The sequence below is a fragment of the Lepidochelys olivacea genome, assembly GCF_965140295.1.
Source record: "Lepidochelys olivacea isolate rLepOli2 genome assembly, chromosome: 2".
NCBI lineage: Eukaryota > Metazoa > Chordata > Testudines > Cheloniidae > Lepidochelys > Lepidochelys olivacea.
Genome location: NC_140412.1, coordinates 243,951,880 through 244,023,968, shown reverse-complemented (window position 1 = coordinate 244,023,968; position 72,089 = coordinate 243,951,880). Strand labels below are relative to the sequence as shown.

Here is a 72,089-nt window from a genome sequence, read left to right as displayed (position 1 = left end):
AGATGCCCCTTCCCTCCTGTGGCTTTCCCCAGAATCTGGGACTTTAAAGCTTGAACTTTTTGTCTCTTCCACATGTGCATGCACACACAGCATACCAACAGAATTCCAAGAAAACGCCGCTGATTTAAAATTCCATTTCCCTACCCAAGAATAACCTCTATAGTCAAAGAATGGCAAGCCATATTATTTTCTCATTTTCCTCTCTTCTGCAGGTTACAAGGCCACTGTGCAACGTGTAGCCGTGTTGCATACCGAACAGAATACAACTAAAAACCACCTCAAAAAGCTATTTGTCTCTACATAATGTTGCTAGAAATCAGAGTTATTTAGAACTGGTCTGCCTAAGCATCGAACATGCTGAATGCCACACCTAAATTTATTTAATATTTAATTTGCTCGGATTAGCAAAGGGGGGGCCGTCTCCTCTGGCCTGTCACTGAAGCTACGCCTGCTTTTTAGTTAGTTAGTTAGTTAACCTCCTACAGTCTTTACAAAATGTAATATAGACAGGGCAGTTATCGTCCAAGGGGAGAATGTTATCTCAGTAAAGTCTGAGGCTGTTATTCTGGAGTCTCCTTCTGACTTTAGGATTTCAGATTAGTCTCAGACAAGTCTATTCTCCTATTGATTCTGTGCACAGCACCCAAGAGTTACACATGCATGCTGAGGCTGAGACCAGAACAGCGTCTGACCAGTACATTGCCATTGCAACAGCAGAGAGTGTAACAAAGGCTAGACAGGTAGGGTTACCACCTGGCCAGTATTTGACCCACCTGGAAAAAATTTTTGTGCATTTGCCAGTTGCCAGAAAATAATCTGCCAAGATTTTTTTTACTTGGGTCTAGAGATTTGCATTATTATCACAATACACTGGGACATCTAATGTTGAAAGTTTCTGTGTCCAGCTAAAGATTCTGCAGCGTTCCCACTTCCACAGTTTAAAAAAGTGTTGAAAATACAGCAGCTGTCTGCCCACCAACACGCAAGCACACCACATGTGTGCGTGAAAGGGGGTTTGAGTCACACAAGGGCAAGGAGCCGTGCAATGTTATCAGTCTTATCTATATGTGTTATCTCTCTAGATACTACAAATGGCTGTTGAAGGGGGGCGCTGCAGAGTTACCTTCTGGTTGGGGTTGCAGTGGGCTTGCCTTGTGCGGGGGAGGGTTGCCGATTTTTTTGCATTTCAAAGGTGGTAACCCTATATACAGGTTAAGTATATACTGCCAAGTACTGCCAAGAATGACCTTGAGCGGATCACTGCGGACTACGTGGCTCTGGGAAGAAGGATAAAGGAGTTTGAGGCGCAAGTGGTGTTCTCGTCCATCCTCCCCGTGGAAGGAAAAGGCCTGAGTAGGGACTGTCGAATCGTGGAAGTCAACGAATGGCTACGCAGGTGGTGTCGGAGAAAAGGCTTTGGATTCTTTGACCATGGGATGGTGTTCCATGAAGGAGGAGTGCTGGGCAGAGACGGGCTCCACCTTACGAAGAGAGGGAAGAGCATCTTCACAAGCAGGCTGGCTAACCTAGTGAGGAGGGCTTTAAACTAGGTTCACCGGGGGAAGGAGACCAAAGCCCTGAGGTAAGTGGGAAAGCGGGATACCGGGAGGAAGCACAGGCAGGAATGTCTGTGAGGGGAGGGCTCCTGCCTCATACTGAGAATGAGGGGCAATCAGCAGGTTATCTCAAGTGCTTATATACAAATGCACAAAGCCTTGGAAACAAGCAGGGAGAACTGGAGGTCCTGGTGATGTCAAGGAATTATGATGTGATTGGAATAACAGAGACTTGGTGGGATAACTCACATGACTGGAGTACTGTCATGGATGGTTATAAACTGTTCAGGAAGGACAGGCAGGGCAGAAAAGGTCGGGGAGTAGCACTGTATGTAAGGGAGCAGTATGACTGCTCAGAGCTCCGGTACGAAACTGCAGAAAAACCTGAGTGTCTCTGGATTAAGTTTAGAAGTGTGAGCAACAAGAGTGATGTAGTGGTGGGAGTCTGCTATAGACCACCGGACCAGGGGGATGAGGTGGATGAGGCTTTCTTCCGGCAGCTCACAGAAGCTACTAGATCGCACGCCCTGGTTCTCATGGGGACTTTAATTTTCCTGATATCTGCTGGGAGAGCAATACAGCGGTGCATAGACAATCCAGGAAGTTTTTGGAAAGCGTAGGGGACAATTTCCTGGTGTAAGTGCTAGAGGAGCCAATTAGGGGGGGAACTTTTCTTGACCTGCTGCTCATAAACCAGGAAGAATTAGTAGGGGAAGCAAAAGTGGATGGGAATCTGGGAGGCAGTGACCATGAGTTGGTTGAGTTCAGGATCCTGACACAGGGAAGAAAGGTAAGCAGCAGGATACAGACCCTGGACTTCAGGAAAGCAGACTTCGACTCCCTCAGGAAACTGATGGGTAGGATCCCCTGGGGGACTAACATGAAGGGGAAAGGAGTCCAGGAGAGCTGGCTGTATTTCAAGGAATCCCTGTTGAGGTTACAGGGACAAACCATCCCGATGTGTCGAAAGAATAGTAAATATGGCAGGCGACCAGCTTGGCTTAACGGTGAAATCCTAGCGGATCTTAAACATAAAAAAGAAGCTTACAAGAAGTGGAAGTTTGGACATATGACCAGGGAAGAGTATAAAAATATTGCTCGGGCATGTAGGAATGAAATCAGGAGGGCCAAATCGCACCTGGAGCTGCAGCTAGCAAGAGATGTTAAGAGTAACAAGAAGGGTTTCTTCAGGTATGTTGGCAACAAGAAGAAAGCCAAGGAAAGTGTGGGCCCCTTAATGAATGAGGGAGGCAACCTAGTGACAGAGGATGTGGAAAAAGCTAATGTACTCAATGCTTTCTTTGCCTCTGTCTTCACTAACAAGGTCAGCTCCCAGACTGCTGCGCTGGGCATCACAACATGGGGAATAGATGGCCAGCCCTCTGTGGAGAAAGAGGTGGTTAGGGACTATTTAGAAAAGCTGTACGTGCACAAGTCCATGGGGCCGGACGAGTTGCATCCGAGAGTGCTAAAGGAATTGGCGGCTGTGATTGCAGAGCCATTGGCCATTATCTTTGAAAACTCGTGGCGAACCGGGGAAGTCCCGGATGACTGGAAAAAGGCTAATGTAGTGCCAATCTTTAAAAAAGGGAAGAAGGAGGATCCTGGGAACTACAGGCCAATCAGCCTCACCTCAGTCCCCGGAAAAATCATGGAGCAGGTCCTCAAAGAATCAATCCTGAAGCACTTACATGAGAGGAAAGTGATCAGGAACAGTCAGCATGGATTCACCAAGGGAAGGTCATGCTTGACTAATCTAATCGCCTTCTATGATGAGATTACTGGTTCTGTGGATGAAGGGAAAGCAGTGGATGTATTGTTTCTTGAATTTAGCAAAGCTTTTGACACGGTCTCCCACAGTATTCTTGTCAGCAAGTTAAAGAAGTATGGGCTGGATGAACGCACTATAAGGTGGGTAGAAAGTTGGCTAGATTGTCAGGCTCAACAGGTAGTGATCAATGGCTCCATGTCTAGTTGGCAGCCGGTGTCAAGTGGAGTGCCCCAGGGGTCGATCCTGGGGCCGGTTTTATTCAATATCTTCATAAATGATCTGGAGGATGGTGTGGATTGCACTCTCAGCAAATTTGCGGATGATACTAAACTGGGAGGAGTGGTAGATATGCTGGAGGGTAGGGATAGGATACAGAGGGACCTAGACAAATTGGAGGATTGGGCCAAAAGAAATCTGATGAGGTTCAAGAAGGATAAGTGCAGGGTCCTGCACTCAGGACGGAAGAACCCAATGCACAGCTACAGACTAGGGACCAAATGGCTAGGCAGCAGTTCTGTGGAAAAGGACCTAGGGGTGACAGTGGACGAGAAGCTGGATATGAGTCAGCAGTGTGCCCTTGTTGCCAAGAAGGCCAATGGCATTTTGGGATGTATAAGTAGGGGCATAGCGAGCAGATCGAGGGACGTGATCGTCCCCCTCTATTCGACATTGGTGAGGCCTCATCTGGAGTACTGTGTCCAGTTTTGGGCCCCACACTACAAGAAGGATGTGGATAAATTGGAAAGAGTCCAGCGAAGGGCAACAAAAATGATTAGGGGTCTGGAACACATGACTTATGAGGAGAGGCTGAGGGAACTGGGATTGTTTAGTCTGCAGAAGAGAAGAATGAGGGGGGATTTGATAGCTGCTTTCAACTACCTGAGAGGTGGTTCCAGAGAGGATGGTTCTAGACTATTCTCAGTGGTGGAAGAGGACAGAACAAGGAGTAATGGTCTCAAGTTGCAGTGGGGGAGGTTTAGGTTGGATATTAGGAAAAACTTTTTCACTAGGAGGGTGGTGAAACACTGGAATGCGTTACCTAGGGAGGTGGTAGAATCTCCTTCCTTAGAAGTTTTTAAGGTCAGGCTTGACAAAGCCCTGGCTGGGATGATTTAATTGGGGATTGGTCCTGCTTTGAGCAGGGGGTTGGACTAGATGACCTCCTGAGGTCCCTTCCAACCCTGATATTCTATGATTCTATGATAACTACAAAGCAAAGGGCAAAAATCAATTTCATCCACTAATATTAGCTGAGTGCTGCTATTGAGGACCTGGTTCTGCTACCCTAACATAAACCATTTGCCAATGGACCATTTGTGTTAAATAATGCTATTCACTCTGAGTAAAGGTGGCTGGATCAGGCCTATAATAAGCATTTAAATTTAGGTTCTAAGCCTGCAACTTCTTAATGAGGGCAGAGTGCTGTACTGAAGTCAATGGGACCACAGGGGTGCAACAGTCAGTTCACATGCAAGAAGTTGCAGGACTGGGGAGGTCAGACTCTTTTGAGAGGACCCTGTGTCTCCGTGGATCCACCCAGACTCTACTGCTTTTAGGGACGAAGCCAAACGCTACTTCTGCCTGGGGCAAACCATGCTCCTTTCCACACACCCCAGTAGAATAATTTATAGCAAATACCTGTCACCGTTGTAAGAGTAGCCCATGTGGAAGATAAAAGAGTCCAGAGCCTAACATAAATAACATCCTCTTATGCCTGTAAAATAAAGTATGTCCCATAATGTGCCTCCAATATATATTGCAAATGGATTGTGTGCTATTTGACGTTCTTCTGATATTAGGAATGCGATATTTGATTTATTTGTTGTTTAAAAAAATTAATCGATATAAGTTCTAAAGGAAAACCAAAGAGAAGAAAGAAACAAATCAATCAATGAGAAGGCAGGAAGGAAGGAACCATGGTACAAAGGACACTTCTTCCACCAACACTGGAAATAAAGGGCTAATAGTCAACGGTAAACTACTCATTTGAACTAGATATTTCAGGAGAGTTGTCAGTTTAGCCCTGAAATTAAACAGCACTGATAAGGTGACTTTCAATTTTAGCACATGCACAGGCTTGACCTTTCCTGTTCTTTACCTTTGAAGTATATTAACGTTTATCATAAAATGAATGCTTGCATCACTGACGAGAAATAAAAAATCTGATTCCTGCTAGTCAATTTCAAACTATGGATAACCTGGCTTACTAATGGAAGCCTGCCTTTTAGCCATCCACCAATTAAAATAAATTTTGTCTTCTTAGGTTAGGCCAAACATTAAAAGGTTGGGTTTTGTTTTGTTTTGTTTTGTTTTTGCAGGGGTTAGGCGTTTTACGAAACTCAACAGGACAAAAGCTTTTGTGAATTATTTTCCAAAGGAAAGGGTTTTGGGGTTTTTGTGTTATTTTGATGGCAAGGAGCAGGAATTTGAAATCTCCTCCACTCTTGGAACCGAAACACAACTGCACAGTGCATGAGTACAGGCAATCGAAATGGATTGTTGCCACAAGGTTAGTCAAATGTCAAAAAGAACACAAAAAATAAACCTGAGCAGCTCTAACAAAAAATTTGGAGAACAGGTGAATGGAAAAAAGCATGTGGAAGTTATGGTAAGAAGTGATACAGGGTGAGTGAATCAGAGAGAGAAGATTAATACAGTATACCTGGTTATAGAACTGCCAAATAGCTCTGCATTGGATACACCATAGCAGATGGTAGAAAGCCACGATAGACAATGCAGATTACATTTTTGGGGGGAAATTGCCACAGCATTCCCAGTTACAAAGCTCCTAACATTTGACCATAGCAGTGCTGTAAAGGAAGTTCTATCCCCATTGCTACCACATCCTGGGAAGGAGCGTTCCACTAAAATTATTATCATAGTAGAGCTGGGAGACTTTTTTGGATGAACAGTTTATTCGCTGAAAACTACCATTTCAGTCAACCCAAAACGATTCATGAATTTGACACGTAGTTTCAGTCATCCATGGAGGTTGCAGTAGTGCTGCCTTCCCCTAACTCCAGTGGTTAGTAAACTCATCTGGGATGTGAAAGATCCAAGTTCATATCCCCTTTCTGAAACAGACTTTCAGTTGACTGAAAATTCAAAAGAAAAAAAGATTTTTGTTCAACCCAACACAAATTTTCTTGAATTTTTCAGAACTGCCACCAGACCAAAAACTCAATTATTTGCCCAGCTCTAACCCAAAACTCAGTAGTGGTTTTGGAACTGAATTTCAGAGCTTCAGTAACCTCAAGGAGCATAAGAATGGTAGCAGACTGAAGCCAAGTTAGCTTGTTTAGGTGCAAATTGGCACTTCTCGTCAAAGATATTGGTCATACACTGCATTTTTAAAAGTCTAGCTCAATAGAGTCAGTGTTGATGAAGTGAAAATGAAAAATGAGCTTCCTTTCCATGCACCCAGCCCTCTCATAATTCATGGCCAAGACTATATTGAGACCTTTAGAACTGCCATTGAGAAATCTTATGATGGAGCTGACGATACAGAAGAGGATGGGTCTGCCTGGTCACTTTGGTCAACCAACTGAATTGTGACTCAGCCACAGCGGATGTCTGAGTTAAAGGAAGTGAAAAACAACCCAAACAAAAAGAGAGAGAAGAAAAAGAGAGAAGGAAAAAAAGACCAGTCTATAGTCACAGAGAAGAGAGACAAGATTAGTATAAAGCTAAAGGGCTAGTCTGGAAACGAAGGGAAGACAAAGGAAAAGCCTAAAGTCAAAGGAAAGGAAACTGCACAATAGAAAGCCAGTAGACTGTGAAACAGAATAATCTTTTCATCTTGTAGTAGCGTTCAGGTGGTCTGCCCCTGTTCTAAGGCCTCGATGAAGTTCTCAGTATTAATAAATGTTTCTGAAGCTAAAAGGGGATATGCACCGGCCAGCAATTTACAGGTTAGTTCGGTAGGTCAAACTGCACTCAGAAGACTGTTGCCTCTGTCATTGCTGCGTTATCTGCTAATAAAACACTTCTGTAAGCAAAGTTGCTCCTCTGTGCTCCTTCCTCTTGCCTACACTAAGTGAGCCCTTTGCAAACTCACTCCCCACCTCCAAGAACCAGGAGACTGACACTTCTCAGGGCACCCAGGGCTGTGAGTCCTCTTGTTATCACCTACCTCCAGTGTCAGGGAGTCTTGCTTGTACTAAGTCCCTAACATAACCAGCCTGTCAGCCACTCCAATGCTCTCCTCTGGGCTATACCAGTCCTGCCTTTGCCCTGCAGGCTGACAACTGATGCACCCCAGCCGAGTCATTCCAAAGCATCCCCCTGCGGTATCCACTCCCTGATGACTGGATACCCACAAAAATCCCAGATCTGTTCCCAAAGGAACTGTGTACCTCAGTTTAACCATAGACCCCTCCACTCCTGTACTATGCACAGTGCTTGAGTTCAGTGATAGAACAAAAGGAAATGTATTTAAGAAAGATTCAAATGAAAGAAACAGTGTGAGACATGGGAACAAATGGTTACATATAAAACAAAAACATAACATGCTTTTTAAAGCCTAAATTTAACAAGTTACCTTCCTGGCCAAAGAAGCTTGTCTCACCCAAAGTTCTCTCCAGCTTTTTCAGCCAAGCCTGCTTGTGAGCCTTTTTTCCATGAAGCAAACTTGCTGTTTACTTCTTAGGTGAAGGATGCCAGGGTGTTTCTTTGCACCCCTAAATATATGAGAACAGACCTTTGATGTGCACCTCAAGACAGAGTCCCTCACCCCATCCCAGCTGCTTACCTCTTCTTGTTAGTTTCCTTCTCAAGTCTCCACCAGCTCTTCGTTAGCGTTTGGCTTAAAATGCTAATAGTGTGGGCAGTTTGACAATACAATACACAATCTCTCATCCCCTACCTGGAGGAGTTTGTCTCAGGACATGTTACCTTTGAGTGACCTGCTTTTTAACAGACCATAATTTTTAGGATGTATATACACACATAACTCATCATGTATTCTCATCACCATGGTTATGAAGATCAGTGTGATAGGCCTTCATTAGCGACCTCACATAACATTCTTTTGGTGAACCCAGGGGATCTCTGTACTTTCTATATCCCAGGGCTCTCTATCAGTTGGCATCCAGAGGTTTTTGAGTCACAGAGACAAAGCTCCCCTACCACCCTCCATGGATGGAACTCTTCTAAGCTTTGTGTATGGTCTTCCCTCAGCTTCGGTTTCCTATTGCTTGCTTCAGAGCTGGCACAGTGAGTATTGGGGTTCAGAGAGAAATCGCTGTGGAAGGAAATACTGGTTCTTCACAAGGTTACTCAAAACTCACTACAGGCAGGAGTCCCTAGCTAGCCCTGAATCCCGGTGCCCAGGAACTTTCCTTCACCTGAGCATAACCCCCTCTGGCTCTCCAGAAATCTATGTCTGATAGGAAACCAGGTGGGATAAGCTGGGTTTTTGTTTTGGGAGGTTTCATTTTTTTCTCTATGAAGGACCGAACCCAGAATAAAAAATGTATCTGGACAGAAGCGCTGACTTTCTGATTTCTCAGAGGGGGCTCTGCCCCAGGTCCCACCCCCACTCTACCCAAAGCCCCACCCCCACCCTGCCTCTTCCTGTCCCCTCCCTCCACCTCTTCCTGCCCCAGCTCCTCCCCCTCACCTCCAGCGCCTCCTACACGCCGCTGAACAGCTGATCGCGGCAGGCAGGAGGCGCTGGGAGGGAGGGAAAGGAGCTGATCAGTGGGGCTGCCAGTGGGTTCTGAGCACCCACGGAGTCAGCACCTATGCATCCAGATTCCCGAGCACTGAAAATTATGTAAGCTGATTTTTTTTTTAATGGCTTCCACTGCCTTCCAATGGCACAAAACCCAGGAGGAAATTCTCTCCACCTGTGTGGTTAGAGTAAATGCACTACAGAGTTAATTCTTATTTTTTATTAACAAATACTCTTACATTCATTCTCATGTAAAAATTCTTTCCAGGTTCTAAGAGAAGAAGAGACATACATTATCTGTAGCAGCAGTTTTTATCCTAACTTCACTGAGATAACAAGAAAGCAACACACACTGAAGTGTAAGGACTTACTTGGAGATGGGTTCTGAAAGAAATTTGTTCACATTTTCAAGTGGATTTATCTAGCAGTGAAAAGCAGTTTCATTTTGAACTTCAAAAGATAAGAGGTATGTCTACTGATTCAAGTAGAAGACACTCAACTTGAGAGATGTTATAATTGGAGTTGAATTCAATTTAGTACTAAAGATTTTTTTCCCCAAATACTTTCTACTACACCATTATATTAGATTTATTTATTTTTGGTTGCTGTCTAGTAGAGGCCCATTCCTGAAAACGCTTACTCTGAAGTACCTGGCATGGGCCACTGTCAGAAGACAGGATACTGGGCTAGATGGACCTTTGGTCTGACCCAGTATGACCATTCTTATGTTACCTTTACTTGCCTGAGTAGTCAGTTTCTTCACAAAGGAAGGTCAATCTCATTATCTCCATTTTACAGATGGAGAAACTGAGGCACAGCACGGTGAAATGACTTTCCTGAGATCATCCAGCAGATCAATGACACAGGCAGGAATGGATCCCACTTCCTCTCACTCCCAAGTCCAGTGTTCTAGCCCTCCAACCACATGGCTTCCCATGTAGTCTATCATCTCTGCATATGCTAAATGGTCTGCGTAACCAGAGCTAGGCCTAGGCATGTGGCTGCACAGGATCCCATGATTTCAGATGCTAGCACTCACCCTACCCCTCTCCAGTGAGCTGCATCTGCCAGATTTTCTGGCCTTTCATGACAGTCATAACTCACCATCTGTGATGCAGCACAGGACTATCTGGTCCAAAACAGGGCTGTCTGAAGAAGTGATAGCTTACTGCCGTGTCATAGCTCAAAGTGAAAGATATTTACATCTGCAGTGCTAATCCCAGCAAAAATATCAGATTTACAGTTAATTACAGGATTTGGTGTTTGACTGGTGGTTTTGTTTTTTCCACAGCCTCTACCAGTGTAGGTGAAAATACAGCAAATGAAGTGGAAGCAAGGTTTAATTCAATGCATTAATTTTGGGGCCCAATTCTCATCTACACTGAGACCTATCCTGGCAGTGTAAAAAGGCCATAAAGGGGTTTAGTATATATGTAATAGTAGGGGTAATAGTATATATGCCAATTGTGGGGGATTTCTGCACCACTGCATGCATGCAGAATTCATGTCCTCTGAATATTTCTTCACTTCCCCACAGAAAATCACAGGGAAGCTGCAAGAGAGATCACATGCCCCTCCCCAGCACTATGGGCGCACGGTTTCTGGCACCTGGAGCAGCTGGTGGAGAACTAAATCATCAGGCAGGGGATGTCCATGGGTGTTGTTTGGTGGAGCAGAAGGGGCATTGTCCCCCCCAAACAGAGATAAGGCATGTGGGTGCATGCAGAGTCATATGCCACTGGCCCCCTACCTCCATTTCTGCAAGCGCAGAGCTGTCCAGGAGAGGGAGGGTGCTGCTCTGGCTAGCTGACTCTGCAGCTGGATGCTGCCTCCTCGGTCCTAGTGCTGCCTGTGCTCCCATTCTGTGTGTGCTGAGAGCCAACCTGTTTTCTGTCCGGGGTAGGGTAGGGCAAGGAGGGTGGGAGCATTAGGGGAAGAAGCAGTGGAGAAGGAAGGGGGATGAGATAAGGCAAGGAGAATGGAATGTAGGAGTAAGAGGAAGGGGGCTGGGCAGGGGACAGTGGTTAGAGGAAGGGGGTGGAGCAGGATGGCAGTGGGGAAGGGATGGGGAACAGAAGGGGATAGGAGAATGGGGGGAGCAGGAGCCCAGCATGTGGTTTTCCCTCAGCAGCAGCTGGAGCTCACCCGTTAAGTAGGTCCATTGAACCCCCACCCCAATGAGCCCCCCCCACGTGGACCACCCTGATGAGCCTCCCTCCCCCCCAACCCAGAACTCCACCCTACTGAGCCCCAACCAGCTGCACCCAGATCCTAACCCCACTCCACCAAGCCCACTCCCTCCCAGCCAGACCATCATGCCAAGCCTATCCCCACACAGCCAAATTCCTGCCCCCTGCCGAGCCCCAACCACCTTCAACTGGACCCCCTGCAGAGTCCCATTGCCCTTGGGCCTGGAACCCCTCAATGAGCCCTTGTGCATTCAGATCCCCCGCTGAGCCACCTGCAGCCAGATTGCCCCACCCAGAAACCTCTCACCCCACACCAAGCCCCTCCACACTTGCTCCTGCTAGGCTGAGCCTGCCTGCCCGCACCTGGCACAGAGGCGCAGGGCCCCGGGATGTTTCTGTGGCAGGCCCATCCCTTGTGCTGTGTCAGAGTTGGGTGCAGCTTCACCACCGAGTCCCTGCCCGGGGAGGGGGATCTGCAGGGTGAGCTCCCACCTATGCAGCCAGTGGCCTGTGAAGCCCAGTGCCATGCTAGAGTCATTTATTTATTGACAAATAAAATGTGCAGAATTTTACAATATTGTGCACAGAATTTTTTTTTCTTTTTTGGGCACAGAATTCCCGCAGGAGTAATATGAATACCCGGCCATTTATGTCAGTTTCACAGAAACTGTCTGTAAGGGTGTGAACTCACCCCTGAGGGCCTCCTGCTGGCTGTCCAAGAATTAGCTCTTTTTACCAGCTCCAGAGCGCCCTCTGCCAGTGTCCCTCCCGGACCCCGGTGCCCCTTTATCTGGGGGTTCTGCCCAGCACTATCCGCCCACTCTCAGGGTCTCCCCTCCCCGGGAAATCCCCAACCCCCTAATCCCACCTTGCCTCAGCGGCTACTGCCAGTCATCATCTAGCTCCCGCTCCCTGGGGCCAACTGCAGTGTAAGAGCCAGTCATCACAGGCAAGGGGGGTAGGATCTACTGCCTCTACCTAGCACTGGGCTGCCCCAGAACCTGTTTTGGCTGCGCACAAGGCCCTGCAGCCTGGGGGGTTTACAGGCGGGAGCTCCCCAGCTCCTTTTGCCTTCCCCCTCACACTGCTCTACTCAGGTAGCTTGCTCAGTCCTCAGGCAGCCAGGTCCTTCCCTCTCTACAGTCAGAGAGAGACTACCTGAACTCCAGGCTCACAGCCTTTTATAGGGTCCGGCAGCAGCCATCTCACAGACCTAGCCCTCTCCCAGGGATGGTTTCAAGCCCTTTCAGCCCCGGAGCGGGTCACCACACCGCTACACAGTCTTATCAGACTTTTGGCAGAATATCTACTTTTCTCCCATTGTCAACACAAGTACTCCACTGCTGAAGGTGCACCTCAGGCAAATATCATTTAGAGTGAACATCCTATACAGGAACTAAAATTAACAGAACATATCATATATCTTCATTAGAAAACCACAGATTCTATTAAATGCAGAGATCACCAAAACCAGAACCTTTTCTCTGAATCCTCTTTCTTCCTGAACTTCACTAGCTGAAATAAAACAGAATCCAAGACCCAAATCTCACCAGGTTTTGGTTTAGGTTTTGCAAAACCCAAACCTGACTGGCAAGGTTTTTCAAAACCAAAACTCATCCTCCTCAGCCCATTTCTAATTAAATGTAATTACATCCCCTGCAGCTTGAAATAAAGGGTTGCTCAAAATGAAAGCAGCTTCTGTTAAATGGAATTACTTTCCCCTCCAGCTTGTATGATAAAAGTGCAGGGAATCAAGGGAAGCTTCTAAACAAACACAAAGGTAGTTTGTTTTATACTTTGCACTTCTATAGTGTTTTTCATCCAACATTCCTAAAGAGCAGTACAAATATCAATTAATCAAGGCTGTTGACACACCCATGATGGAGGTATTACTGTTAATTAATATTATTATTAAGCTACAGCTGAAGAACCTGAAGCATAGGGAAGTTAAGGCCAACACTTTCAAAAATGGCCATTGATTTTAGCTGCCTGTGTTTATGGTTGCCCATCTTGTTCCTGATTTTCAGAAGTGCTGAACACCCTGAAATTCCAGGTAAGTTAGTGGGAGCTTCAGGTATTCAGCGTGTCTAAAAACTAGGAACAATATATTACAGCTGAGCACCCAGACCCAAATTTAGAAGCTACATATGAAAGCGTTGTGTGACCTTGACCACATTGCTTGGGCAAACAATTTTGTGATAGAGTCAGGAAAAAGCCTGCAGACCTCTGGACTCCATCCTATGCTTTAACCATGTGACTAGGACATGTTTTCTCTCTTGTAGGTTTCTGGTTTAATCTACCGTACCTTCAGCGTGCAGGGCATTCTTCATGCCAAAAAGGCCAAATCTCAGTCCCAAAGCTCGGTCCCACTGAAGTAAATGGGAGTTTTGACTACAATGAGGTCAAGACTTAGGCCTCAATGAAGAAAACAAGCTGGCTTTTTTTACTGTTCTTCAGGTACTGTAATAGTATTTGTCAGATTTCCCTGCAAGGCGTCACTTGTACATATGAGTCATTTTATAATGAATGCTGCATTGTTGTTGAGCTGGATGGGGATGGTGATTAGTGGTTTTGTAAGTGTTTTGTTTAAGATTTGTGTCACACACACTCAGCTTCTTTTAGGTGTGAGGGACCGTTCTGGAGATCCCTTAATTGTATCTGGAAAAGTAGGAAATATATTAAACCGCAAAACCTTTTATAACCTAACACACAGGTTCTGACTTCAGCCCACAAGAACTTGGAAATGGATTTAGCTATGGAAAAATATTCTGGATTGACAAAACACTATGTTCTGAAACTTATAGATCACTGGCAGCTCTTTAAAAATAATACCCAGACAGTGAGTGCAGCATGAGATCCAGCTGAGAATTTTAGCCTCGACTCTAAATTCCTGACTTTTGTGAGATGACATGAAAATCTTGTTTCTTACTTTAAACTATTTCATAGTTTAAATCTTCCTTTTGGTACGGTTTAAGCAGAGGTCTTCGGGAGGTACGTCAGCTCATCTAGATATTTGCTTAGTTTTACAACAGACTACATAAAAAGCACTAACGAAGTCAGTACAAACTAAAATTTCATACAGACAATGACTTGTTTATACTGCTCTATATACTATATTATATGGTAACATAACGTGTGTGTATACACACAGTATTAGACATGCTGTTTATGTCATTTATGGATACATGCAAGCATGTTAATGAGATTGAAGTTGTTGTGGTATGTATGCGGTTGCGATTAAAAATGGATGGGTTTTTAAAACGAGGAGCTGGAAGCAGCAATAATTTTGACAGTGAAAATTGTAAGAAATTCAGAATGACTAGCAAAAAAGCTGTCGTCGGTTCTGTGAGGAATATATTGCTTTTGGATTCACATCTATAAATAGCGATCCACCCCAAGCTTTGTGTTTCCTGTGTGGAGAAACTGTTGAATAACAGTGTGAAGCCAGAGCATTTGCAATGACATTTGAAGACAAAACAACGTGTGCATGCTTTGCATTCCAGACTTGCTAGCTTAAAATGAAAAAAAGCTTTTGTAAACACCATACCATCTGCAAGTCGTTTTTAAGTGAAGTGAACCTTGGGGTACACAAGACAAATCAGACTCCTGAAAGGGATACAGTAGTCTGGACAAGTTGAGAACCACTGGTTTAAGCCATCAGAACCTGTGCTATATAACCAGAGTTGTGAGGCAGCCCTGGATAATGTGGAAGACTAATGCGGGTTGATCACTCCTTTCCCACTGGCTGCGACCCTCTCTTGTTTCCCAGTTACTGATATTGACCTGGCACCCTCTTGCCCAGTGTGAATTGCTACCACACTTGCCACAAAAATCACGTCTTTCAGTTGATTCTTCTCATTGGCAGTTTTGGCAGAATTTCTGCAGCATTTGTCCTTTCTGGACTGTATAATTTGGGGAACTACTACAGGTCTTCCCTGAACTCATGGTTTTTGTGAAAGCCGCCATTTCAATTGCTAGTTACCAGATTGCTTCATTTTTCTGTTCCACCTGAATAACTAACAGTTTATGGCTGACAGTGATGAGATCTTTCATTTCTCCTTTCAAAATAGATTGCATAGCATTTATTTGTAATGGTCTTGGATGCCCTGAGGCTCTTAATTTTTGCTTGTGCTCCATTTCAATGCTACAGGCAGTATTCAATTTTTCCCAATACAATTTCATCAGCTACATTTAAATCCTCTAAGTACAGGTTTTAGGTCAGTTTTAATATTCTCATTGTGCAACCCAGTCCAGATAGACTATAGAAATTGACTTGGACCAATTCAGGCTGATGTTTTAATGTAGACTGTCTTCTCTGCCACAAAGATAATTTTTTGATGGCGATCTACTGCACACACAAGGAAATCTGCCTTAGTTAATTTTTGATAGCAATCAATGGCATTTGCTTCAAAATAATGTGTTTGTGGGATCTGCGTTAGTTTGGGCAATGTGAGATCACTCTTGCCCTCCAGGTAACTTCAGAGTTTTAATCCTGGGCTGCCTGCACCAATCACACGGTCTATAACGTCTTTGTCCGACTAACCCTTCTTTAACCCATTTTCAGTTTTGTGTTCCAGACTACTACATTTACTTGTTCTTTTGTGTGACATCATCAATCTGCTCTCTAATTGTGACATCTTTCCTAACTACTGATAGCAGGTGTGGATGGAGCTGAAGCAGTGTTCCATTATTACTTTCAGTCATTGCTCTGATTCCATTTTCAGCAGCTTAGCTCTAAATTGCCCTCTTTTTTGTTGCTGCAGCACTATCTGTTCCATGTTCTTACAAAGTATCAAAGCTTGTCTCCACCCCGGAGTGAGGTTTTCCTGTTTAACCTTTTCTGACTCTGGTTTGACCTTCCTTTTCTGAATCAGATCCTAGATCATTTGATCATTCAGATGGAGTAACAGGCACATGCCCTCATCCTCCATTGAACAGATACACGCTCTAAATGTGGCAGAATATACTTGATCAACCCTCTGCTGCTTGTGTGCCTTACATTTGCTTGATTGTGCTCTGCAATTTGCATCTGTTCTGTCCCGCTCAGGAGATCCTGCTCTGCTAGGAGAGACAGACAGCTTTCAGTCCCACACAGCAAATTTTCACTCTCTACTATTTTGTAGACTGCTCAACTGCACTCCTGCAAAAGGGCCCTGAACAAACAGATCCAGTGAACCTCCTAATCTGTTCCACCCTTCATCATGAGCCTCAGCTTTTCAAAGAGACCATTGGTTATACTGGGATTCAAAGCTCTGGCTTTAGGAGCTTCTTGCGGACAGAGACCTCCTTGGTGCACAGCTACAGGCCAACCTCTTCCTGCAGCAGCAGCCGCCCCACTTTAAACACCTCTGGCCCCTGCAACGGCTCACTCAGTGGGCCCCCCGACCCTATTCTTAAAGGGGCAGCTCCCATTTTTTATTATCGCATTTTTTCTGGGAAAGTCCCCTTCTTCATCTCTGTCACAGCGTTTTTGGCAAAACTGGGCATTTGTCCCATTTGCTCTAGCCCTCGAGGGGCACAGAGGAATGTTCAGGCAAGAGCAAATGGGACAAATGCCCAGTTTTGCCAAAAAAGTTGTGACATCCAGGACGTCAGCTCGGACAAGCAGCAACGCCAGGCGGCTCTGACTGTCAGCCCCTCGCGGAAGGGCTAGGGCAAGCAGTGATGCCTGAACCACCTGAGATTGCCGCTTAACCAGTGTCCGGTTTTCAATTTAGAGAAATATGGTTACCCTATTTATATCTTTAACAAAAACAGATACAATCCTGAATATTCAAAATTCCTAATAAATATAAACAATATGAATCTATTTCTAAAATGCCTATTTCAGCAACCTCCCTTTACACAGCTCTTCTGTTGACTGCTTCATGGTGCTATGACACACATGTCCCTTTGTAAAGCTGGCCCGGTCTTATAAAAATTAACATAGTTAACTACTAGTGCTCTTTCAGAGCCAGCATGCCTAGCCGTGTAAATCTAGTCACCCATCACATCCTTTGTATGTACTTTTATTTAAGCTGTTTTTAAATATGCACTGTGTACTCCACAGATTATAAGTGTGGTTTGAAACTAATGGACCCTGGCTACCAATTATTCGGAGTGAATTTCATTGTAAGTGTTATGAGGGTGAAAGAGCTGTTATGGCTCAGGAAGCAGGTGTGCACTTAAGACAAACAATCCTGAGTTACAAAATCTGGATGTAGATTTCTCCAGGGATAGTGCTGGATCTGGGAGAGGTTGGCTCAGGCCGGGTGCTAATATAGGCACATAAAAATCATTAGGCAACATCTACCTTTGTAGAAACCAGTGTTTATATTTCATTATTGATGATATTTATTAATTATTCAGCAAATCCACCAATTAAACAATATTATGGATTTATTTTCTCTGGGAATGTAGTAGCACTTATGAAAGATACTGGACTGATGGCCCTAGAGAATGAAGTCCTCTGTGATAGATATGGCATGAGTAGCAGGGTTGCTTCTCCAGTCCCACCAACACAAGTCAGCCCTTCTTATCAGAGCCCAAGGGATGGTTTAGGATTATGATTATTCAATACTTGGTCTCTCTGATGAGACTGCTAACACAGGTGTCACTTGAAGTCAAGTGTGATAGTAGTTTTGTGGAGTGGGTACCTGTCCAATAGAAGAGGAATGACATGACAAACTCATTCCACTGCATAGCTGTGAGTTAATAATGATGTTCACAGTGACCGGTGACTTGAACCTCATTGGAACCAGTGACATAGAGCTCCATATTCCAGTAGTTTATCTATCCATTACCTCTATCTGTTATTCCATCCTTGACTTGAACTCAGCATTTTTATTTCACATATATCAGTAAACAGACGGTTAGATGGTACTTTCTATGGATATGTGCGAGATTTGAACTGGTAACTTGATTAAGTTCCTGGAAAGAGTAAATGGCAGGACACTTACCTCCAGAAGGCGAAAACATGACCATGAAGCGAGCACTAGACAGAAGCCAACTTCCCCAGCAACTGCAATGGAATATACAGACAAGCAGCCATAGGTCCGGTCTCCCAAAACTCTCCTTCTTGCAGGATGAATATTGTGGAAACTCCACCTGGACTCAAGTGCACTTTATCCCCAACAGGAGATCATGTAGTCTCAATTTATGGATCAGATAAATATGATTTAGATGAATATCATTTGTAAGGCAGGAAAGGATTGTACCAAATTGTTACCCAGCTGATAAGCATTTACTGTTGTGATGCTCTCCCTCCCGCCCTTCGATAGATGATCAAACGTCTTTTTTCAGAGTAACAGCCGTGTTAGTCTGTATTCGCAAAAAGAAAAGGAGTACTTGTGGCACCTTAGAGACTAATAAATTGGTTAGTCTCTAAGGTGCCACAAGTACTCCTTTTCTTTTTATTATATACACAGAGACCATGAAACAATACCTCCTCCCACCCCACTCTCCTGCTGGTAATAGCTTATCTAAAGTGATCACTCTCCTTACAATGTGTATGATAATCAAGGTGGGCCATTTCCAGCATAAATCCAAGTTTAACCAGAACATCTGGGGGAGGGGTAGGAAAAAACAAGGGGAAATAGGCTACCTTGCATAATGACTTAGCCACTCCCAGTCTCTATTTAAGCCTAAATTAATAGTATCCAATTTGCAAATGAATTCCAATTCAGCAGTTTCTCGCTGGAGTCTGGATTTGAAGTTTTTTTGTTGTAAGATAGCGACCTTCATGTCTGTAATTGCGTGACCAGAGAGATTGAAGTGTTCTCCGACTGGTTTATGAATGTTATAATTCTTGACATCTGATTTGTGTCCATTTATTTTTTTGCGTAGAGACTGTCCAATTTGACCAATGTACAAGGCAGAGGGGCATTGCTGGCACATGATGGCATATATCACATTGGTGGATGTGCAGGTGAACGAGCCTCTGATAGTGTGGCTGACGTTATTAGGCCCTGTGATGGTGTCCCCTGAATAGATATGTTGGCAACGGGCTTTGTTGCAAGAATAGGTTCCTGGGTTAGTGGTTCTGTTGTGTGGTATGTGGTTGTTGGTGAGTATTTGCTTCAGGTTGGGGGGCTGTCTGTAGGCAAGGACTGGCCTGTCTCCCAAGATTTGTGAGAATGTTGGGTCATCCTTCAGGATAGGTTAAGAGCCCAATTAAAAGTCTATTGAAAGGAATGAAAAGAATCCCATTGGACTTCAGTGGGCTTCGGATTGGGCCTTTAGTGTCAGAGGGATTGCATGCCAAATGCCAGCCTCAAGCGCTTTGTTCAAGTTGAGTCATTATAATCATGTCACCAATAATAACAGGTTTCTAGAGCTGCGAGAAAAATGGGGCCCAGTCAGCAACACCACAAGGACTTTTATTTTGAATGGCTTCAAAAACAGCAAAGTGTTTTACAGCTTCTGTTCAAGGATTCAACCCTGCAGCCCTTATGCTTAGCAGTGCTTACCCCCAGGAGTCAATGGAGCCAATCACATAACTGAGACTGAGCAGGAAGGAGGACCCTCATGCAGAGTCCAAAATGGTTTGCTTCTTTTCCACACCCAAAAAAAAAAATTCATAGACAAAAAACAAACAAATGCTGATTCACAGCAAAAATGGTGATGTTTCTCAGCAAAAAAGTCTATTTTAACAAGGGGCAAATATATGAAAAATATGCACTCTGATTGAAATTCACTATGAAAACACTACTCATTTGAAGCGATGGAGGAACTCTGCTCTTACCAAATTCTTGTGCAGGGATCGGAAGGAATCCATTAAAGCTTCTATTTTTGCAAGTAAAATGAAAATGACAACTTTGTACCACTGTAGACCTTGACACACTTCTCCCTGAGGGCCTGATCTAAAGGCCATTGATTCTGTCCATTCAATTCAGTGGACTTTAGATCAGGCTCTTAGACCAACTTTATGTGGTATCATGTATAAGTTTCAAGGACACTTCTGATTGGCACAAGGGTAGTAAGTAGAGTCAGTGCCTACCTGCTTTCGAGCATAAATGCTGTCACACCTTTAAGGAGCTGATCCCATATAATATGGTAAGTTATGTTTTAAATATGATCATAGTTTAGCAAATTCCTACTGCTTGCACATTTCCTTTCCTGTTACTGCCACTTGTCCAAAATATGTACTTAATAAGGTTTTGATCATATATTTGTAATGTTTGCCTGAGTATTGTAGGCCAGGAGCTCTTATGTTGTAGTCATTCACATTGCAGGGTTTAACTATAGCAGTTAGATCTCTACTGTAAGAGACCAAAATACAGAGTAAGGAGTCTGAATACTCAAAAGTGACCAGAAAATTTATGAGTTCAAGAAGAGATACTGGATCAAGATGCAATTGTATTTAGCAAGGATTAACTAATAGGTCATCCACATTTTATTATATTATCTAAAATGTATTTAATGAAAAAAAAACAGATTCCAAATGACTAACATGCAATAACTGTTTTATTGAAACCAACATAATGGCATATTTGAGAACTTGTTTGAAGTGCTCACTCTGGAACAAGATCATCTCTGAAGACATCAGAGATGCGCTGCATCCAAGAGTGCTAAAGGAGTTGGCGGATGTGATTGCAGAGCCATTGGCCATTATCTTTGAAAACTCACGGTGATCTGGGGAAGCCCTGGATGACTGGAATAAGGCTAATGTAGTGCCCATCTTTAAAAAAGGGAAGGAGGATGATCCTGGGAACTACAGGCCAGTCAGCCTCACCTCAGTCCCTGGAAAAATCATGGAGCAGGTCCTCAAGGAATCAATTCTGAAGCACTTAGAGGAGAGGAAAGTGATCAGGAAGAGTCAGCATGGATTCACCAAGGGCAAGTGATGCCTGAATAATCCAATTGCCTTCTATGATGAGATAACTGGCTCTGTGGATGAGGGGAAAGCGGTGGATGTGTTGTTCCTTGACTTTAGCAAAGCTTTTGACACGGTCTCCCACAGTATTCTTGCCAGCAAGTTAAAGTAGTATGGGCTGGATGAATAGACTATAAGGTGGATAGAAAGCTGGCTAGATTGTCGGGCTCAACAGGTAGTGATCAATGGCTCCATGTCTAGTTGGCAGCCAGTATCAAATGGAGTGCCCCAAGGGTTGGTCCTCGGGCCAGTTTTGTTCAATTTCTTCATAAATGATCTGGAGGATGGCGTGGACTGCACCCTCAGCAAGTTTGCAGATGACACTAAACTGGGAGGAGAGGTAGATACGCTGGAGGGGAGGGATAGGATACAGAGGGACCTAGACATATTGGAGGATTGGGCCAAAAGAAATCTGATGAGGTTCAACAAGGATAAGTGCAGAGTCCTGCACTTAGGACAGAAGAATTCCATGCACGGCTACAGACTAGGGACCAAATGGCTAGGCAGCAGTTCTGCGGAAAAGGACCTACGGGTTACAGTGGACGAGAAGCTGGATATGAGTCATCAGTATGCCCTTGTTGCCAAGAAGGCCAATGGCATTTTGGGATGTATAAGTAGGGGCATAGCGAGCAGATCGAGGGACGTGATCGTCCCCCTCTATTTGACATTGGTGAGGCCTCATCTGGAGTACTGTGTCTAGTTTTGGACCCCACACTACAAGAAGGATGTGGATAAATTGGAAAGAGTCCAGCGAAGGGCAACAAAAATGATTAGGAGTCTGGAACACATGACTTATGAGGAGAGGCTGAGGGAACTGGGATTGTTTAGTCTGCAGAAGAGAAGAATGAGGGGGGATTTGGTAGCTGCTTTCAACTACCTGAGGTGGTTCCAGAGAGGATGGTTCTAGACTATTCTCAGTGGTAGCTGATGACAGAACAAGGAGTAATGGTCTCAAGTTGCAGTGCGGGAGGTTTAGGTTGGATATTAGGAAAAACTTTTTCACAAGGAGGGTGGTGAAACACTGGAATGCGTTCCCTGGGAGGTGGTGGAATCTCCTTCCTTAGATATTTTTAAGGTCAAGCTTGACAAAGCCCTGGCTGGGATGATTTAGTTGGGGATTGGTCCTGCTTTGAGCAGGGGGTTGGACTAGATGACCTCCTGAGGTCCATTCCAACCCTGATATTCTATGACCTGGTTTCAAACCTCTTCCTACTGGTTTAGCCTGCTGTGGCTGGCATTTTTGGACCAATTTAGTAGTGCATTGGGTTCTTCCGTCCTAAGTGCAGGACCCTGCACTTATCCTTATTGAACCTCATCAGATTTCTTTTGGCCCAATCCTCCAATTTGTCTAGGTCCCTCTGTATCCTATCCCTGCCCTACAGTGTATCTACCACTCCTCCCAGTTTAGTATCAGCTGCAAATTTGCTGAGAGTGCAATCCACACCATCCTCCAGATCATTTATGAAGATATTGAACAAAACCGGCTCCAGGACCGATCCCTGGGGCACTCCACTTGACACCGGCTGCCAACTAGACATGGAGCCATTGATCACTACCCGTTGAGCCCGACAATCTAGCCAACTTTCTACCCACCTTATAGTGCATTCATCCAGCCCGTACTTCTTTAACTTGCTGACAAGAATACTGTGGGAGACCGTGTCAAAAGCTTTGCTAAAGTCAAGATACAATACATCCACTGCTTTCCCTTCATCCACAGGGAAAGCAGTCAGGTCAGAGTGGACCTACACGCCCACGCAAATCACATTGAAATCAACCGAGCTCAGCAGGGATGCAAATGATGTGTTTATAAGACTGGGATCTAAATCAAAGAGAAAAAGTTTGCAGGCTCAGGCCTTGGTTTACAGGTAGGGCAGTTAACAGATTTGGGGGCAGCTTCAAAATTACTATAGATTATTTTCTTCTTTAAATTAAATGGGAATTCCAGTAGAGATGTTAAGGACATTAACATTAGGGCCTAATCTAAAGGAATTACAAACCAGTCAGTTGAACTTCAGCACCCAGAAAGATAATGGAGCAAATAGTCAGGCAATCATTTTGCAAACACCTAGAAGATAAGGTGATAAGCAACAGTCAACATGGATTTGTCAAGAACAAATCATGTCAAACCAACCTAATAGCTTTCTTTGACAGGATAACAAGCCTGGTGGATAGGGAGGAAGCCACAGATGTGGTTTGTTTTGACTTTAGTGAGGCTTTCGATACGGTCTCACATGACCTTCTCATAAACTAACTAGGATGAAGCTACTATAAGGTGGATGCATGACTGGTTGGAAAACCATTCCCAGAGAAAAAGAAAAGGAGGACTTGTGGCACCTTAGAGACTAACAAATTTATTTGAGCATAAGCTTTCATGAGCTACATCTCACTTCATCAGATGCTTATGCTCAAATAAATTTGTTAGTCTCTAAGGTGCCACAAGTCCTCCTTTCTTTTTGCGGATACAGACTAACACGGCTGTTACTCTGAAACCTGTCATTCCCAGAGAATAATTATCAGTGATTCACAGTCAAGCTGGAAGGGCATACTGAGTGGGGTCCCACAGGGATTGGTCCTGGGTCCGGTTCTGTTAAATATCTTTAGAAGTGATTTAGATACTGGCATAGAGAGTACACTAACAGAGTTTGTGGATGATACCAAGCTGGGAGAGGTTGCAAGTGCTTTGGAGGATAGAATTAAAATTCAAAATGATCTGGACAAGGTGGAGAAATGGTCTGAAATAAATAAGATGAAATTCAATAAAGACTAATGCAAAGTACTATATTTAGGAAGGAACAGTCAGTTGCACATATACAAAATGGGAAATGATTGCCTAGGAAGGAGTACTGCGAAAAGGGATCTGGGGTTTACAGTGGATCACAAGCTAAATATGAATCAGTGTGACACTGTTGCAAAAAAAGCAAACAATTCTGGGATGTATCAGCAGGAGTGTTGTAAACAGGACACAACAAGTAATTCTTCCACTCTATTCTGATAAGGCCTCAACTGGAATATTGTGTCCAGTTCTGGATGCCATATTTCAGGAAGGATGTGGACAAACTGGAGCAAGTCCAGAGGAGAGCAACAAAAATGATTAAAGGTCTAGAAAACAAGGCCTATGAGGGAAGATTGAAAAAATTGGGCTTGTTTAGTCTGCAGAAGGAAAGACTGAGTGGGGACATAATTTTCAAGCACATAAAAGGTTTTTACAAGGAGGAGGGGGAAATTGTTCTCTTTAACCTCCAAGGATAGCACAAGAAGCAATGGGCTTAAACTGCAGCAAGGGAAGTTTAGACTGGACATTAGGAAAAAATTTCCTAACTATCAGGGTGGTTAAGGACTAGAATAATTACCTTGGGAGGTTGTGGAATCACCATCATTCTCTAACCTGCTCTTAAAAATCACCAAACACCTGTCAGGGATGGTCTAGATAATACTTACTCCTGCCTTGAGTGTGAGGGACTGGACTAGATAACCTATTGAGATCCCTTCCAGTCCTATAATCTATGAATATTTCAAACACACTTACCATAAATTGCTTGTACCGGAAATGTATTCCTTTTACTGTTTTTCTGATGATTTTTTTCCCATGAAAAGTTCTAACATGATACTGCCAAATTATGCATTCATTCCAAACCTGTTTTATCTCTGGATTATATGATCCATTTTAAATCATGGAGTTGGACAAACTCGAAGTTAATTAACTGATTTGTAAAACTGACCTGGACAAGGAACCAAATTTGATCCTTGAGAAGAAAGCGCCTTTTGTGCATATGGAAGGAAAATACCATCATTAATTAGAGCTTCATTCAAGGTCAATTGCATGTACCTGTTTACAGATGACCTGCACAAATCTTTGAAAACCCATTCCAGACTTTTAAAGCTCTTGTGAATACATGATAGGCATCTAGTCTACCTGAAGTAAAAGTGGCCCCAAAAAGTCTCAAGCTTTTCAGAGACTTTAACAAGCTGCTTGTACTTTTTACTGACTTACTGAAGGAAACAGAATGTAGAGGAAAATTCCAGTGAAACTGTATGCAAGCCAAAGGTTTGTTTTTGTTTGTGTGGATTAGCATTCACACATTTCCTGATACTAGACTTCCTATTAGTGATGTCTAACTTTAACCACAGATCCAGAGTTGAGGAATAACTCCCAAAGCCAATTTCCTGATTAAGCTGGGAAAGATCAAAGGTTAATTTCACAGCCTTATGGATAGACTGCCAACAGCTACCACATAGCCATGTTTTAACTGTAACATATAAATTTATTACAAATATTAATTAAGGGAGGTAGTGTGATCTAGCAATTACACCAAAATGGTGGAAAACAAGGTTTGTGGGGTTCAAATGTGGGTTTAGTTCCCTCTGGGTGAAATGCACCTACATATAGCCTGTGTGAATGATAGGATCACCCACTGGCGTGGTATATGGCAGACCTGAAGCCAGGGTCCCTGACATCCCCTTACACAAGGGTTTGTGACCACTGATTGTGCATAGTCACAAGCCAAGTATCCAAGACACCTTCCTCTACACCCAATATCCTGTTGTAGACCTCTTATGCACACTGACTCCATGGGAATAGGAGCAGGCAGTACGAGACAGACAGGTAAGACTACATGTACTAGAAAACCCACTGTCTCAAACTCAAAATATTTTTGAACTTTTTGGGGGAGGGAGGCTCTTTTTTTAGTTGGTAGTTAAGATGGAGGATGAATATGCAAATAGTACTGAACTAGATACTGCTACAGTACCACAGTCAGCATACACTGACAGCTCTGTCCTTCCATTTAACTGTCATAAAGGACAATCCTCAGGACCGATGCTGTATTGTAAATAAAATAATAAATAGCTGAAAGGTATCAGTGGGCTTGTTGTCAGGAGGACTGTTTTAAAAAGTAAAAAAATGTAAAAATAGAGTTTGACACATACTAACAATAGACAGGATACCCAGACTTAAGGCTGACACTCCATGTTCAATTTAAACTGCTCTGCCTTTCCCTCCCCCATCAAGCCTTATCTACACTTGGAGGTTGCACTGATTAGTTTCAGCTAAACTAACTAATTCAGAAACTGGCTTCCCTAAATCAGTGCAACCCTCTGGTATGCATCTTCTTAAATTGGTTCAAGAGTAGATCTGGTTGGAACCAGTTAAAGTTTGGGTATTTTTGAAATTGCTTTTGTTCTCTTCGGATTTACCAAAATTTCTCAGCAAAACCAGCAATCCTCAAATATTTCTTTTCAAAAACACCAAAATATAATGTTTCTGAAATGAAATGGAAATAGACATTCTTGTCAATTGCTTTTCAGTGATTAGCAACTGTGAAACTGACAAGAATGTCAGTTGCAAAGTTATTGCCCCTGTGTTGGTCCCAGTATAGGAGAGAGATGAGGTAGGTGAGATAATATCTTATTGGACCAACTTCTTTCTGTTGGTGGAAGATACAAGCTTTCAAACTGTGTAGCTTGAAAGCTTGTACCATCCACCACCAGAAGCTGGTCCAATGAAAGATATTTCCTCACCTATCCTGTGTCTCTCAAGAATGCCAATAGCACTTAGCTGCTCTACAGCAGGGAGCCTACCAGCTCCAAGAAAACCAGCTCCAGCCAGGGTTCCCAGGGCTGCTGCTGTGGTGTGGGGAGCCTATTACACAAACCATTATCTGGGGTTGTGTTGGCTAAGTAGAGAAGGAGAACAGATGATTAGAGAGAATTCTGCTTAGGACCAAAATATTCTTTTTATTACTCTTCAGCCTTGTCTGCAATTGTGAACAACTTATACTTTGGAACTGGACCTTGTTTCTGTTCATAAGCGGTCTGCAAAGAAATGATGATTTAATGTGAGCATTATTCATACTTGTTTAATGAACAGTTTTTACAAACATATTTGAGACAGATGAGTTTATCATGAGTGTTCATTTGAATACCGGATATTTGGAATTCACTTTTCAGCCTGTGTGACTGGTCACTGTCACAGTGTGCTCCATTCACCTCTTGTCTGGCACCTCCTCCTGGTCACTCTGGGAATTCTCTGAAGGCTGACACCCCTTCCTGGGGTTGCACACCATCAATCTCTCAGGTCTCCAGCTCCTCTCTCATTCCAGGAACCACAGCATCTTCTTTGTGACTCAGCTCTCCAGCTAGGTCACTCAGTGTTCCCACTGCTTCTGGAGTATATCCAAATCTTTCCATTCAGAGCCACTCTTCAGGGCTGGTAGGGGAACCCAGGCCCATCCTCTACTCCAGATTCCCGTCTAGGGACCCTCACCCCAGAAGCTCTTGACTTTACTGTCCTGGCCCTCACTGCTCCTTCCCCAGAATGCTTCCTATTCTTCTGGTTCCCCCTCCCCCGGCTCCAAACCCTCCTCCCTCTTCCGAGTGAGTGCTGCCAGAGTTTGTTGCCAGCTTCCTGGCTTTATAGGCCTTGCCTTCTCTTGCCCAGCTGAGCCTGCTTGCAATCAATCCTTACTCCCTGGCTCTTCCTCCAGGTGCAGCCTGTGGAGTTAATAGGCTGACCTGGCCACCTTAACCCCTTACAGTCCTGTGTGGTGTGGACACCCCTTCACAGCTACCCAAGCCACATTATGTGATTTCTGTTCCCTGATTTGATGCTCTAACCTTATAAATAGGTGCAATGTTTGAACAACTCACCAAGGCATTGAATCCCTCAGGCCCAGAAATGCACTAGGACAGGAAAAAAATCGAATCAATTTTTGGACATTTAAAAAATCTCTTCCTTCCTTTTTTCCACAGAACGATATTTGTATTTGGCTATGATTGTGGACCCCTAGTTTAAAAATACTTTGTTTCCTTCCTGCCTCAGGAAGAGATCAAACAGATTTATGGACTGCTAGCAGGCTTTACATTCAGTTTTCTCTTGTCACATTCACGGCCTATGCCTGTGCAATGTGTAGTGATGGCTCAATAAGGCCATCCCCTGGTGCTCATCCTTGTGCCTCGGCATCTGGCTGCACAGCAGATATCTTCCTCCATATTCTAGAGCTGGAAGATTATCAAAGTGTCTCCTTTCTGCTGCTGAAGTATCCCTCAGCCTATGTGCTTCTGCCCTCTCTTCCATCTCTACTGCTAGTGCTGATGATCAGGTATCAGACAATGCTGTTGTATTTTTGAAAATCACTCGATTTGTCAGGCTTCTTCTGCCTTACTGCTCCCAAAACCCACACACAAAACCAGTATGTATAAGGTGGCTCGATGAACATTTCTGATACAAATACACAAATCTGGGCATAATAAAGTGTAACACACTAATAGAGAGAGCGTGTGCTAAATCTCCCTCTAGTGCTCCGCAAAGAGGATTACAGCCTACCACAACGATCCGCTAACGGAGTTGCTCCTGTAGCCCAAGTGATATCACTCTACGCTTTGCGCATGAAGGTCCTGGATTTGAGTCATGCCAACATTCTGTGCTGGGAGGTCACAGCATGTGTTCATTCATGTGTAAGCCAGTGGTGTGAGGGCTGGAGGTGAACACACCTGAATGTGCCTGTGGACTCTGGAACTTTGCCGATCTCTAAAAATAAACTGTGAGTAGGGTGCGGCCAGGGGTCCCTCAGTGTGAAGGGACAGTTGTCCATTAGACTTTCACAAGTTGAAAAACCCAGGCAAAGGACACTAGGCAAGATACTGTGGGATGGGTGTCTTATTTATTATTTGCATGCTTTTCAGTTAATATTACTGTGGTCCCAAATTAATGCTGTGTTCCCTCTCCCCTCAATTAAAAAAAAGTTTTCTTTTCATTATACACAGTCAGTGCTTGAGAGTGGGCAATCGTTGCCTATTACGAACATTCAGGGTTGGTATTTCATTTTCCTAGGTTTCTGGGTGGGTGTTCGAGCTGGTTTTGTTTTGAAATGTTAAGAGCAACCCTTAGATATTGAATCTGGCTCTTGCTTCTGCAGGCACCAGCTGGCAGAATGCATATAAGAGTTCTTCTCTAAATATTCATGCAAACAAAATCCTGTCACAGGAGCATTCACAAGAGACCAAATGAGTGTGAACATGGTCAGATCATATCACAATTTGGAATTCCCTAACAAGTTTGTTTGATCAGATCAGAATTCCCTAATGTGTTTGTGCATCGTTTTCCCCACTGTTTCTCCAGCTCTAGCTACACCTGGATAAACCCAGCGTTACGCCACGGAAGCCAGTGGCATTACTCCGCATTTACAGTAGTGCATTGATAGAAAATATCTGGCCAAGTTTTGCTAATGAGTGGCTATTTTATCTGTTTAGTGCATGCTGTCTTTTTAATTAAACTAAAACAGAAAAACAAAAGTCCTCCTAAAGAGACCAAAAGAAACACATATGTATTTCTTTCTAAGCATTATGAATATTTTTGATCTATGGATTTCCATAGTGTTTATTTACTTTGTTCAATATTTTGAGTTGCTAGAATACATAATAAACAGTGCAACAAAAAGAAATGGAAAGTAAGTTGTCAGTGAATAATAGCTTTTGTCATTTTCCCCATATAACACACAGCCTATGAAAATACCTACTGTCAATTCACTGCAACGAAATTTGGTCCTAAACACCACAATGTCCATTTGGATTGATCCCAAAGCCAAGGTTTCAGACAGTACAAACTTGATATGAATGCTGGTCATATGCAGCGATAAAACAACTGCAAGACCCAACATTCATAATCAACAGCTAGCCACATTGTAGATATTCCTGGACTAAGAAGTAAATAGTCTGTACTCAGTAAACTCAACTCAGCTAACTAGCATGCATGTGAACGGGATCACTCATTGCTGGTACCGCCTAGTGGTCAGGCAGGTCATAGCAGGCTCTCTTCCTTCCCTGGTGACCCCTGTTGACAGCTGCTCTAGCCCTGCAACAGTTGGCACCTTTCTGTGACTCAGACCTCTGGCCAGGCCATGAATCGGGCCCACCCTTTTCAGGGTATACAGAGAGTCCGATAAAGGATAGCCCTGCTGTCAGGCAAGGGGTCCCAGGCCCCACCAGGCCAAGGTTCCAGAGTCATGGCCCTCCAAGTTATATGATCTTCCAATCCAGATTCCCCTGTATCTGAGGTAGGTTTTCACCTTCAGCCCCAACCAGATGTTGTACGAGAATCTTGGCTCACCCTCTCCGCCAGGTGCGAATCCAGGGCCATGTGGTGGGCAGCAAGTTTCTGCATCCCCAAAAAGTGCTGCATCACTGCTCCTCTGGATTGCTTTCTCCCAGTCTCCCTACAGAAAAATGGAAAAGACATAGAAACAAAATAAATTAAAGGACAAAGCCCAGACCATGCAAACATCCAGAGTCCTTTTTTCCCTGAGCAGATCAGGTAGATTCTCAATTGTCAGGAACCCCAGGCAGCTGAACCTCCCATAAAGCTCTCTCTGAATCAGGAGGCCCATAGATCTGTTCACCTCCACAAGCTGCCTGCTAGTGAGCTGCTCCACTTCCCTTTCAAGCTCCTCCTCCAGGCCGTGCATGCTTTTCAGATGTGCTGGGGTGGGGTTGCCTTGGCCCAAAGTAGCTCTTTAACCCTTCCTTTCCAGGGTGGGGTTTGTACACCCCATCACAAGGTGGGTTTCTTTTTTCTAGTGTCTGAAGTCACTCCATTATTAAGACAGTCTCTAAGTGCTAAGGTTTTTTTTAAAACTCCATATTAATATTTAGCATGGAATCTTGACATGTCACCTCCCTGGTTTTTTCCTCTTGGTTCAACAGTGGTAGATTTTTATTTGCATTTAGGTTATTTGTTGTTTACCAACACTAGCCTTCTTCTTTCAGGTGACAGTAGACTAGGAAATATTGATGATGAGCTGTTTGCTTAGGAAAGGTGTAGCGTGCTTGACTGTCCACTCATCAATCTCTGTTGTGCTTTTCAGCACAAAATACACAGGAGCATAAATCATATTACTTGCCTCTGGAGGCCATACCTAAATGCTGCTCTCCACTTTCAATGGGCCTCAGTAGTAAGGCAAAGTGAAAGCTCTCTTTGTTACTACAGTCGATGGGATTCGAATGGTGACAAAAACAACAGCAGATTATTGATTTGGAGCAGTTGGGGAATGGAATTCTTCCTCAGACTCCTCCCTGCCATCCAACAATGAAAAATAAAGTTATTTTTGTCAGTCTTAACTAATAGCTAAGCCAATATTTAACGTGCACCCCTAATTTGCATTCAGGCAATTTCCATGTTTTCCCCTAAACCTCTGAGTCTTTTTGCTTCAGCATGAAACCTCACCACTTTTCACTTGATTTCTCAGAGTTGTTAATTGCCTCCAATAGGGTGTTACATCTTAAAGTCTTAAGTGGATTTACTTGGTATCCTTATAATTCAGCAACTCAAGGCTGGGCCAAAATATGTTATCTAAAAATTCAGTGGTTTCAAAATTTGCGAATATTTATTTCTGAGGGAAATATAATTTCTCTTTTTTACTACACCACCACATAAACTCACCAGGAAGATTATGAGTTTGGAATATTCATGACACACTAAATATTTTACACTTTTCCAAAAGACTTTACAAACATTAGGAGTCAGATCCTGCCACCTTTACTCACAATGAATGGTAATGAATAGTGAAATAAATGGAACTACTCAAAGAGCAAGTTATTACTCAACATAAATAAGGGTAGGAAAATCTGGTTCTAAGTCATTAACCATCACAACATCTCATCAAAGCTGTTTTCATTGTATATATTCTACAGATGGAGAAACCAAAGAACAGCCATTAAGGCACTTCTCCAAGGTCACACAACAAAATGGCAGGGCCAAGACAAAAAGCCCAAGAGTCCTGACTTCTGGTCCCCCATTTAGGGTGGATGTAGCTCATTCCCAACAGTTGACATTCACCCCTTCTTGTCCACTGTTGGGAATGGGCTACATCCACCGTAACTGAATTGGCCTCGTTAGCACTGACCCCCCACTTGGTAAGGCAACTTCCTTCTTTTCATGTACTCTATATTTATACCTGCTTACTATATTTTCCACTCGTGCATCTGATGAAGTAGGTTATATTCCCACAAAAGCTTATGACCAGATAAATGTGTTAGTCTCTCAGGTGCCACAAGGACTCCTCATTGTTTTTAATGGCACAAAGGGCATTCAGCCACCAAGCAACCATTGAAAAATCAATGGGAGTTGGGCACTTAATGCCCATTTTTCCTTTGAAAAATCTGCCTCTTACCCTCTACACAATAAGCACAAGTTAGGAATAGTAACAACATTATGGACACCTTTTTATTCATGCATTGGTCAAATATCTGATGACACACCTGTATGCAGAAGACAGAAAAATTAATTAAGAATGAGTGAATTCACAACATCCAAAAGCTTGAAATATTTCAGCTGTACCCTTCACACAGCAAAAGAGCTCGGTATTTACTCAAACTACTCACTTTACAAAGGCATCGAATAGCACTCAATGTAATTAGTCTCTTCTATATTAAACTTTTACCCTACAGAAGAGTAGATACTGAATATGGTACATCTACTTAAATTAGCTAAAGTATTAACAAAAATACTAGCCAAGCCCCTGTAGACTCAAGGTTGAGTTGTAAACTCAAAATGCATTAGCTGTTTACAGAAACTACATATTCACCAGAGCAGTGAGCAAATATAAAAGCTCAAAATATATTTTTATTCCATTCAGAAACCCTCAGTTAGGTTGTTGGAATAGTGTCAAATCATATTTTAGTAGTTTTGAAAGACCAGCATATATTCATGATTTCCACAAACTAGGCAAGTGCTTAAAATATTGGTCTTGCCTGAATTTCCACTGGAAAGTAATTCTCAGAGGAAATTTGTTATGTTACTTCCAATCTGGAGATCTAAACACAGTCTTTCCTCTAGCCTATGGCACAACCCATAGTAATTGGACCATAGGAGAGAGCAATAAAAAAAGTGAAACAAGATTCATGCCAAGCATCACCATTTGCTCAATGGCTTGCTTTATCATACCCTCCCCTCAGGTAAAAAACACCAGGTATAACCAGAATACTAAGTATTAGAACACGTGTATAAAGGTAACTGACAGATGTCATCCTTGGGTCTTCTGATGACTAGATTAGTCATGCAGATGCACTATAATAAGAAGGAGCCACCCACCTGCATGCACTCATTATGATACAGATTATAGTTACTGATCATGCGCTCGGAGAAGATGACAACCAGATCTAGCTAATAATAACTTAGAAATATTTCATGTGACCTGGAATATCTTATGAATATCTTATTTCAGAACCTTCTAAGTGCAATAAGTCTGGGTTGGGTTTTGACCTACTGTAGGATAAGCATGATATAGGTCTTGAGAGTAACTGCTTTATTTCAGATGTGCAAGCTTGATTGCTGTTGATTACCTACTCTCATCTATGATAATTTCCCTTTGACAGTAACACTCTCTGTATGGTTTTCTGATGGGCTGCAGCTTTTGAGAGTTGTTTTTCTGTTTTGAGAGATGAGGATGTATTCCAATTACCCTGCATCATTAGGGCAGAGGAGTGTATTCATGCCTAATACTGGGACAGAGGACTCATTCCAAAACTCACTAGAGTAATCATGAAGCAAATTCTTCTTGAAAAGACTGGGGGGGGGAAGAGGGCATTATTAATTGAGGAAGTTATTTTTTTTCACCTATGAAGGGGGAAAAAAATCACTTAAATATATAAAATACTACCAGCTATTGATATCCTGTCTGGCTCGTGTCAGGCTAGAGTGAATTTTTATGGTTCTATTTCTAGCTGCTAAAATTAATGAATTTAGAACCAAAATATCACCAGCTGAGCCTTAAGTATGATGACATGGTGTACCTGACCTTTCAAATAGTAAAGCCATATTTTTTCAGTGTAGTGTTGTCATTAACAATATTGTCTGCCTTTTATAAGTACCTTTCTAATGAGGTTTAACCCCACATAAAAATCCTGTTCCCTTTTTATGTTTTCATTGAACAATGAACAGCAGGTTTGTTCAATTATTATGCATGAACTCTGGAATAGCTTTACAATTAGGTCTGGTGAAAAAATTTTCATCAAAACTGGTTTTCAATGGAAAATTGGATTTTTGATTAATTTTTTTCACTACAAGTCTCTGCTTCCTACAGAAAATATTGACTGTTCAATGAGAAACCAAATACCTAAAAAATAAAAAATAAAAATTGGAAATATTACCACACTGAATCATGGGATCTGTAGTTTGGATGCCTCATGCCCACATTTCCGATATGAACCAGGCTCCCCAGCCTGACTATATCTCCCATGATGCGTCACAGCAGCTCAGCAAGAGGGGAGATCCTGGTGCATCATAGAAGATGTAGTCTAGCCAACAAACCCAGCTTATAAATGAGAATGGAGGCAGGAGGCACCTGAACTATAGTTCCCATGGGGCACCACAGCGGCATTTCCAAATCAAAATGTTCCATTTTATAATTTTCCCAGAAAGGTCAAATTTTCTGCAGAAATTTTTTTTCTAACCAGGTATATTCACAGTGTTCCTCTGAAGTCCCAGACACCGCAGGGACCGCTAGTCATAATCAAGATGGAAACCAACACACCAAACCACAGTGTCCGTGAATGATTTAATCCACCAGATACTGAGCATTTTGTCAAGTTACTACAATAGCTTCTCCTGGAAAATGGCCACAGTTAAGATCTAACGTTTTGTTTTTGTTAAATGGAGAAGCCCTTTGGTCGGATTTGTGTATCTCTTGTATTATATTAAAACAGATTATAAAACATTTTTTCTTAAGACAAAGTACCCTAATTCTCCAAAGAGAAGATGAGGCTTTTGTTTTATTTTCTTGACAGTAAATCTCTGGCCTGTTTCTTAGCAGCCAAATAGCAAAAATAAGGAAATCTTCAGTCAAAATGAATTATGTAGCAGCAGGTTGACGTCATATTAATTACAGAATGGAAATAGAAAAGGAGTACTTGTGGCACCTTAGAGACTAACCAATTTATTTGAGCATGAGCTTTCGTGAGCTACAGCTCACAAGTGAGCTGTAGCTCACGAAAGCTCATGCTCAAATAAATTGGTTAGTCTCTAAGGTGCCACAAGTACTCCTTTTCTTTTTGCGAATACAGACTAACACGGCTGTTACTCTGAAACCTGTCAGAATGGAAATAAGAGCAGAACTGATGATTTCAAAACCCTACACCAATTTGTTGCCCACAGATGTTTTCAAAATAGAGATGGCCAATTTTGGATTTCTTGGTATTAGAGAATGAAGTGGTTTTTAAAAAAAAAAAAAAAAAAAAAAACCCTGAACGTAGTGATTTTGAGAGGTGCTATACAGGCAGTCCTGGAAACTAAGGCCAAATTTTTCAAACTTGAGTGCCTTAAGTTAGGCTCCTAAACCTATATTTATGTTCCCTTAATAAGAGGCCTCAGGTGATGAGCTCCTACGATTGCCCTTGAAGTTAATGGAAGCTGCAGGTGCTCTGTGCCTTTAAAAAAATCAGGTCATTTATTTAGGGGGGCTAATTAGAGATGATGGGAACTAACTCTAGGCACTCACATTTGAAAATACTTTTTAGAGGTTTTAATTGTTTTTAAAATGTATTTTTTATAATTAAACTCTTTCTGTCTTTTGTCACCTGACTGATTTAAATGCATCTATGACCCACAATTCTCATGTCACAACTGGAGTCTGATACTCATCTTTACCTATTTCATTTTAATGCACAAGTTTTCAGCATGCTTTTGTGGGGCTCACCTCCTACATGGAAAGAAGGAAATGCCAGAGATACTCTTCAAGATCACAGCTGTACAGCTTTAAGGCAGCCATTTCACGGACCAAACAAACAAAGAGGGTCATATTCTGCCCTCAGTTACCCCCATGCATTCCACTAACATCAGTGGAGCTGCATGTCCATGAATCAAAGGATAATTTGGCCTCCTATTGCTTGAGCTTTAATGCTAAAATGTTAGTTTTGGTCAGTTATTCTAGTATTTTTGTAGCTTTTTTTTTTAAATCTCAGAGTTGATCCACAGGGCATTGTCATTATGTTGCTGTCTCACCTTTCAGCTGATAGACAGATTTCCTGCTGGAAGACATAATTATTTAACCGGATCCACTCATCCTGCCACTGATTTGTTTAACTTTTGTTCTTGGCAACAAGCAGCAACTTCAGGTAATTGTTTCGTTTCTCATTTGGCTAATTCTTTCAAAACACTTTAGCAAATTGACCCATGTAGTTCACTTCTAGTAAACACAGGATCTCCTGAAAGGATTAACAAAACCAAAGTACCTCAGATTTTTCAGACAACCTTTGTTTTGCTTTGGTTTTGTCCTGTGCATACTTATAGAAAAGGGTCAGGAAACAAGCTGGATTTTGTAATTCGTCATCAGCCAGGAGTTGAAAGCAGATAATGAGAGAATCAAAGTTGAGGGGTTCCTTTTATAGAAGTCACAGATTAAGACAAACAATATTGTACCTCTGTCTTTGGACTAAATAATAAAAGAAAAATTATCAGGCAATGACCTATTTTTACTACAACTGTCTCCTCGCATTAAAGGTTACGTATTGGACACTGATCCATCTGGAAATGGTCTCCCATCTGACAGACTCCATTTTAGCTCTATCTTTATTTAAACCACAGTATCACCTGCTTAGTGGGATTTAAACAGTATACCTTAGAGCCCTCTCCACAATACCACTAATTGAGTTTATACTAAGGTACACTACACGACATGCTATTACTCAAGCAGAAGTTATGAGCATGAGGCAGGAATCATGCAGTAAAAACCTATGGCCTTTGTTATGCAGGTCATCAGATTAGATGATCATAATGGTTCCTTCTGGACTTAAAAATCTATGAATGAAGTATATTCAACAAGAAAGAGTTCAAGAGATACCTTCCCTCAGTTAAGCAGGGTTCAAAAACTACCCTCCAAAGTGGCAGTAAAACAGTTTTAAAACTTTGTGAGGTGGGCCCAAACCACATTAACTGTTCTGAAATTGCATTAAGGGCCTAATCTAACGTTCATCATAATCAGTGGACAGACTCCCATTGACTTCAATGGGTTTTGGATCAGGGCCTAAATTGTAGAGTGACAAGTTAGCTAATAACTCTTCACAAATACATATTTTCAGTGTTCTAAGTGGAACTGAAACTTAGTTTTTTCAATATGTCTATGCTCCACATACAATATGGGTTGGGTAACTACTTATGCTAAACAATCTGTTCCACCTTGTATTTAGTTGTGACACTCTTACTACCTTTCCCAGACCTGGAAAGAGCTCTGTGTAGCTGAAAAGTTTGTCTCTCTCACCAACAGAAGCAGGTCCAATAAAAGATATTACCTCACCCACCTTGGACCCGTCTACACTGGCAAGTTTCTGCGCAGTAAAGCAGCATTCTGCGCTGTAACTCCCGAGGTGTCTCTCTATGTGACTCTATGTTCCACATGAGAAATCTTCATTACTCTTAATATGTGCCAGTTGTATCTCCATAATACAATCAAGTCTGTAGGATATCATTACATATAACACAACATCCTTCCAATGGTAAAGAAATAACTACATCTGTGTGAATACTGCAATAACTAAGTATTCATGATTATTCACTCAGATCAAAATTGCAGATATCCTTCTAAACTGTGATCTTTTTATTCATTTTCTGCAACCATTCTTCATTTCTGCAAATATGTTCATGTAACCAAAAGTCTTGAGAAAAAGTGTGTTCACATACAGTCTCATGCTGGAAGTGTTTGCACAACCATAATCCAGACCACACCACACGATCCGTTGTCTACAGCCAAGCTCTACGATACAACAGCATTTGCTCCAACCCCTCAGACAGAGACAAACACCAGAAGATCTCTATCAACCATTCTTACAACTACAATACCCACCTGCTGAAGTGAAGAAACAGATTGACAGAGCCAGAAGAGTACCCAGAAGTCACCTACTACAGGATAGGCCCAACAAAAAAAATAACAGAACGCCACTAGCCATCACCTTCAGCCCCCAACTAAAACCTCTCCAATGCACCATCAAGGATCTACAACTTATCCTGAAGAACGACCCATCATTCTCACAGATCTTGGGAGACAGGCCAGTCCTTACTTACAGACAGCCCCCCAACCTGAAGCAAATACTCACCAGCAACCACACCCCACACAACAGAACCATTAACCCAGGAACCTAACGTTGCAACAAAGCCCGTTGCCAACTGTGCCCACATATCTATTCAGGGGACACCATCATAGGGCCTAATCACATCAGCCACACTATCAGAGGCTCATTCACCTGCACATCTACCAATGTGATATATGCCATCATGTGCCAGCAATGCCCCTCTGCCATGTACATTGATCAAACTGGACAGTCTCTATGTAAAAGAATAAATGGACACAAATCAGACGTCAAGAATTATAACATTCAAAAACCAGTTGGAGAACACTTCAATCTCTTTGGTCACTTGATTACAGACCTAAAAGTGGCAATTCTTCAACAAAAAAACTTCAAAACCAGACTCCAACAAGAGACTGCTGAATTGGAATTAATTTGCAAACTGGATACAATTAACTTAGGCTTGAATAGAGACTGGGAGTGAATGGGTCATTACACAAAGTAAAACTATTTCTCCATGTTTATTCCCCTCCTCCACCCCCATTGTTCCTCAGATGGTCTTGTCAGCTGCTGGAAATGGCCCACCTTGATTATCACTACAAAAGGTTTTTTCCCTCCTGCTCTCCTGCTGGTAATAGCTCACCTTAAGTGATCTCTCTCGTTACAGTGTGTTTGGTAACACCCATTGTTTCATGTTCTCTATGTATATAAATCTCCCCACTGTATTTGCCACTGAATGCATCCAATGAAGTGAGCTGTAGCTCACGAAAGCTTATGCTCAAATAAATTTGTTAGTCTCTAAGGTGCCACAAGTACTCCTTTTCTTTTTGGTTTACTGTGTATAGATATTTCCGTCATCTTGAGAGAAAGAAGAAATAATTCCATATACTTTAGGCAGGTAATCATAGAATCATAGAACTGGAAAAGACCTCGAGCGGTCATCTAGTCCAGTCCCCTGCACTTGTGGCAGAACTAATTATCTTCTAGACCATTCCTGACTGGTGTTTGTCTAACCTGCTCTTAAAAATCTCCAGTGCTGCAGCTTCCACAACCTCCCTAGGCAATTCATTCCAGTGCTTAACCACCCTGACAGTTAGGAAGTTTTTCCTAATGTCCAACCTAAACCTCCCTTGCTGCAATTTAAGCCCATTGCTTCTTGTCCTATCCTCAGAGGTTAAGAAAAACAATTTGTCTTCCTCCTTGTAACAACCTTTTACATACTTGAAAACTGTTATCATGTCCCTCTGTCTTCTCTTTTCCAGACTAAACAAACCCAATTTTTTTTCAATCTTCCCTCATAGGTCATGTTTTCTAGACCTTTCATCATTTTTGTTGCTCTTCTCTGGACTCTCTCCAATTTGTCCACATCCTTCCTGAAATGTGACGCCCAGAACTGGACACAGTACTCCAGCTGAGGCCTAACCAGAGCAGAAAAATTACTTCTCCTGTCTTGTTTACAACACTCCTGCTAATACATCACAGAGTGATGTTTGCTTTTTTTGCAACAATGTTACGTTCTTGACTCATATTTAGCTTGTGATCCACTATGTCCCCCAGATACCTTTCTGCAATGCTCCTTCCTAGGCAGTCATATCCCCTTTTGTATGTGTGCAACTGATTGTTCCCGCCTAAGTGGAGTACTCTGCATTTGTCCTTCTTGATTTTCATCCTAATTACTTCAGACCATTTCTCCAGTTTATCCAGATCATTCTGAATTTTAATCCCATCCTCCAAAGCACTTGCAACACCTCCCAGCTTGGTATCATCCACAAACATTATCAGTGTACTCTCTATGCCATTATCTAAATCATTGACTAACATATTGAACAGAACCAGACCCAGAACTGATCCCTGCAGGACCCCACTCGTTATGCCCTTCCAGCCTGACTGAACCGCTGATAACTACTCTCTGGGAACAGTTTCCCAACCAGTTTTTCATCCACTTTATAGTAGCTCCATCTAGGTTGCATTTCCCTAGTTTGTTTATGAGAAGGTCATGTGAGACAGTATCAAAAGCTTTACTAACATCAAGATATACCACGTCTACCACTTCCCCTCTGTCAAAGAAAGCTATCAGGTTGGTTTGATTTGATTTGTTTTTGACAAATCCATGCTGCTGTTACTTATCACCTTAATATCTTCTAGATGTTTGCAAATTGATTGCTTAATTATTTGCTCCATTATCTTTCTGGGTACAGAAGTTAAGATGACTGGTCTGTAATTTCCTGGTTGTCCTTATTTCCCTTTTTATAGATTGGCACTATATTTGCCCTTTTCCAGTCTTCTGGAATCTCTCCCGTTTTCCATGACTTTTCAAAGATAATCGCTAATGGCTTAGATATCTCCTCAGTCAGCTCCTTGTGTGTTCTAGGATGCATTTCCTCAGGCCCTGGTGACTTGAAGACATCTAATTTGTCCAAGTAATTTTTAACTTGTTCTTTCCCTATTTTAGCCTCTTCTGATCCTACCTTGTTTTCACTGGCATTCACTACATTAAATGTCCAAACACCACCAACCTTCTTTGTGAAAACCGAAACAAAGAAATCATTAAGCACCTCTGCCATTTCCACATTATCTGTTATTTCCCTCCCCACATTTCCCCATTGAGTAACGGGCCTACCCTGTCCTTGGTCTTCCTCTTGCTTCTAATGTATTTGTATTGTTTTCTTGTTACCCTTTATGTCTCTAGCTAGTTTGATCTCATTTTGTGCCTTGGCCTTTCCAATTTTGTCCCTATATACTTGTGTTATTTGTTTATATTCATCTTTTGTAATTTGACCTTCTTTCCACTTTTTGTAGGACTCTTTTTTGATTTTTAGATCATTGAAGATCTCCTGGTAAAGCCAGGGTGGTCTCTTTCCATACTTTCTATCTTTCCTACGCAGTGGGATAATTTCCTCTTGTGCCCTTAATAATGTCTCTTTGAAAAACTGCCAACTGTCTTCTATTGTTTTTCCTCTTAGACTTGCTTACCATGGGATCTTACCTATCAACTCCCTGAGTTTGCTAAAGTCTGCCTTCTTGTAATTCGTTTTCTTTATTTTGCTGTTTATTTGCTGATAATCACATATCTAAAATGATTAATAGTTAGTAGCCAAAAACATAGCCAAAGAGAATACTTTTGAACACCCACAGAGTGAAATATGTTGACATAAAAAGTGTTTGAACAATTTCAGATAACTAAATAGTTCATAAAAATCAGCATGTGTTTTCAGGCTATTTATGAACTGAATAAAGTGCTAAATAAGTTGAATAAATTATTTGCTATTAATCATTTGTCCAGCTCTAAAGGTCCCTAGCTGTTCGCCAGAAGCTGGGAATGGGCAACAGAAGACGGATCACTTGATAATTACCTGTTCTGCTCATTCCCTCTGAAGCTCCTGGCATTGGCGACTATTAGAAGATAGGATACTGGGCTAGATGGACCATTGGTCTGACCCAGTAAGGCTGTTCTCATGTGATAGTCTTGCACACTAGTACAGTGGAGACTTGTGAACTTGTTACTGTCTGAACAGGTGGTCACCAGATCTTGAAAAATGAACTGTTTAGCCACTGGGGAGAGTTTGAGAAGCCATGGAAGTGCAGTGCTCATATTTCACTTTTTTATGCCCTCTTCATCTTGTCCCCACCTCAAATACTTCAGGTATCATACAGAGTGACCATACATGAGACTACATTATCTACCATGCTGATAAATTCAATAATTACTATCAGTGTTGTGCTTGCTAGAAGAAAATAGAAGCAATAGCCCCAGCATAGAAAGGGGAAAGGACAAACCTTCGCAGATAGACCAGAACTAATTGTTACTCTCATTTCTGGAGACGTAGTAATTTTCAACATGTTTATCCAGAACCTAGAACAATGGGGCCCTGACCTAGCTGGCTACACAATATAAGCATTAAATAATAAGAGGTTCACATTTTGGCACAAGTCACAAATAAAAATGAGTTTGATGGCCTCACCCTAAAATATATCACAATATGTCTACCCCCCGTGAGTGGATGTAATAGGGAACAACTGGCAGCCTTTATTCAGAAAGGACTCAATCCTGCAGTGGGGTAGAAGAGGATGCTAAGAGACAGAGATTAGTTGTTGGTAGATACATAGAACATGGTGTTTTGTGACTAGAGGTGATCAAAAATGGGTGGGAAATGTTCCACCAAAAAAGCGTTAACGTGTTTCTGTCAGACTTTGTCAGGAATTACTCACACAGCTCTCTACTTTGCTCCTTGTGGTCCAGTAATATGAAGTGTGGGCAGATGGGAGCAAGCACATTGTGTTAACAGGCTAGCAGGAACATTGTGCCCAGGAGAGGCCAGGAGGCCTGAAGCCGATGGCTGAGGGAGACAGAAGGTTTCCCCAAAGCCTTCAGAGACAGATCACTCAGTGACTGGTTCTGATACCAGTTTCTTCTAAACATGCTCAAATAAGCCCCAACCCCACGATAGCAGAGGAACAATTGCAAATCCTAAACGCAATCACTGCATAGACCCTTTGCATTCACTGGATTGTATTTAAGCAACTATTCTCAGCTCCCGGGTCGTGCCCCACACACTCACCAGTGCTCTGTTCTGTGTGGACATAGAGGTTGCTCACGTTGCTTAGCAATGTATATGTTTCTCTGAACTATGCTCAAGCTCTCTTCACTGACCCTGAGCAAACCCAGCATGAGGAACACCAGCACTTTGGGAAATCCAAGCCAAAATGTGCAGTACTGAAACACAGCCAGGCTCCAGGCCAAGGCTGGTACATAGAGGCTGGTACATAGGTAACGCTGTGCAGGGGAGCCTGCACAACAATGGCCTACGCTCTCTAAGTTGTTCAACCCAGTGCCAATTGCCCCTTACTTTATAGAGCCACTAAAGTCACACAGGGTTGTTGGTTTTTTTTTCCTTTTAACTTTATGTCAGTATATTAAAAATGTGAACATGTGAGGTGAATAACTTTTGACTTCAACTCCCAGATGCAGTGGGATCAATTTCCTAATTATGTATATATATATATAAAATCATTTTCCCCTCAGCAAGAAAACAAATTAATGAGCTGAGCACAGCCATTATAACATCACCACCTCCCTGACACTTATTTATAATGAAGTCAGGACACCAGAACCAGAATGGTTTGCAGTAACAGTTTTCAAGAAAGTATAAACTTGAATTCCCTCCACTTTCAGTCTTCCTGCACAGTTAACAATTACTGAACTTCCAGCCAAAGCTGCCCTGAAGGAGAAAAAGAGCTGAATTGCCAGCACAGAGGCTTAGAAAGCCAGTTAATAATTTAGTAGCAGCAAGCGATCAGGCTATTCCAGTACGAATTCCTTCCTCTCCCCACAGAAATGTCTTCCTCATGAGGGACTTTCTTTGGGAGATTTTTGCTAGAGAGGAACGCAGACAGTTCTGTCTGTAAGCAAATGCAGATTCCAGACTCCAAGAATGAATCTGGAAATAGTGCAGGGTTTTTGGTTTTTTTGTTTTGTTTTTCAAATTAATGGTGCTTACATTTTTCTTTAGGAATATTAAATCTTTTATGCAGCCCCTCTTTAAAAGGTCTCTTTTCTGCTACACTATAGCATTTTATTTATTGTCTCTTTCATTTGAAAATAATCTAGTTCTTGCACCTGTGCAAGTCCATCAAGTATGCTTTGTAAAATACTTAAAGAAAAAAAGTGTAATGAATCTCTTCGGAATCTACAATTTTAGGTTTAGATGGAGAGAGAGAGAAAGTCAGTAACTTGTGCACCCAAATCTTAACCGCATACTTTGGATTTAATCTGATCTAAGAAGAATACACTGGTACTCTTTGTCATGAGTGTGTGTGTATTACTGTGCATTATCATTGCCTGCTGGTTATTCCTGAAATCACTCAGATCTACATAGCTGCCAATGAATGTACGTACAGTGGTATTATTCTTTATTTTCCTGAAAGAAAGGGAATACTAAGCAGATGGAGTTTTGTCAGGGTTTTCTACAGAGGACATCTATTACAGTCCATGTTTAACAATATATTTATTGAAAATTCCAAATGCACCTCTCCAGAGTTTAAGTACATGTTCAAAAATAGTTACGTTACAAATCAAAATAGACCAAAAGGAAAAATTAGACTCTGCCTTTTGACCAATCAATTCAGCAACATCATTGCCAGCAGAATTTGGCCAGATGTGAGGTGAAACTCAGTGGTTAAAATCATTATTTTAACCACTGACTCGCAACATTAAGAATATTACACCTGTCTCTTAATCTTACAAAGGCCCTTATTTCCCCTGTATGGACTATTGCCACATATGGGAGAAGAAATTGAACAGGTTTTAACTCACTGAGGTTCCTAGGAATTCTTCCAATGAGAGGTTGCTGGTCCCTTTTCATCCCTATCCCCCGAAGAAGCTTGAGGTTCTCCTCAAGCACCCATGGGACATAGCTTCTCTCTGCCACCTTGCCCAGGCCTGTGGAAACACTGTCCTTACAGGTGCCATGCCTCCAGGGACACCACCTAATGCAGCTGCCTAAGACCGTATTTGCTTTTTCTTGATTCCCCTGGGGGTTTGAAGAGAAGAATCCAGAGGTCCCCAGCTGGCTTCCCTGAACTTCAGTCTGCCATCTCCAGACTCCTCCCGCCATTTCCACATCACTGGAACACCATGGAACTACCACAAAGTGAGATTCCCCAGGCTAAGGTAAAAGAGGTCAATAGGCCACAAGCACGTATCTCCCCCCTTCCAAACATGCAGATCCCCCTACCTCCGGGGCATGGATGCAGCAGGCAGTATGGGGCCCAGCAAGACTTTATATATCCATGTCACTGTAAACAGACTGCACCTGTGTTTACATTACCAACTCACATGTGTCCTGGCTTCTTTAGGGCCATACATTTACTGTGCCACTTCAGTCAAAGAACATACTGGAGACAACCATCCTATGTTGATCCCCAAAGGTGCATGTGCTTCCAAATGGAAAAGTGTTCTCAACATAACTACCGTACCCACCCATTAAGACCTCCTACATCCCAAGCCAGTAGCAGCACTACTACAAGCCATGCAATCACAGGGGGGCCCTCTGGGCATCACCTGCTCCATCCAGCTTTCTGCTGGAGGCTTATTTGTAAGGACAGCGCCGCTATCCAGCTCCAGCCCGGCCCCAGGCTCCCAGCAACTCTGGCACCTGTGCTCTGCTGCCTGGTTCTGGCTGCAGCGTTCCCATGCCGATCCACCTCTATGCACTGCCCCTCACCAGCTTGGAGGATGCTCTGCAACTGGGCAGGAAAGGGGCCAGTTGGCAGACAGAGAGCACAAGGGCCAGCTGGACCAGCTGGAGCTGGGTGGTGAGGCTACCTTTACAGCGGAGCCCCCAGCAGGGATCAGGAAGGAACAGCTGACACCTGACCGGCCAGACAGAAGGCCCTCGCTGGCAGCTCCAGCCCCTATGCTTCCCTGCCAGGAGGCCCATTTACCTGCCCTGTGCCGGGCCCAGGGGAGTGGGTGGGTGCTCAGAGACAGATCAACACAGGGACATTGCAGTCCAGAACCAGGCAGGGGAGTGCAGGGGCTGGAGCTGCTGGGAGCCCAGGGTTGACCCACAGGCAGAACCACAGCTGTGTAGTGGAGCCAGGCATAGGCAGAGGGAAGCAGAGTTGAGATGGGAGCAGTCTCCCCCTGCTTCCCTGGGCATCTCACAGCTCACCCACAGCCCCCATCTTCCCCCCAGTACTAAACAGAGGCCCCAGAAATGAGCTCTGGACAAACCCCAGCACTGACCCAAATCCCTAGGAGAGTCTGACTTGGGAAGAGCATGGAGCAGTGTGGTCACAAAGGATCACACTTGGTACCAGAGACATAAATATTTATATAACCAATACATTGGAATACACATTTACTACCCTTCACCTTCAAACTACACAAATACAGCAGCCTTGCAAACCCCCATTCTGAGTCTCGTGAACTCGGTCAAGTCATATATTCTTTTTCAAAGTAGATACAAAGGATACACTGAGGGCAAGTCTACACTACAGTGCTACATGGCGCAGCTGCACCAATGCAACTGTGCTTCTGTAGCACGTCTAGCGAAGATGCGACGGGAGAACAGTCTCCTGTCAGCATAATTACCTTGTCGAGAAGTGGAAGCTATGTTGGCGGGAGAGTGTCTCCTGCCGACATAGCACCTGTGTGGACAGCACGAAACTTGCATCACTCAGGGGGCGGGGGACTCTTTCACACCTCTGAGCGACCTAAGTTAGATCAGTGTAGGCTGTAGTGTAGACCTGCCCTGAGAGGAACATGGAGAGTTGACAGTGGTATGGCCGCAGAGTTAAGATGGTTTAAGAAATATTAACTGTGAATTTTTGGATTTCTAAAGATAGTTTTTGAACAAACTATATTCAATTAAGGGTCTTCTCCTGAAGTAACAAAATGTTTTGACTCAAAAGGTGACCCGCAAAGTGGGGGAAAATGGATTACTTGCTACTTTATGCTATACACAGAAGACCTACAAGGGATTTATTTTTTTAAATCAAAAAAGGATTTTGGGGTTTTTTTTGGTGGAGAGTGGGGAGAGAGGGATTGTTTGTTCTTAAACACATTCAGAATTCAAGTATTTTCTACACCACCACATTCTACAGTGTCTGGAGCACTTGAGAAAGTAGAATATTAGAGGCAAGAGACTGAAAAAGAGAGCAACTGAAGAGATTTTTTATTCAGATTAGCTAAAGCTCTTTGACCAAGATTTTCAAAACTGACCAGTGATCTTGACTGCCAAACTTGAGTTATCTTAAGAAGGACTGATTTCCAAAAGGTACTGAGCACCTTCCCTCTCAAAATCAGGCCTCTATAAGGTATATCTAGTTGGGAACTTAAAAATCACAAGTAATCACCTGTTGAACTCCAGCGACTGAAGAACTCTTGGTTGAAATAAGATCATTGTTAAAGGTTCAAAACTGCCATCAATTCAATTAAGATGTAACAGCTCACAATAAGCATCTCTGAGATTGTCCAGAGATCCTTGATCAAAATTAAGGAAGACTAAACTTGACATTTCTGATATTTCTGTAAGGTTAAAAAAACAAAAAACCCTTTCAGGCCTCTTACTACAGCATAAAGAAGCCAAAAAAACCCTACAATTTAAAAGATTCCTTTGCAGGTCACCTTTTACTCAATATTAATGAAGTTTTTTCTTGTAGTTCACTATCAGTTTAATTTACTATATTAACATTGCTACAAATACATTATAATTATTTTACTATAGCATTTTTGCAGAAACAATAGGATTATTTGTGCTACTAGGGTTTCCAACAGTCTCTTATTACAAGGGACGTCCCTGACTTCCTCATCTCTGTACAACAAGATCAGGAGTTTCTGAGTGCTGCAAAAAGCAGCAAGAAATACTCCTGGCGAATGAAGGTGAGTAGTGCTTGTTATCATTTTGCTATTATTTATTTATTTATTGAGGATGATAATAATTAATAATAATAATATCAAAAGGAGGCGTGGGGCTGGGGTGCTAAGGAAACAGTCCCTTATTTTTGAAATAAAATGTTGGTAACCCTACAGAAGTCAATAGGTCTGATAGTCATTTACATTAAGGCCCCCCTACAGCAATGAAAATCAGACCCAGGTGGACTACTCACATGAACAAAAATCAGCAAATACATCAGTCTTTGCAGGAAAAGTATCTTACACATGTAGCATCGAATTCACCATAGGTAAAGTATCACAATATTTATTATAGGCCCCTGCAATATGTACTGTAGTGCACACTCGCTATTGCTATCGTTTATATAGCAGTTTTTACCATCACTGTGGTTTCTGACTTGACTGGGAATTGAGGGCACTCAGCAATTTACCAGGCAAATACAGCCCCTTAAAGTAGTGGTTCTCAACTGAGGGTATGTGTTCCTCTGGGGGTACGCAGAGGTCTTCCAGGGGTTACATAAGCTCATCTAGATATTTGCCTAGTTTTACAACAGGCTATGTGTAAAGCACTAGCAGAGTCAGTACAAACTAAAATTTCATACAAACAATGACTTTTTTGCACTGCTCTGTATACTGAAATGTCACTATAATATTTATATTCCAATTGATGTATCTTATAATTATATGGTAAAAAAGAGAAAGTCCGCAATTTTTCAGTAAAAGTGTGCTGTAATACATTTGTATTTTTAGGTCTGATTTTGTAAGCAACTAGTTTTTAAGTGAGGTGAAACTTGGGGTATGCAAGACAAATCAAACTCCTGAAAGGGGTACAGAAGTTTGAAAAGGTTGAGAGCCACTGTCTTATAGGATCAGTCCCCTAAATAATGATACTACATATGTTGTTTGACACAGGTTGTTCACACTACAGATCCATTACACAATATAAAACGCCCACCTGTCAAATTACTGTGAATGGTGCCATACCAGTCTAGCTGCAGCTAGCCAGAGATGTTAAGAGTAACAAGAAGGGTTTCTTCAGGTATGTTGGCAACAAGAAGAAAGCCAAGGAAAGTGTGGGCCCCTTACTGAATGAGGGAGGCAACCTAGTGACAGAGGATGTGGAAAAAGCTAATGTACTCAATGCTTTTTTTGCCTCTGTTTTCACTAACAAGGTCAGCTCCCAGACTGCTGCGCTGGGCATCACAAAATGGGGAAGAGATGGCCAGCCCTCGGTGGAGATAGAGGTGGTTAGGGACTATTTAGAAAAGCTGGACGTGCACAAGTCCATGGGGACGGACGAGTTGCATCCGAGAGTGCTGAAGGAATTGGCGGCTGTGATTGCAGAGCCATTGGCCATTATCTTTGAAAACTCGTGGCGAACCGGGGAAGTCCCGGATGACTGGAAAAAGGCTAATGTAGTGCCAATCTTTAAAAAAGGGAAGAAGGAGGATCCTGGGAACTACAGGCCAGTCAGCCTCACCTCAGTCCCTGGAAAAATCATGGAGCAGGTCCTCAAAGAATCAATCCTGAAGCACTTGCATGAGAGGAAAGTGATCAGGAACAGCCAGCATGGATTCACCAAGGGAAGGTCATGCCTGACTAATCTAATCGCCTTTTATGATGAGATTACTGATTCTGTGGATGAAGGGAAAGCAGTGGATGTATTGTTTCTTGACTTTAGCAAAGCTTTTGACACGGTCTCCCACAGTATTCTTGTCAGCAAGTTAAGGAAGTATGGGCTGGATGAATGCACTATAAGGTGGGTAGAAAGCTGGCTAGATTGTCGGGCTCAACGGGTAGTGATCAATGGCTCCATGTCTAGTTGGCAGCCGGTATCAAGTGGAGTGCCCCAAGGGTCGGTCCTGGGGCCGGTTTTGTTCAATATCTTCATAAATGATCTGGAGGATGGTGTGGATTGCACTCTCAGCAAATTTGCCGATGATACTAAACTGGGAGGAGTGGTAGATACGCTGGGGGGGAGGGATAGGATACAGAAGGACCTAGACAAATTGGAGGATTGGGCCAAAAGAAATCTGATGAGGTTCAATAAGGATAAGTGCAGGGTCCTGCACTTAGGACGGAAGAACCCAATGCACAGCTACAGACTAGGGACCAAATGGCTAGGCAGCAGTTCTGCGGAAAAGGACCTAGGGATGACAGTGGACGAGAAGCTGGATATGAGTCAGCAGTGTGCCCTTGTTGCCAAGAAGGCCAATGGCATTTTGGGATGTATAAGTAGGGGCATAGCGAGCAGATCGAGGGACGTGATCGTTCCCCTCTATTCGACATTGGTGAGGCCTCATCTGGAGTACTGTGTCCAGTTTTGGGCCCCACACTTCAAGAAGGATGTGGATAAATTGGAGGGAGTCCAGCGAAGGGCAACAAAAATGATTAGGGGTCTGGAACACATGACTTATGAGGAGAGGCTGAGGGAGCTGGGATTGTTTAGCCTGCAGAAGAGAAGAATGAGGGGGGATTTGATAGCTGCTTTCAACTACCTGAAAGGGGGTTCCAAAGAGGATGGCTCTAGACTGTTCTCAATGGTAGCAGATGACAGAACGAGGAGTAATGGTCTCAAGTTGCAGTGGGGGAGGTTTAGATTGGATATTAGGAAAAACTTTTTCACTAGGAGGGTGGTGAAACACTGGAATGCGTTACCTAGGGAGGTGGTAGAATCTCCTTCCTTAGAGGTTTTTAAGGTCAGGCTTGACAAAGCCCTGGCTGGGATGATTTAACTGGGAATTGGTCCTGCTTCGAGCAGGGGGTTGGACTAGATGACCTTCTGGGGTCCCTTCCAACCCTGATATTCTATGATTCTATGATCTGTTTGGAAGATAAGAAAATATGCTGTATATATAAATTAAGTCATTAAAAATTGCACCCTTGAATTCCTTTTTCAGATAAAAAAAAGTGTGAGGATACTGGTTTATCACTTTAACTATGTGTTGCTTTGAACATACCAGTGCTTTAAAGTAAACAGCAATGTCAGTTTGTTATGACTACTAAAAGCAAAACATCTCTCCAAACTAATCTATATGTTGGTGGGAATAGCCTTTGATTCAGTATTGTAATTAGCTATGGATACTGAAGAAAAAAAATACTAGAAGAACATCAGCCATTTCAAATGGAGTTAACAGTCTGGTTAATCAACCCCCAAGGCTGTCAGCCAATACATTCAGTGGCTTTGTTCAGATCACTAAGGGGTTTTTTCTTCTTTAAGTGCCACAAATTCCATCAGCCAACCAAATTTAACAAGATTAAAAAAAGGAGCAAGGACTCCAGCTCTTGCAGTTTTTGGTGGCTGATGTGGAAAGATAGGTGTCGTTTTACTAACAATGGAAGAGCTTTGCTTTCCCATAGCCAAGTTCTTTAGTACTAAAAGGGAAGATCCTTAATAAGGGCCATATTCCACCGGGCTTTTATGTGGGTGCACAGTAGAAGTGGGGAGGGTGCAAGGAAATTTTCTGCTCTTGCAAGCCTCACAGCAAGATCAGGCAGGACATGTAGTGATCATCTTGTACCTGTTGACCTGGATGCACAAGGGGAGGTGGGCCAAAGTTCTGAATGACACAAGAGGTAGCAAAAAGCTGTAAGGTCTATTCTTTATTGGCTTAGCTTTCAGAGGCACTTACCCCTCACTGCTCGCACTGAAATTAATGAGGGCTGCAGGTGCTCAGACACATAAATGTCCACAGTTGAATCACTTTCCCTGTTTCCTCAAAAGTGCCTTCAGGTCAGCATTTTATTTTTCTAGTATATAGCAGGGAGTTTGGAGATTGCCCTGCTGCTCTGTAATTTGTGTCACGGGAGGACTGATGCTTTGCTGTGAGATTTTTGGATCAGAAGCACTGTGTAATGTGCTTTGGAAACAATTAATTAAGCCTCTTAACATCCCTATGAGGTAAGCAAGTGCCGCTGAATCCCCTTCATCCTTTTGATAAATTGAGGGATGTAGACAATAAGTGATTTGCTCAAGTTCACACAGAAAGTCTGTGGAAGAGGAAAAAACAGAATCCAGGTATCCAGACTCTGAATCGCCTGTTCTAAACACTGGACCTCACTACAGACAACACAGCCAGCTTAATCCTCAGGAGGTTAAAAAAGCAAGTTGCATATGAAAGGCCATGTGAGTGCTTTAATATTATACCATTGGAACAAAATATATGAAGGAACTGTGATATCATCATACTATAAAAGCCATTCATCTCTAGAGTCACTGTGGAGAGTGTCAACATCATGTCACAACACAAAGCATTGTTTTGTGCTGGTGGGTGTAACCAAATTGGAGATACTGAATCTAAGGATTGCCTTTTAAAATAAAGTGCTTCTGCATGGATCCAGAACATGTATTTAGCAGGCAATAGAGATCATGTGACATCACTAGACTACAAAATGTTCTTTAGATTTTAGTTTATGAATTGTGAAGAGAAGGAATTTGGGTTACCGGTGAATAGCAGAAGACTCTGCCAGGCTCCTTAGATGACTGGGGAGATTTCAGATGGAAGCTCAAAAAGACGGAAAGATCTTCTTCTTTCTGCAGTGCTAACTACTCCTGATGAGGATTAGAGGCAATTAGGCGAAGTTGTGCATGCTTCAAAATCAAAGTTTTCATCCTCTGGACTTCACAGCTGTTATGCATCCTGATGTCTGTAAAACATAAAAGTAAAGCAACAGAGATTTTTTTCTCGCCCGTTATTATTAGACACAGAAAGATTTTACCTATGACAAATTCAGCTATTTTGAATTTGTTAAACAATATCAAGAAGCAGCTGTATGCTTCTGGGAATATGCCCATTTTCAAAAGACTGATACTAAATGCATGTCCTTTTCAGTGTCTCTGATCGGGAGCCCACTTCCAGCATGGCGAGGAAGGATAAAATGGAATTATGCCAAATGTACCAACATAAAACCTCTGAATTCATAGCAGACAATTAAAATGAATGGGGAAAGGGACCATTTCCATCTTAAATGGCAGCAAAGGAAAAGCTTGAAGAAACAAAACCCACCACCTTGTACACCAAAGATCTTTCAATCACAAGTCAGTGCACAGCCTGCATAATATCTAGGGACGTGTGACCAAACAAAAATATGCCTTGTAAATGGTGTTTTGAAAAATTGATAAGTTCTTGGCTCCATTCCAAGTCTGTTTTTGACAGTCATTCATTTAGGATTAAAATGAAAGTTGTAACGCCTTCAGTCATAAAACACTTTCGACCTAAAATACACATTATTCGATACCAACATTTTAAATTACATTATTTACCAGGGATGGTTGTGTTTATAAGTCCATTACAGGTCTGAAGATTCTGCAGGAGGTTTTGATTCAATTTTCGTACATTTTAATTTTTGACATTGACATGTGAAGAGGTTGAGATTGAGAAGCATGAGTATATAGCCCTCCCTGCCTTCAAAATGCATAAAAGCATGAAAAGTAAGTCAATGTAAGAACAACAAAATCATTATCTGTGTGCGTGTTAATGAAGCCAAAATTATGGGATTTAGGAAGCCATAGGCTCATGGTAAATGTACTTTTTGTTGGTTATAGTGGCATTTAAACAAAAGTTTCAGAAAAAATTCACAGGTATTGGCTAAATTATTACACTATTTCTAGAAGAAATACTGCTAGAAGAATTACCAATTCAGGTCAAAAACTAGTGGGAGATGAACCAAACTGATTTCTGACATTTGGATCAAATAAATCATGAGAAGTACGGCTGCTTATCCAACCCCTGAAGTCTCTCTCCTCCTCTTTTCTTTCACAGTCTTTGTCTCTCAATCTTCCACCTCATTCATACATCCCTTTGCCCTCCCAGTACCTTTCTTTCTTTCTTTCTTTCTTTCTGAAACACGCACCAGAAATTCCATAACCCCCTTTTCTCTTGACCATTGTCAAGGTTCCTTCCCCACTCTGAACTCTAGGGTACACATGTGGGGACCTGCATGAAAGACCCCCTAAGCTTATTTTTACCAGCCTAGGTTAAAAACTTCCCCAAGGTACAAACTTTGCCTTGTCCTTGAACAGTATGCTGCCACCACCAAGCGGTTTAAACAAAGAACAGGGAAAGAGACCACTTGGAGATGTCTTTCCCCAAAATATCCCCTCAAGCCCTACACCCCCTTTCCTGGGGAAGGCTTGATAAAAATCCTCACCAATTTGTACAGGTGAACACAGACCCAAACCCTTGGATCTTAAGAACAATGAAAAATCAATTAGGTTCTTAAAAGAAGAATTTTAATTAAAGAAAAGGTAAAAGAATCACCTCTGTAAAATCAGAATGGTAAATACCTTACAGGGTAATCAGATTCAAAACACAGAGAATCCCTGTAGGCAAAACCTTAAGTTACAAAAAAACACAAAAGCAGGAATATACACATTCCATTTAACACAGCTTATTTTACCAGCCATTAAACAAAAGGAAATCTAACGCATTTCTAGCTAGATTACTTACTAACTAACAGAAGTTCTGAGACTGCATTCCTGATCTGTTCCCAGCAAAAGCATCACACAGACAGCCAGACCCTTTGTTTCCCCACCTCCAGGTTTGAAAGTATCTTGTCTCCTCATTGGTCATTTTGGTCAGGTGCCAGCGAGGTTATCTTAGCTTCTTAACCCTTTACAGGTGAAAGCGTTTTGCCTCTGGTCAGGAGGGATTTTATAGCACTGTATAGGGAAAGGTGGTTACCCTTCCCTTTATTTTTATGACAACCATAAATAGGTGTCACATATTGGGTCTTTGGAAGAGGGAAGTGGCACTGCATTCAGGAGAGTGGGGCCCCTCTAAGCTCTTGAACCTTGTCTATGCTGGTCGGAATTCTAGTTTAACATGCATTAGAGTTTCTACAGCCAGAGATGCTCAATTAACCCAGCCCCAGCCTTTGGAGATGCTCTAGAATCAAAGAAGGATCCAGGCAACAAAAATTCAGAGCCACCTCTGAATCTGAACATTCTCAAATGTTTAAGTTGCTTGGATCTGGAGTTTTGTTTCAGGCTGGAATTCTACCTGGAATTCACATGATTTGAGGATAGAACTGACAACAGATATCTATCATAATGATTCATTTGCAGCTGGTATTTCTTAATGTGGAAGAGTAGCGATTTCCTCCTACCAAACCAATTATCTGATTTGCAGGATAGATGGTTCAGCAGATAATAATGAGCTGTTGCGGAATTCTTTCATCTCTTCACATTTAGTCCATGTTGGTTGTAACTGAGGTCCTGTTTTCAAAATTGGGCACCAAAGAATCAGCACCTAAATCCATAAGACACTTTAAATGTTTCACACACTGAGGCTGATTTAAGCATCTGGATACTGGAGTTGGTCAAAAAGGTCTCACTGGAACAGTTTTCTGTCCAAAAATACAGTTTCATTCAAATTTAAATGTTTCATGGGAAGGTGTCAATTTAGACAAAATTTTAGACAGGAAAGTATCAAAATGAATCATTTCAACTTTTTCATTTTGTTCTGATAAGGTGAGATTTCATTTCTACTTTATCATTTTGTCTTAAATTATATTAAATATAATATTAAATTTATAGTTCAATCATTTGTGTATTGTATTTGATAATATATTTTGACATCAAAAACAAAACAATATAATGGTTTCAGAATTTCCATTCTGCATGAAATTTGACTTTTCATTCAGATTAAATACAAAAACAAATTTCACGTCATAATTTCCCACAGAATGGAAATTCTATTTTTTGACCAGCTGTACTAAATACCTACTTAGAAGTGTAATTGAGCAGATTTAATTTGATGCAAAAATACCTAACAGTACTTTTAGGTCTCATTTTGGGAAGAGCTCAGCATACATTAGCTCCATTGAGAATAAGGGGAGATGTTGGGTACTGATCTCTGGCCATCTCATTTGTGCTTAATCTGTCTCATTAGGAACAGAGTTTTGAATCTGGTACCTGTTTAGTGACTTACATAACATGAGGAGGTCTTCTCAGTCCAGTTCCTAATGGAAAGTTATCCCTACCATAGAAGCATAATCAAAATTAGTATTCTTGTTAGGTAATCTCATCATGGAACCCCAGGGATGAAAAAGACATGAAAATTGACCTATCCTCCTATTATCCTTAGGCCTTGTCTACACAGCTAGACTGACTAGCATGACTATAGTAGAATAAACTCACACAGTGCAGTAAATATTCTAGAATAAAATCATTTTTACTCCAGAATAAAAAGGATCCACATTGGAAACTATTCTAGAATAGCTACAGTGAAATAGCTTATTCTGCTATAGCTGTGCTGGTCAATTTCCCAGTGTACACGAGGCCTTACAGGTGTCCCTTCTAGCCAAGTGGAGGTAGAGCAGTGCACTGCCAATAGCAATGGTGTACCTAACCCTGCTGTCAGGCCAGCTCCTTGCGCCAGCATAAAATTCACTTAAACTAAAAAGAAAAAAAATGCTTGTCACCTTCCATACTTGTCTAATGCACTGTCATTGACTAGGCAAGTGCCTGCAATGAAGGACAGTATGGGGATGTTAAGACTATTCAGTGACCCAAGACCTCGTATTTGCTGTGGAAGATGTTCACAGGGTTAAAATTTGCTCCTGATCTGATGTAGCACAACTTAATCATCACCTCTCAGTAATTTGATTGATGAAACAGATTCCAAATGCCTTTGAAAAGATTATTTTAATGCACAAGATAAAAAATGAGCTTTTAAAGCAGATTTAAGTGGAGCTGGGCTTCAGGATAAATAAATATATTTCCTCACCATTTGCAAGAATTCACAGGAGTCTGGCCCATTTCCTTCAGAAGTCATCAGGGTGCAATAAACGGAAACCATACACAGTGTGTCATTGTGATTCTAATTCCATTAACAACTTTATTTCAACAGAATCTCTGGCCCTCCATATACGAGCTTTTAGATTCTGGGTTTTTCTGCCTGGCATTATTATTAAATATGTGCTTTTATAACAGTTCAGAATTATAGCATTCAAAGGGGGAAAAACTTCAGTGGAAGGAGTTGTAATCAGCAACATTCCAGAAAAAAGGGAGAAGGCAGGAGTATTTTAATAGCTTTTTCATATTGGTACTTGCTGTATCTTCAGAACAAACATATATGGAAATTTAATCAAGACTTTTTCAGACTTCCTGCTTCCTTTGCAACATTCTCTCCTTTTTAGGCCTGGGTACTGGAGAATACATTTAGCTCCCTGTTAATTTCCCATCTTAGATCACGCTATCCAAAGGGCATTTGAAGGACAATTGTGCCAGTTTAGCTCAGCCCAGCAGGACAAAATTGTATGGAGTAAGCAGCTCAGTGAAAAAACTGTGACAGGTATTGTTACACTTTTAATTATAGCCGGCATTTCTGAGTTTAGAGCTGGAGGCACCAACTGAAGGCAACTGTGCCATCTTGGTGAAAAGTAATGTTATTTATGACGTTACCATGAAAGGCTAATACCAATGGAAGTCTGTGTCTATAATTAAAAGTTGCTGTGTTTGATGCCAGCTTTTCCTTCTACCTATCTTAGTATCTGGCTACCTATCCCAGGCCCACCTAAAACTGATGTTAGAGCGTTGTTCCATTTGTGCAGACAGGACCAACCATGTTCACGCTCTGTTGTATTGTATAATAGTGTTGCCGACCTCTCTTAGAACTAGGGTTTGACCATGCTCGCTTACAATCAGATTTGAACTCACCTAGCCCTTTCTCCAAGTGCAACAATCATTTTCAACAGTGACTGGAGCCATGAGGCAACTGTCCCTGACAATGAGTGTCAAAAAGGGTACTGTTTCCTAGTGCAGTCATGGCCAAAGAGACAATAAACTAGTGTCAACTTTGATTTAATAATGGTTATGAATCATAAACTGAGTGCTAATATTTAAACAAAAGTGTTAGCTTCTTCCCTCTGTATATCAGCTTGGAATCTAGTTGACACACACTTCTGCAAATAATGTCACCAGCTATTCAGATATGACTGGATATAAATAGCTATGATGACTGGGTAGTTTAGACAGATTAGATAAACTTTCAGAAAAATCGCTACTTCACCTAGACTCAATCATTGTTGTTCTTCGTATTATAGCAGCGCCTACAGGCGTCAACCAAGATCAGGGCTTCATTGTACTAGGGGCTTTACCCATCATGTTAAGAGACAGTTTCTGCTCCAAAGAATTTACAATATAAATAAACAAGACAGACAGAGTGGAAAGACAGACGAACAGAAAAGAAGTACAACTATCACTATCAGTTTACTGGCGTGGAACTGAGGCACAAAGCAATTGAGTCACATAGGAAGCAGGGGTGCCAGAACGAGGGTGGGGAGAGAGGAAAGGGGCAAGGGGCCATGGCCCTCCCACTTTTGAAAGTGGACAGGCCTGACGCATCCGCTTTTCGCCACAGACCCAGCACCCTGCCCCTCCTCTTCAGCCCCCAAAGCCCCACCCCACCCGGCTAGGCTGGAAGCTGGAGCCTGGCCCAAGTAAGAGCTGCCCAGAGACCCCTGGAAGCTGTGGGGAGCCATGGACCCCCTATTTGGCCCCGGGTGGAGGAGCCTGAGAGCAGCCCCTGGCTCATATCCTCGCCTCCCGGGTGCCCCATCCCAGGGCAGGTGGAAGGTCTGCAGCTCCTCAATGTTGCCTGTGTGGCTCTTACCATTGCCCAGCTGCAGGTCTTTGGCCCCCAAGGCCCCACCCTCAGGCCAGGCCAGAAGCCAGAGCAGGGTCAGGGTAATAGACATATGGGCAACTGTGGGGAGCTGTGGACCCTCTATCTGCCCCTGGCAGGGAGTCGGGGGGCAGGGACAATGGCTAGGGGCTGCTCCTGGCCTCCCCTACCCTGGACAGGTGGAGGGTCCCAGGGTTCCCGGCCCAGCTCTGGCTTTTGGCTTGGCCGGGGGCAGGGCCTTGGAGGGGAAGAGGGCAGGCAGGGGCAGGGCCATGAAGGAGCAGGGCCTTATGGCCTCCCTACTTTTAGGAAGAATCCATCGCCCCATAGGAAGTCTGTGACAGAGCAGAGACTTGTACCCAGACCTGGAATCTCCTCTGCCTTAAGCACAAAAAACTCAGTCCTCTTAATAATGCCAATTAATTACATGTTTAATGCATTATACATTTTACTCCTGCTGAGAAGTGCTTATTATGTTGTGAACGTCCATATTTCTGGCCTAAATAATATGGAGTAGAACAATATGCCTTTAAAAATGTAGCCTAACCCTGAAAAATAGACCTTTAAAATTAACCCCAGTCCTAGTTTTTATTTATCCTCATTCACGGCTCAGTCCTACAAGATCCTGAGCATCCCTTGAGGGTTCAGAGCACCTCCCATGACCAGACCTTCCTTGCAGTGTGGGTGGCTGGGTTTGCAGAATTAAAGGATTCAGATCATCCCAAAGTCTCTGTTCTAGGCAGTGTGCATAAGGGTGAGAGGAAGACATGTTTTGTAATTCATATAATAAATTATGTTCAACCTAAAAAGCATATCTTGCTTAAGTGTTCATGCTGCCGAATGACATTAGTACAGGCACATTTTCAAAAAATAAATCTCTAGGTCACAAATCTAGCCAAGGATGGCATCAATGTTTTAATTTTATTTGCTGTTTTAAGCTGCAAAGACACTGACAGTTTGTCCATAACAGAAGCCAAAAGAATAGAAACTTTTTACACTATGTTCACAGGATGGGTGCAGCTACATTATCAGCATAAAAAGAAAAAGGCAAATTAGGCCATAGCAGGCAAACACATTTTTTAACATTATAATCACAATGAGCTAAATTGTCACAAGTGGCTGGGCAGTGAGGTTAGCCTGTGCACTTAATTAATTATGATGATAGATTCTGGGCACAAAGCACACAAGATATTTTTGAACAACTAGACACACGTTCAAGTTGAGAGCAACTTGGTACAAACACACTCATTAATTTACCAGGTTCACATGTGCATTTTTAGTGCCCTTTTCCAAAAGAAACAAACTGTGCAAACTCTCAGCACTTCTAAGCACAATCCATATTTGCTGCTCATACGGCATATATTCTACCCCAGTGGTTTTCAACATTTTTCATTTGCGGACCCCTAAAAAATTTCAAATGGAGGCGTGGACCCCTTTGGAAATCTTAGACATAGTCTGTGGACTCCCAGGAGTCCATGGACCACAGATTGAAAACCACTGTTCTATGGTAATGACAACCTTTCGCGGACCCCCTAGACATAGTCTATGGCCCATAGGCCCACTGTTCTACCCAGTTGGTCATATGTGTCCAATGTCAAAAAATGACATATCTCGGAGAATGTCAACACACACAAGGAATTAATTGCCACCTAGAGAACTCTGCTATTGCCATTATGCGCACACCACTGCCACTTGGTACATCAGGGCAGCAGTAAGACAGAACTCAGATCTTTATCCTGCAAAATCATAGGACCCTCTCACTGGAGCTAGAGAATAATGCTGGGTTGCTCTCTGCAGCATATTCTCCATTGTTTTTGTTCAACAATAACCCCCAGGATTAAAGTGAACCACCAAGGAAATGAAAGGGATGCAACAGTCACTAGGGCAAGCAGAAAAAAAGAAGAAAGGAAGCCACCAGGGAAAGGATTCGAACAAATGGGGTCAGAGTAAAGTTATACCACTGTCTCACTGCGAGTACTGTGCTGGAGGGCACGCTGCTACCTCTTGGATGAGATGCAAGAATAACGTTTTGGTTATACAATGCATCTTTTTCAGGGGCCTGGCCAAATTCTACCGCAGGTAATTATGTTTTGCTTACTTAAAATTTCCCCAGGAATTTCAACTGAAGAATTTCCTGATTTAGAAACTATTTAGTACTGAGGACACAAAATGGCATCCCAAGAGGTGACTACACAAAAATTAAGATATACATTTATTTGTTCAGGAAAAATGCAAAGCTACTTATATACACACAGCATGGTCTGATCTGGAAAGATGGAAATGAACAGTCCATTATGGGGCAAGAAGTCTAGAGTACATTGATAGAGGACTTCAGTATTCACAAGTTCACCCAACTTCGACAGGTTTAATATCCTGTCATTTTGTAATAGTTTCCGGAAGAGACAAGCTTATCATGGCTCACCTGGTAGAGTTGCTGCCTAAGGATAAAGAGTTCCTGGCTCATGTGCTTACTTTGTTAATATGCATGGGGAAGACAGACAAAAAGAGAGAGCCCTTTCACGTTCAGTCACCAATGGACATGTCTGCTCTAGTGTCTGGCTAACAACTGGCAGACACAGTAGCATATGATTCAGAATTGTAACTAATCTCCTGATTATTCAGCCAATGTCTCATTTAAAATGCTAAAAGTGGATCATTATCCAAAGTAAGCAGCCTGCTGCCATTAAATATTTCCTTATGCAAACTAAAGAATTCGTACTACAGAAGGAATTCAAAAGGGCGTCATAATAATCAATTTAAAAGTCAGCAAATTTTTATTTAAAAAAGCACAAGGCTAGCTGCTGTTTATGATCAATATTCAACATGTTTGGGCCTCTCCTGCATTTCTGGGCTTGTTCCAGGAAATAAACTATTTGAGACCTTTCAGTCTCTATTCTAGTCCAAAGTATTGCATTACATGAGCAAACAAATGAAACACAGCAATTAAAGTGGGGAAGAGGTGTTTGTGATTCTTGGTATCCTGAAATGGAATTAAGTTAGCAGTGGCACTCATGTATCCAACATATTATCATCGCTGGATATTTACTTAGCAACATTGTGGGGCCTCAGATCCCTTAAATTTAATTTCTGTGGCTGTTTTAAAATATTGAATCAGTAGTGTACACACCAGTGTTGTTTGAAATGTGTCTAGTTAGCTGGATTGAATGATCAAAACAAGCTGGCACTTATTTTTATGATGAAGGGTAGTGATCTGTTCAGTTATATATGCATGTGCTAGACAGATTTTTCCTTTTCAACATTCTGATAACCCACTGCTGCAGCAAAGACAGCACTTCTTGCCCTGCCACTGACTGAAGGAAGAGCCTAGAATATATTAAAGATAACAGTTTTGGTTATGCAAAAATGTCTGCATGATCCGTATTCTGATGGACCAATGAGATTACCAGGTCATGGAGACATCTACCATTCATTAGGTCCACAAACTGGAAAGTAGATACCTCAGATCAAAAGGATGTTCTAGAGTGAGACAATACATCTATAATGTTATAAGGAAGTGTTTTTAAAATGCAGAAAGAATGAAAGCTGGTCAAACTGCCCAGTTATGTTTGCTATTTTACTACAGTAATAATCAGATTCCTTATTTTGAATGTCAATCCACCATAAAAGTTGCTCCATGACTTTTGCATATTAGGTATCTAAATAACTGTAGCTGAACCAAATGCAATCTTCCACTCTTGCTTTCAATATATTCTTTTTAAAGTAACTAATCAGTATCCCTTCATCTGATAGTAATTGATGTTTTTCCATGGTGTAAGATGATACATACTGTTTGTGAAATGAAAGATTCTGGTACAAGCTGTATTCAGCTTTCAGATCCTTAACGTATGATAAAGGAAGATTGCTTACCAGCAACTCTTTGAGAGTGTCACCTCTGCATGTTTTTCTTGAGGCAAATAAGACATAATGGGCCAGACTCTGGTCTATTTCTCCACACTGAAGTCAATGGAGCTACTCCAGATTTACACCCACATAACTGAGATCAGAATTTGGCCCATTATATTCAAAGCAGAAAACCTGCTTAAAAGAATTATAAGAGAATTGCTTTTCTCCATGCAAATACAGACCTCTGGGGTGAAACTGATCACTAGGAATTCTTTGAAAAGGAGAAGTATGGCTGGGCAAATTAGTTTGGCATGATATAAGAACTGACCTTCAGAAGTAATTTAAGGGTAAGCATAATCCAATTACCCAAAATGGAATTTTGCCAGGACACTCAAATTAACACTAGAACTAGTCGAGAATTTGTTTGACAAAAAACATTTTCCTGTTGGAATGTGCTGATTTGTCAAAACCGAACCTTTCTGTGGAAATATATCAGTTTCGACAAAACTTTCATTGGGAAGGTTTCTCCTCAAGTCCAGGATGGAATCTGTGGTGAAAATGAGAAAGACCAATTCCCCAGACTATTCAATTGTCCAGTAGTTAGGGTACTCACATGGGATACCCAGGTCCAAATCCCTGCTCCAACTCAGGTTATTCGCTATTCCGGGATGGGTACGGTTCCTCTCTCTGAAAAAATCTGAAAGGTCTTGGTTTTGTTCCACATCAAAAGGAAACCAAATACTGAAACTGACATTTTTTTGTGAAAATGAAATTCCACTGTTGACCAGCTTTTGTTAATGCCCAGAATCTTCTGAAAAATTAAGTGGGCTCTCCAACAACCACATACAGTTCACATGTTGCTTTCGGGCCTGATGTAGACTTAAAAGTTTTCCTGGCACAGCTATGTCAGTTAGGAGTGTGACCAAAAAAGAAAGGAATTGCATCACTAACTGGCATAGCTGTGCCAGCAAATGCCCTAGTGCATACAAACAGTTATATTCCTTTTGTTGGCATAGTTTATTTTGCCTAGGGAACAAGTATAAGGTTCCTAACAGCATGTGGGGCATAGGTTTAGTACTGATTTAGTGAGAAAAACCAAGGCCCTATGTACACTGGGGCAATCTAAACCTGAACGATAAATGTCCATGGATTCTGCAACACTATAGTGGGACAAACTTGAAATTATGAGACAGCATCATCTACATTGAAATATTGAGGTTTTTAATTAATTAGATTGTAAACTCTTTCGGCAAGGGCCATCTTTATATTATGTCCATGCAGTGCCTAGCACAATGGTGTCCTGGTCCAGGAGTAGGGCTACGAATTCAGGGATGGCAGAAAGCTTCCTAACAGTGGGGGGGGCCACCAGCACCTGAAGTGTGGCTCCACCCCCTGTGCCGCCCCTTCCCCCCAAGACCCTGCCCCCTGCTTGCTCTTATTCCCCCTGCCCCCCTCGCTCACCCTTACGGCCGATAAAAAGTGGGAGGGCATAGCCTTTTAAAAGTGGGGGGAACATGGCCCCCTGCCCCCCATTCCAGTGCTCCTGTACTAAGTACAACCATAGTACAAATAAACAACAATGCTACAATCAGTAGACAAGCCCATGTGTTCTTTATTTCATGTAATTAGGACTGGGATAAAAACATACGCTGAAAGTTTCTGCTAAAATTATCATCACTGAAATAGCTAAGAGGGTTGATATTTGAGGACTAGATTTTCAGAAAAGCTCACTACCCAAGAGCTCCCATTTAAGTACTGAAATATATTGGCCAGATTTTCAAGACCTCGCTCCCATAAGGTGCTAGGCATTCTGACCCTGATCCAGCAATACATATAATAGTCCCATTAAAGTCTGTAATGCTACTCATATGTTTAAAATTACTCTCTTGCTCAAAGGCTTTGCTAGGTCAGGGCCAGGGTGTTCACCACATTATAGGACTGAGACCAAAACAAGCTGTTGTGGGGATGAACTCTTGAAAATCTGCCCTAGCAACTGCTCAGGAGCCTCCAAGCTTGTCTAGATCAGGGAAAATTGCACTAGTGTGACAGGTAAATTCTACCAGCTCAAGCCCCTGTTGCACCAGTGCAGTGTGCTTACATTGGCAGTTTGCACTGCTGTAACTGTATTAATGAAGTTACAACAGGGCCAGTTTCCTTAATCTAGACAATCCCTCCATGAAGTTTGCATACACACATTAATTATTACCATTCCCTCCCCTTGCTTCTTTGGCCTGAGCAGTTAGCCAATATTTGGGGCCTTGCCGGGTTCTTTCCACTATAAGACTAAATTAACTATACAAGTCAAGTATTTCTTTGGTGCTATCCCATTTACTTACAAAGAATGCACACAAAGTCCTGTTTCCCTGAACACAGTAGAAACAAACAGAAGTCCAAGTCTGCCTTTCCAGAGAGTACTGTGCTTATAAGAAGCTCTTACTCTCAGCTTCTTCCTGGGACCACACTCACCACTGCTTCTCTTGCTTTCTACTTGCTTCCACCCCCCCAAACCCCCCATCTGTCTCTCTCTTGCTGTCTTACACACACACCCTTTTTTCCTGTGTTTACAGTCAACCCCAAGAAAATCCCTCAGCCTTCATGGCTTGGTTTCTGATTTGCTTTATCATGCAACTCACCCAAAGTGCCTACATTTATTCATTCTGTTTGAAGGAAGAAAGAGCTAAACTGAAGAGAGTACAGAATAAGGAAGTTAGGAGGCTGTATGTAAGTGCCACACCATTCCATTTAAAGAGAAGCTGAGGGCAGATTGGATTCAACGAATTATTTGCATTGACCTATATAGTCCACTAATTTTTTCTGTTTGTGAGTTATCCGTGAACACAGTTTGATACACTGTCTGCTATTGGAAATTATTCCACGAATGGTCCCTGCAAATATACTTCGGCCCACAGGTTGCCTTAGAAATTAGTCATCAGAATGTTTCTTGGAGTACTCACTCTCTGTAATTTGCTGGGTTCGCTGTGTGCTTTGCCACCTACATTACATGGTGATGTTTTAGTTCCCTGATTTCCAGGTGAAGAGTTCTGGGTGAAATCCTGACCCTATTGAAGTCAATGGGAGTTTCTCCATGGACTGCAATAAAGTCAGGATTTGACCCTGGTGCACATTCACATGCAAATACAGAATCACATAAGTACTGGCATCACTTTCTCTTTCCTGAAACATTTTTACAAACCTTCATTCAGAGGAATGTTTGCAGAAACTGGAAAAAGGTGACTCATATACCAAGTAAACAAATATATGGTTCTTATTCAAACAACTGTCACAGTTACCATGCTGAAGATCGGTAAAGGGTACCTGCCAAGGGGGAAAAAATCAGATTGTGCCCTTTATTGCTTATATATATGCTTAATAAAGATGACCTAAAAATATTTTTGTAAAATAAAACTAAAAAATGTTTTCTTATTTATTTTTGACATGAGAAATTCAAGTCTTGTCAATCCTAAAAAGCCACTATAGCAGGGTGTCAAACTAATTTGATGCTAAGGACTGAATTCAATGTTAATTTAGGTTTTTGTAGGCCAGAGGAAAAAAATTAGGACTCAATACTCCCCTCAATCCACAGCAATTGCCTGCTGATGTCATTGGGAGGTTTCCAGACAGATCAAGGGGAGAATAATATGGCAATTAAACTTTTAGGTATTATTTACTCAGTACCTTTTTGTCAGATTCAGCAGCACTCTGAGAAAAATATGTTCCCCTTTATCGCCACCACTGCTTCTGCTGTTTACTTCTTTTCCTTCATAGTTTTGCAGAGTTTAAGGCCAGAAAGGACCATTAGAGCCTCTTGTCTGACCTCCTGTAGATCACAGGCTATTCATTTCCACCCAATTCCCCTACACTGAGCCCCACAACTTCAGTTAAATCAAAGCATTTTAGTCCTCCCTGCCTCCTATTTCCATTTCCCTGCCTCTTTCTTGTCTGTTTCCTGGGTTCTTTCCTCTTCACTTCCTTCCCTGCAGCAACTCCCACCTCCCTGTGGGCTTCACTCGCACCTGTTCCCCGATTCTAGCCATTAAAATGATCAGCATTCAACTAGCTAGTTGATAGTGAAATATCATTGGATCTTAGAGTGGACACTACAAGGAAATCAACAGGGGAGTTGATTTGCCTGAGTCATTGTCTCAGGCTCTCTGAAGACTCAGGCGAACATTAGATTAGAACATCGGTTTTATGAACGCCAATCTTACCAACAAAAAAAAAACATTTATACAAACCATTTCCCCCCACACACATACAAAAATATCCACAAGACTAATGTAGACGAAGAACAAGTCAACATCCCTTCATGTTCTGATGCCTTCAGTGCACCAGCAATGGCTTTGTAGTGGTTTGAAAGACAAGAGGAAAGTGATGCAGTGCACCATACTGCAACTTATGCACTGGGCCTACTGTCATTTTGAGATGTTCAGTTTTATGAACTCCTCAATCCCCATTAATTAATGCTATAGGGGTTCTACTGCACTCAATTCACATTTGGAAGCTTTTTTCTTCAGCACAACAAGAACTAGCAATGTACCTTTTAAAAAAATAAAGATGAAATTCTGAACAATCTGAATATGTCCTTCAGGTCACATACATACATCAAGCTGACCATAAGGTGAACAGCTCTGCTCTTTGGTGATGGAACACTTGGTGCAACTGTGGCATCAGGAGGGTAAAAACTGAGCAATTGAGCGGAGAAGGAATTTATAGGTATGCTATTTAAAACTCTTTGGGTCAAGGTTGTGCTACAGCCTCTTTGCACCAGCTTGGGGTGGTGGGCAGAGATTAACACTGGAACGGATAGCCACTGCAGATGTCCCAGAGCTAACTCTGCCAGCTCTGTGCCAGCTCTGCAGCAGCCATGGGCACAGGGAGTCATGGAAGGTGGAGCAGGCAGCCGGGGCACACTAAAGGAGGGAGGGGCATAGGAGGATGGGAGGAGGTGTAGCTGCAACAAACCTGCAACCCGGTGATTCTGTGACTCTGGCAAGCCCTACAGCGACATATTTTGGGGCCTCCCTCAAGGATTACATAATTAAATCTTGTTACCTAGTTGAAGTTTATTGACAGGTAAGAACTAGGGGGCATAAAAAGAAAGACCATTTATAAGAAGAACGTAAGGACGTGCTATTTTACCAAGTGGTAAACCAGTGAACTCAACTTCCAGTTGAAGTGGGGAAATCAAGTGCTATTAATATATTTAAGCAACAATTGGATAGCTACATGGGAGTAAGGGCTCATCTACCCTTACAGCGCTGCAGCGCAGCTCCACTGGTGAACTGCAGTCCTTGGTGAAGAAGCTCTCCCATTGGCGTAGGTACTCCACTTCCCTGAGAAGCGATAGCTACGTTGACTGGAGAAGACCTCCTGTCAACATAGTGCTCTCTACGCCCGGGCTTAGGTCAATACAACAGTGTAAGCGACATCGTTATACTGACATATGTTTGTAGTGTAGACCAGTGCTTAGTAAGATCAAGGAGTATTAGTTTTGTGCTTGTAGGAACCCATCCACCTTTCAGGAAGTCCAAAGAAAATTTTTTGCTGGTCGTGGTTTTCTTCCCCCAGACTAGCTATATATTTTGCTTTCTGGTTTTACAGGCGAGCTTTCTAGTCCATCTCTCGCACAAATTGTTTTAGAAGTTTACATAATATAGGTGAAAGATTGTCAAACATTCCCAGACAAGAAAAGCACCTGGACTCTCCCTGGGTCTACAGTACATTAGGCCAAATGGTGCTGTCCTTATTAGAGATGTGTTCCATTGAAGCTAATGAGAAATTTGTTCAAGAAAGCACAGCAGAATATGGCCTTATGTAATTATAGCTCTAAACCTGCAATCAAATCCATACAAAGAAAAGGAGTACTTGTGGCACCTTAGAGACTAACAAATTTATTTGAGCATAAGCTTTCGTGAGCTACAGCTCACTTCATCAGTGACTCCTTATGTCTGCACAGACTTGAAGTAAAGGGGAGCTCTGGACAGGTGCAGGGGTCTGCATTCATGGATCCATTCCTAGCACTGAGGCCTTTGTAAGCATTAGCTAGTTTATTTCTCTGAAAATGCAGGATAGTACCTTACAGTGTATTTTCTAATGCTTCCTCCAGTCAACTTAGAAAGGCCTCAAATGATGGAACTTCCAGCTCTTCTCCTGGAAGATAATCCAGTGTGACAATGAAAATTATGATTTTCTCTAGCCTTGGGAAAGTAAACTTGTTGAATTACTCATATATAGACATATCTAGCACTTATTATGGATCGGGAAAGTAAACAGAACCAAAGGGGAAAAAAAGCTATTTTATTCTTAAAACTGGTTGTATTTTTGTTGTTTTCAGTTTTTTATACCATAAACTTTATGTATAATTTATTAATACTGGCTGAAATGTATCTTTGGCTATTTGGAGAGGGGAGAACGGGAGGTGATGTGATTAATTACAATTAATAAAATATTTGTTAAAAATAGAAAAGTTGTGGGGTTTTTTAATGCTGAGGCCAGTATGTGATAGTTTACCCCACTGCAGCATGATTTCATTATTCCTACACTATCTCTAATAGACAAGTGTTTTGTCTAGTCTTCAATATTTCCAGGGATATTGGTTACAAAACTTTCGCACGCAGCTTGTTCTATTGCCTAACTGCTCTGATTAGGGGTGGGTGAAGTCTGTGGAATTAGATGCTCTATGCTAGTGTCTCAACCAGTTTTGGGGAGGTTCACAAAACTAGTCTGAATTTGTGATCCAGTTTGTTTGTTTTTTTAACTTAAACCAATTGCACCTCTGTATTCTTCACCCAGTGGCTAGAAGCTTCTGCTATGTGTTAGGGATAGAAGAACCCCCCAAAAGCCAGACTGCTGTAACTTGGTGCCCATTATATAGTATACATGCTATATTTTTGCTGTGAAAATTCTCCCCCTCTTCCTCAGCCTCTGTGTTTTTAATCTGCCACTCTGCTTCTCTTTTGTTCCCAGAGCCTCTCCAATACAAAATGCAAACAAAGACTGAACCTTCAGATCTACAATGTGTTCAGAAATTAGGCAAGACAAGTTTGCCTATCCTTACTTCTCAACAATGGAGTTAAAGGCTTGCTGATTCAGGCCTTGAATAACTTTTTTCCTTATGAAGCTTAAGACCAACTTCCCTTGTTCTACCCTAGCTGAACAATAAAAATAATTGATCACTGTAATTCATATATATTCCTTTGCATATCTGAAGAATTTAGCATCCAGTGACTGTACATATCCAGTGACTGACTGAGCCTCATATTAGTTCAAAATATATAATTTTTGTGAGATATGTTTCACATTACATTTGGCATAAACATTCGTCATACTAGAAAAGGATAGTGCTATCAATTATGTATTTTGTACTGAGAACAGTTAGCCAATTAAACAGCAAGATGCATCAGAGGGTGTGGTTTAAGCAAATACCACGTTTGGGGCAGCATGAGGCAAAAGAAACCACTGCCCCCTAGAAACACCCTGGCTGCTGTTATGAAATTTATTTCAGTTTTACCCATAAGTTATTTCAGTCATTTACTTTGATTGCTGGAAATTGTCAATTAGCGTTATAATGTTTTAACGCCAAGGTTCACAAAGAAGAACTTTACCACTTTGGAATATTAAACAACCTGACCCAGGCTCAGCTGCTTTCTGTAACTTATAGAATATGACAGTGGATAAATGTTTTAGAATGTTTTGTTGGCAAGCGTCAGTCAGCATTGTTAACAAGGCGCAGTGGGTAAAGTTCCACACAAAGAATATTTCTGTTCCTATGAGCCAACATTATTTCTCCTTAAAAATATATGGAAATACCTTCAAATACCTGACTACACAGTCTCCAAAGAAGGCTTTTTACCTTTGCAATTAACACCACCCTTCGCTAGTTGTTAGAGAAATCTTTCTTCTTCTACATTTTCTAATGGCACAAGCTGTCAATGTGCAATTTAATGCTCTGATCAGCTCTGGTCACATATCGTGTTTTAACAAGAACGATTCAAGGACATTTCTCACAAATTAATACAAAATATATCCTAAATGCTTAAATCTGCTTCAAGGTTTAATGTCAAACACTTGGAGATGTAATTATTCAATCTACAACAACAAAAAATTACCTTTGAATTAATTCCATGCTCCAGTGCAGTGAAAGTCAAACAAACAAGTTACAGTTCAAGGCATTGTTTTTTGAGTGTTTTGGTTTTTTCCCCCATCTGATTGAATGCTTAACCAAGGCGCTCACTTTCTCAGTTCAAATGTAGCACAGAGTTCACCTACTGACAACTCACGTTAATATTTAACTTGGACTGGTAGAATGGAGAATTCCCTGCACGTTGGAGGAATCAATGCACAGTGACTGGAAGAGCTAGCCCTGACAATACATTCACTTAGAGTAAGGCCAGAATTTTTCAGCGTATCGGTCTTTCTATTAAAATGAAGGCTGCTGGTTTTCCAGTTTAAACTAAACATTGCCCTGACAGTCAGTTAGAAGTCAAGCTTGGCTAATAAATGCTTATTCTTGGCACAATTTTTATCACACACTCCAAGCATGTGTGTCTACACTGTGATCTGAGATGGAGAGGTTTGTTTAGACACACCTGTGCTAGCATGGCTAAAAATAGCAGTGTAGATGCAGAGGTGGCACAGGCTTCAGCAACACAATGAGGCGCGCTGGGTCTCTAGCGTGTTTGTACAGCCTCTGCCGAGGTACAAAAGTGGGAGGACCGGGGGCCACGGCCCCCGAGGCCCCGCCCTCAGCCAAGCCGGAAGCCGGAGTGGGGTTGGGGGGCCAAAAGCAGCCCCCTACCCACCCACCCAGGGCAGTGGAGGGATCCAGGCTCCCCACAGCTGACAGTGCAGTTCTCTGGCTCAGGCTGGGGGTGGGGCCCTTGGAGCAACAGCCCGGCCATGATAAGAGCCATGCAGGCAACTGTAGGGAGCCACGGTGGACCCTCCACCTGCCTTCGGCGGGGGCCAAGCAGTCCCCGGCCCATGTCTCTGCCCCCTGGATCTCTCTCCCAGGGCAGGAGGAGGGTTTGTGCCACAGTTCCTCACAGCTGCCCATGCAGCTCTTACCTTGGCCGGGCTGTGGCTCCGAGGTGCCCCTCCCTCTCTAGCCGGAGCCTGGTTGGGGAGAGCCGCACAGGCAGGTATGGAGAGCCAGCACAGAGTCATGGACCCTCCACCTGCCCTCAGCAGGGCGGGGAGCCCAGGGGGTGGGGAGATGAGCTGGGGGGCTCCTCTCAGCCCTCCTGCACCCCGGGTAGGTGGAGGGTTCACGCAGCTCCCTACAGGCTGGGCTGCATGCTGGCCTGGACAGGGGGTGGGGCCTTAGGGAGAAGAGAAGGGGAAGGAGTGGGTCCACCCTAGTGAAAAGTGATGGGCCAGGCCCCCCACACTTTCAAAAAGTGGGAGGGCCCTAGCCACTCCCCTCCCCCTGGTTCTGTCACCCTGGCCTGTGCTGCCACATCTACACTGCTATTTTTAGCTTTGCTAGCACAGGTATATCTATCTGAGGTGCAATTATACTTCAGACTGCAGTGTAGACATACCCTAGGTCTACATCCCCAGTAAGTAGCTTCCATCTGCTGCACATCCATGTAATGCTGTGGGTTGATTTGATGGACTGAGGCCAAGCTTTCCCATTTCTGAAGCCCTGATTGAGATTGCCTGATGCTGTGCCCCCCTTCTTCCAATCACCATTTCCAAAATCCTAAATTTCATTATAACTTGGGTACCTAGGTCAGGTATAAATGCAAAGAAGCCATTGCAATCAGGTGCTGAAACAGTTAAGCAGCCTCCACACCAAACACGGGCCCATGTCTCCTGCCAAAAGGTAGGTACATCCAAAGCCACTCAGGAGTTTGAACTATGCAGGCAAGAGCTTGGCTGGGTATTGCGTGGGTGTGTGAGTGAATCAGGACATCAAGAGAGAAGCATTGAGAAAACCAAACTGACAGGGACAGAAGCACTGGTAATGTGGCCCTGAAAGAAAGAGAGAAAGCTTTTCAGCACAGAGTGCACACTGGAAGAGCAGGCTTGTAACCGTGAGCTTTCTCCTGCTGTTTCATTCCCACTGTGTTCAGGGAACCAGGACTTTATGTATAATAGTCGTAAATAAACAAGACTCTATCAAAGGAAA

The 72,089-nt window shown here is 42.4% G+C and overlaps 2 long non-coding RNA genes across 4 annotated transcripts; one reads left to right on the top strand and one right to left on the bottom strand.

Annotated features, from left to right (window-relative positions):
* Positions 1-13,467: 13,467 nt before the first annotated feature.
* Positions 13,468-69,117, top strand: LOC311515274. 2 transcript variants are annotated; one of them, XR_014710096.1, is made up of 5 exons: positions 13,468-13,647; positions 44,639-44,759; positions 47,358-47,474; positions 66,546-66,670; positions 68,924-69,117. It is a non-coding gene; the product is annotated as an uncharacterized lncRNA (long non-coding RNA). The 2 variants fall into 2 exon arrangements; XR_014710097.1 differs by having other exon boundaries at positions 44,634-44,759.
* LOC311515272 lies at positions 29,449-70,176 on the bottom strand. 2 transcript variants are annotated; one of them, XR_014710094.1, is made up of 4 exons: positions 70,066-70,176; positions 68,033-68,107; positions 51,931-52,133; positions 29,449-30,252 (listed from the first exon to the last, which is right to left on the bottom strand). It is a non-coding gene; the product is annotated as an uncharacterized lncRNA (long non-coding RNA). The 2 variants fall into 2 exon arrangements; XR_014710095.1 differs by lacking the exon at positions 68,033-68,107.
* Between the last annotated feature and the right edge of the window lie 1,913 nt (positions 70,177-72,089).